The 71,221-nt window shown below is 47.7% G+C and overlaps 1 protein-coding gene and 1 pseudogene across 1 annotated transcript; one reads left to right on the top strand and one right to left on the bottom strand.

The window, feature by feature from the left end:
• The first annotated feature begins 3,598 nt into the window (after positions 1-3,598).
• Positions 3,599-25,633, top strand: LOC132080771 (synaptonemal complex protein 1-like). The gene is given in 31 exon segments (XM_059484054.1): positions 3,599-3,695; positions 5,359-5,445; positions 5,607-5,653; positions 8,543-8,707; positions 9,098-9,165; positions 9,331-9,404; positions 10,749-10,807; positions 11,190-11,259; positions 11,827-11,900; positions 12,367-12,475; positions 12,996-13,090; positions 13,227-13,411; positions 13,851-13,918; positions 14,838-14,918; positions 15,504-15,572; positions 15,575-15,597; positions 15,954-16,057; positions 16,549-16,666; positions 16,922-16,992; positions 17,638-17,719; positions 18,186-18,246; positions 18,563-18,627; positions 19,297-19,359; positions 20,217-20,333; positions 20,912-21,022; positions 21,685-21,777; positions 22,688-22,762; positions 23,199-23,258; positions 24,466-24,612; positions 24,921-25,007; positions 25,093-25,633. Coding segments are annotated over 31 exon segments (2,769 nt in total). The 3' UTR covers positions 25,237-25,633.
• Positions 25,634-28,917: 3,284 nt separating this feature from the next.
• Positions 28,918-51,603, bottom strand: LOC132080770 (zinc finger protein 239-like; annotated as a pseudogene).
• Positions 51,604-71,221: the final 19,618 nt, after the last annotated feature.

Genomic DNA, 71,221 nt, shown 5'->3' with positions numbered 1-71,221 from the left:
CTCTGTATCTTTTTTGTCTTTCTCTCTTTTTAATTCACGCTTCTTGTAAAATTTGAGTAACTTAAAATTGATCAAGCTAAGAGTTTGTGAAGGTGAATGGGCCAAGTCAGTGCTTTGAGAATTGGTTTTTGTTGTTTGAATGTCATACTAAACCTTTTGCCAAAATTTCTCTGATTTTTCTAAAGTTCCCAGTAAAGGCTGTTTTGTTCCTTTGAACTCCCAGCCACATTCCACACTCCATTTCCCAGCTGGAGCCGCTGCTGCCTCTGAGTTGTGCTGCCCCAGCCCCAGGGACGCTCTCCTTGTCTGCCCATTCCCCCACGGTCTCTGGGCAGGGATGGCCTCGGTGGGGGCTGCTGACATCCTCAGCACCTTGGAGGCTGCTGCTGAATTTTCCTGCTCCAGAGGCTTGTTCAGCCTTCAGCTCTTCAGTTCAGGAATTCAGTGTCCCAGGGCTCAGTAACATTCAGAACACCTTAACAAGCCAAGCCTCTAGGGATAATTTGATTTCAGTTTTCAAATCTTGTGTGGTTAATTAGGCAGATTTCAGAAGTGCATTCAAACTGAATATATTCTATTTTAAAAAACAGTGAGAAAAGATTTCTTAGGTCCCGTTTAGGTTTTTTTCCCTGTTAATAAATTGATATGTGCAATCTTCAATTGACACTGAATCCCAGTACCTCCTCATGCAGTTTGAATAGATATGAAAATCAAGACCCTTCATGGCTGACAATCAATCAGACTCTGTCCCTACCCCCACCCCACCATTTCCCCCATCCAAGCCCTGGCACTCAGAGCAGCCTTGTGCAAATCTGAGCTGCCTCCAGCCCAGGCTGCACCTGCAGCTTTCAGCTCCTTGACTCCAACTCCCACCTGCTTTCCTTGGAGAAGGAGCTGCCTGAGACACAGAGGGATGTTCATTTCTTGTCAGCTAACAAAGCCAAGGGAAGGCACAGCTCCATGAAATGCAAAAGTCATTTCTCTGTGGGATATTAAATCCACTTTCCACAGCAGACAGCTTCAGAGCAATGGAAAACACCTTCTGTGCCCAGCACAGATCCCAAGGTCTCCCCAAACCCTTCCTGCCCTGATTCTGCCCAGATTTGCTCTTTGCACACACAAGTCGCACACTGAAGTCAGGAGCTCCCTCCATGCCCAGAGGGACGAAAAGAGAGAAAGGGGATGAAGAGCTCTCCTGTGCAGAGCCAAGGTCCAAGTGCTCTGGGATGTCCCAGCACCATCTGACATGTCCACCATCCCCCAGAGATTTCCGTACAGCAACAGTTGTAGACAAAGACAAAAGAAAAGGTAATTCTGTGAGATATAAACACAATTAAGATGTTGACTAATATGATATTTATTTGAGCTTCAGAAATATTAGGCAATTCCCCAAAGCTCAAAGCATGAAACCAGTCAGCTGAAGGGCACTTGAATGACCAGAAAGCATTGGGAGGAGTGTTGAGGGTTTTTTGCAGGACAATGGACATATGCAACATATGCACAATCCAGCCTTCTTAGAAACTGAGTAAGGTCTCTATGCCCTTGAAGGACACAAAAGGAGAAGAACATGCTCAGCAGCAGATGGTTCAGGATGCAAAGGCACACAAGAAAACCTGCAGCAAGATGCATGAAGAAGAAAGATTAACTAAAATTAACTGAAATGTCAAAATGCGTGCGTAAAAAGGACTTAACCAATCATGTATTAGCTTGAGGTGTGAACAATAGAGAACAGTATAAATATGGCTTGCTTTTTGTAATAAATTGGCTTCACTTGATCATATTGATCATGGTGTGATGTCCCGTTAATGATCCTCTGCACCTGGGGACCAGAAATGCATGCAAGCCTCCATCCCAAGAGACATTATGAATTCAGAAAACATGGCCATTAACTGCTTGATACCAACACAGAGTAATGGCAACCAAAATGCAGTCAGACCAGGGTTTTTTCCACTCTCTCTCAAGCCCCATGCATTGGGCACCAACTTTTGTCCTGATTTAGGGCAAATTTCGGAGAAAACTTCCAAAGGGGCCCCTCCAGAAAGGAAACCCACACAGCCCCTCTCCCCAACCGGGTCAGGAAGGATTCCTTGGAGAGAAGTGGAAAGAACCTGTCTATTTAACAGACAAAGCACCCCCAGCACACAAAATGAACAATACCAGGTGACAACACTCTTTCACCACTCTGAAAAAGATGACAAATTCAGAAAGTGTCTCTTGGGAATGGTCGCTCTGTTATCAGTCCCTCCGGTGCGGGAGTAGCTGCTGCAGCCACAAGGTGCAAACTCTCGGCGTTTCCCAGGGCCCAGTCTGGAGCAGGTTTGAGTGGTTCCAAAAAAGGGAAAGGAAAACAGTCCAGGCAAAAATTCAGAATGCTTAGCTAAACTAACTAATGAGCAGAAACAAAAGCAAGAGCAAAGCAAAAAGCCAAGCAAAAAGCAAAAGCAGCACCATGTACTGCCCTGTCTCTGTGCCCTGCCAGCCATGGGGGAGTGGCTGATAACAAAACCAAAACAAAACTTCGCTCTTCAGAGCCAGTCTTGAAGGCACAGAACATAATATCCAGCATGAACAGAACAGACAGCTGGGGATACAAGCGTCCTAATGTCACCCTAGGACAGCACAGTTATTCCAAACTGCCCCCCAGCAGCCCCCTCCTCACTGATGCCATCTGCTGGGGCTGTGCCAGCTTCAGGAGATGCCTCCAGGGCCTGCATTACCTGTGTGAAAAATGCATATTGTATGACTGGCTTTTCACAAATATTAAAATGAATATTATATGTGTTGTGTTAGAAAGTTATGTTGTACTAATTTTCTTAAGTAGTGTGTTAAATCTAGTTTTAGGTTATAACATAATGTTAAAATAGAAACTATGCTACGTAAGATACTTTTATAATTAGAGTATTAATGATTTGGACAATTTGAATTAGGACAATATGAGATAATAGAAACAAAGAGTTACAGACGTCTGGGTAACTTCTTCTGGGCAGCATAAGCCTGAAAAAGGACACACATTAACAGAGGGTTAACCCTTAAAAACAATAGCCTGTTGCATATTCATACCCCTCATACATGATGCATAAATTCCATTCAAACCCAGGATTCTGTCTGATTAATGTCAGCTTCTTCCTCTGAATCCTGACGGCGTCTTCATGGCTGAGCAGGCAGGAAGAAGTTCGTTTCTTCTGATAAGAGAGCAATAAATTCTCTTTCTCTGAAATATTTAGGTGTCCTGTGGCCGCTATCTCGTTGCGAGTCCTTTCTTTAAAAAAAGTATCTCACATAGCATAGTTTTTATTTTAATATTATGTTATACCCTAAAACTAGATTTAACACACTACTTATGAAAATTAATACAGCATAACTTTCTGACACAACACATATAATATTAATTTTAATATTTGCGAAAAGACAATCATAAAACACGCATTTTTCCGACGGGAGGACTGGGCTCCCCCAGTTATTCCCTGTGCAGCCGGTACTCCCCCTTCCCCTCAGAGCTCTCCCGCGCTGAGGGGCCGCTGCCGCTTCCCGCCCTTCGCGCCAGCCCTCAGCGGCCGCTGGGAGCTGGGGCCGCCCCGCCCGCCCTTTTATCGGAGCCATGGAGAAGGAAAACCGCTTTAAATTGTTCATGCCGCCGCGCCTGAGCGCTGGGCAGGTGTCTGCGGGCAGATCCCAGGTGAGCGCTCGGCCGCGGGGCCGCTGAAGGCGGCCCATACCACACACCCCCCCGGCCGACCCCTCGGGCTGTGCTGCTCTGGAGGCCGCGGCTGAGGAGGGGACGGGGGGAAAGCGCAGGGCCCTTCCCCGGGGACACGGGGACAGTGCTGGGCCCGGGAAGTGCCCCGGCAGGGCCCCGAGCTGGAGCACACGCACACCTGCCCCTTGCCCCGGGCTGGAGCACACACACACCTGCCCCTTGTCCCAGCAGAGCCGGAGCACACACACACACCTGCCCCTGCATAGGCCGGGACGGCTCCTGCACTGGACTCATTTCTGTGCGTATGCCTAGAGTGGCACATGCACAGACATCTTCGGTTTGAATTTCAAAGACTTTTGTTGTTGTGTTCTCTCAAAACTGAAGGGAATCATCTTCTGGAGCATCTGCTCTGTGCTGTAAGTCCACGTTTGCTGTGGGTAATTCAGCCCAGAGAGTGAGCAGGACTCTATCACTGGCCGGGGTCTGTGTACAAATCACCAATGGGACGGAACTGCTGAGGAACTGCCTTGAGTTGTTTTATTTTCCAGCATCAGTCTCATTACGTGGTTATGACAATGGGAAGATGCCAGCAGCTCACATCCCAGGCGGCAGACAAAGAACATAATGTGACAACTTACTTTAAAAGTTTTTTGACCAATCACACAAAGCAAAAGCATATTGACAGCAGTTCTATCCAACCACTTTAAGCACAGGTACCTTTGGTTAAAACAATGCTTGCCTTTTTTGAATACAATACCTGCTTGTGAGCCTTGAAACACAATGCACAGAGCTCCATTATTAAGCTTAGAACTTCCTAATACCTTGCTAGATAAACTTTTCTGTAGCTTAGGTAGTTATTCTAGCCAAGCATTAATACACAGACCATTGTTCTATTTGTCCTTACTTTTCTACTTTTTGCATAATTTTTCTGCTGACCTATCTCATGGCTGCTGCTTGGCTCTGATCACAGTTCTGCTGTCTCTGAGGCCTGCCTTTTGCAGCTTTCCCAAACCCCTCTGATTTTATGGATTCCCACAGGCCCCACTTAGATGCTCGCACTGGCATTGGTGTCTTGGTCTCACCAGATCAGGTGTGCAGTGAAAATGTTCTGTCCCCACACTGAGTTATGAGAATTCAACAAGTTATTTTTTCATGTCGAAGCTCCTTATGAAATATGTTGAGATTCAAACAGGATATTCTGACATCAGATGAGTTAGCTGTTTACAGGATGAACTTCTGTGACTTCAAAAACTTGTAAAAGGGTATTTTCATATTGAAACATAATCAGATGTGGTTTAGAAGTGCCCTTGGAAGTAAAGCAAAAAAGAAATATCAACTACTGAAGTCTTCAGAAAAGTAATTTTTCTCCTTGAGTCCTTTGCCATGCACCAGTGCCCAGACAGGCAGGAGCTGCTGAGTTCCCTGCATTGAAAGCTCCCCTTTGGCCACAGTCTGTAAATCAAACTGCAGGACACCAACAGTTTGATCAACCACTGGGAAGTAAGAAGTGAGTTCCAAAGCCATTACCAATCCCTTGGGCTTTGAAAATTGTAGGCAGCTGTTTAATTAATGACACATTCTATTTTCACATCATCTGTAGGGATTTTTTCTGGCTTTTATAATTCTTCTTTGCAAATCTACTATTAAGGAACTAATTTTTAAATTTGTGCAGAGTATTAACAGACGCTCAGTTGATGAATTTAAGCTGCCCTTCGATGTGTCGAGCCGTGGCGAAATCACTGATTCAGGTACGATTGGAATATTTGCCATGCACCTTTTTAGATTTTTATATATTGTCAAGTTTTAATTTTCATGAGTAGTCTCACAGTTTCATATCTGTAACTGTTAAATACAGTTTCACTGTTACTTTTTTTAGAAATACATTGATCAAAATCTCTTCATGTTTCAGATACAATTTCACAGCAAGTGAAACTTTGCTCTGAAGTAGATGAAGAGGTCAGCTAAGTATCAACTCTGCACATCTAATTCCTTGGGGTCTTTTGAATTTGTTCCCAAACAGCGCCTAAAGCATTATTCAGTAGATATTTCAGGGCTAAAGGAAGTAATCAGAAGGAAATAATGTTTTCTGTCTCCTGTTTTAAGCTGAATCACTTTAGAGGAGATATTTGTGATTTAGTGAACATGCCTGGAAATTAATCTTTAAAAATTAAGGTGATTGCAATATTGTTGTTGTTTTTTTCTTTGTTTGAAGTGTCTGCAAAGTCTATGAGCTTTAATTAGAGTAAGATTTAAACACTTAACTATCCTTGTGGAACTGCCTCTGAATACTCTGTTGAGGGGCAGAAGGGTTGAAGTCAGAGTATTATTTGGAAAACCGAAATGGATTGTCCCAATTGCCTGGTCTGGCTTTATTTTATCTGTAAAACAATTAATTCAGTGGTTTCCTCAAGCACTGGATTCCTTTCACAGTGTATTTACCAGCACATCTCTGCTTTAGCACAACTCAGTACAGCTCATTTTTTTTGCAATAGCTTCTGTACTTTGCAGCTACAAAACACTGTTTGCTACCACAAAATAAAACACATTTCTTGTGCTCTCCCTGCTGATTTTCATATCCCTGACAACTTTTTAGACTTATTTAATCCTAAGCTATTAAAGTACCATCAGGACTGTAACAAAACTGTGGTGCAGCCAGTACAAGGATGTTGTTTGGGGCTGTTGTAAGTGAACCAAAGGGCCCTTGGGGCTCCTGTGTTGCTCTCCCTGCTTCAACCACTGGCCCAGCACTGCTTGTAGGACACTTTCAAGGTGTTCTAAGGGCACAAGGGTGGTGCTTTTCCTTCTTGCTCCATGTGTGAGCAGAGAACTGCTGGGACACTTGGATATTTATAAATCCCTGGGTCCAGATGGGGTCCATGCCAGGGTGATGAGGGAGCTGGCAGATGAGCTTGCCAAGCCTCTCTCCATCATTTATCAGGAGTTGTGGCTCACTGGTGAGGTTCCAGATGATTGGACACTGGCCAGTGTGACACCCATGTACAGAAAAGGTAGGAAGGAGGATCCTGGTAATTCCAGGCCAGTCAGCCTGGCCTCAGTGCCAGGTGAGATAATGGAGCAGTTCACACTGAGTGCTATCACACAGCACTCCCAGCATGGCCAGGCTATCAGACCCAGCCAGCAGGGCTTTACCAAGGGTGGGTCATGTCTGACCAACCTGGGCTCCTTCTGTGAGCAGGTGACCACCTGGTGTGTGCAGGAAAGGCTGTGGTTGTTGTGTATCTGGGCTCCAGCAAGGCCTTTGGCACTGTCTCTCACAGCACGCTCCTGGAGAAGCTGCAGCCACGGCTGGGACAGGAGCACTCTGTGCTGGGCTCAGAACTGGCTGCATGGCCGGGTCAGAGAGTGATGGTGAATGGTGCTGCATCCAGCTGGCAGCCAGGCACCAGTGCTGTCCCTCAGGGCTGTACTGGGACCAGTTCTGTTTAATATTTTTATAGATGACATGGATGAGGGCATTGAGTCCTTCATCAGTAAATTTGCAGAGGACACTAAGCTGGGAGCTTGTGTTGATCTATTGGAAGGAAGGAGGGCTCTGCAGAGAGACTTAGATCAGTTGGATGGATGGGCAGAGTCCAGCAGCATGAAGTTTAATCAGTCCAAGTGCTGAGTTCCACATTTTGACCACAGAAGTCCCCTACAACGTTCCAGGCTGGGGACAGTGTGGCTGCATAGTGCTCATGCAGAAAGGGCCCTGGGGGTGCTGGTGACAGCCGGCTGAACATGAGCCAGCAGTGTGCCCTGGTGGCCAGGAAGGCCAATGGCATCCTGGCCTGGATCAGGAATGGTGTGGCCAGCAGGAGCAGGGAGCTCATTCTGCCCCTGTATGGGCACTGCAGAGGCTGCACCTTGAGTGCTGTGTCCGGTTCTGGGCCCTCAGCTTAGGGAGGACGTTGAGATGCTGGAGCACATCCAGAGGAGGGCAACAAGGCTGGTGAGGGGTTTGGAACACAAGCCCTGTGAGGAACATTTGTAGGAGCTGGGGCTGTTTAGCCTGGAGAAGAGGAGGCTCAGGGGTGACCTTATGGCTCTCTACAGCTTCCTGCAGGGAGGTTGGAGCCAGGTGGGGTCGGTCTCTTCCACTGGGCAGCACTGATAGAACCAGAGGACACAGTCTCAAGCTACAGCAGGGAAGGGATAGGTTGGATACTAGGGAAAAAATTTTCACTAAAAGAATAATGAAGCACTGGAATGCTCTTCCCAGGGAGGTGGTAGAATCTCCATCTCTGTATGTGTTTAAAAAAGCCTGGACATTTCACTTGGTGCTGCAGTTGAGGTGTCAGGGCATAGGTTGGACTCGATGATCTGAGAGGTCTCTTCCAGCCTCATTATTCTGTGATTCTGTGATTCTCTGTGTGTCCATGGCAATATCACAGGTACTCTTGGATAAAGTCTCTGAAGCTGCTTTTACTTAACTCAGCAGTATCTGTCAGAAGGAGAGGACAGAAATGTGTGAAGAACCTGCTAGAAGGAATTTTGGCTTCACTGATAATTCTGGCAAAACTTTTATTGATTTTGGTGGACTGCAGTTATCCGTGTCTTTAAGCCCATCTATTTGGAGATGTCTGAAGGGGGTTTGGGATATTTCATTGTATTTGTATCTTCTATGTGCCCTGTAATGCCTTTTCATACATACACAGAGGATGCACAAAGATTTAAACTTGGGCTCCTGATCATGTAAAAGCTTATATCACCATCTGTGGAAAAAATATTACTCTTGTGATGTTTCTAAGAGATAAATACATTATCTACAACAGTATTAATTAGATATTATATACTATTAATTAGATAGTATTTGAGATTAACTTGTGGAACCTGTTTTAATAGAATCCAGAAACAACGAATGAATTGTTCTCAAAACTCTACAAAGAGGCTGAGAAGATCAAGCAGTGGAAACTGACTGTGGAAACTGAACTAAACCAGAAAGAAAGAAAACTCCAAGAGAATAGAAAGATTATTGAAGCACAGAAGAAAGCCATTCAAGAGCTGCAGGCCAGTATTGTATAGTGTACATTGAATAGATGAAGTTCAGTGCTTCCTGATTCAGTATGACACTATTATTGATACAGTTAAATATTAAAGACTGTTGCAGTTTGGTTTGTGCCTTGAGAAAATGATTATTTTGAGAAGTTGCAGGCACCTGTCCTGTGTGAGGGTGTGTATGAAGAATATACCTGTGTCTCATTTGCTGGTAAATTATTGTTCATTAATTATTGCATCTTTCATGCAAAAGATGACTCAGCATGTAATACCAGATAAAACAGACTTCTGTCTACTGATGCCCCAAATGACTTTTTCATGAGGGATTTGAGAAGTTCAAGTGCATTTCTAATATATTTTTCAATAACAGTGTCTTTTTGCATTTGTTCCCTATGAAATCAGTTTGAAAATGAGAAACTCCATTTGAAACTGGAAGATGAGATATGTGAAAATAAAGATCTCTTGAAAGAGTAAGTAATAGAACCAAGGATATATTTTTGTGGTGGAAATAATCAGTTTCCATGTGGGCAGTTTTATGTAGCTGTTAAATTTTGAAGGTCATTTCCATTGCTACTCTTTAGGTGCACAAAGCACTGTGCACTCCTGTGCAAACATGATATTTTTCCCTCCTTTAGAGCTGCTGCTTCAAGGCATCTGTGTAATCTGCTCAAGGAAACCTGCACTCGCTTTGCAGAGAAGACCAGCAAATGTAAATGCTTTTTTAGCTTTTATTTATCAGAGTAAATGTACTTCTAGCTTGCTCTAAATTCACAAACAGAAGCAAGAAGAAGAAATTTCTCATGCTGTTCAGAAAAGTTCTCCAGTTGAGATCAACTGGATGTGGCTCTCAGAATGAGAAGTGAATTTTAAGTGGCTCACAAAATTGGAAGTGAAGCCCCAGGTCTAACAGACTTGTGGTTTGTAGTGCTAAATGCAGAGGGCTTTAGAAGGCAGTGAGATTGCTTGCTGCAAGGTTGCCAGCCTGGGAGCTCTTTGGGTGCCCAAACAGTGCTCCAGGTTTGAGGCAGTGCCCACAGCCCCGACTGGCACTGGAGCCACTGCAGGGCAGGGCAGGGCTCCCCAAGGCTGCTCAGCCCATTGAAGCTTTGCAGCCCCAGCCACACTCTGGGAATATATTCAGACATAGGAAGTGACACTTCATGCCTGGTTTTAGGCAGTAGAATCTACTCTGAATTCCCAGCACTCTGGAACAAATTTCCAGAGCTGACATTTCCTGTTTTCAGCCATCACACATTTATGGGGAAAAAAGGTCTGAACCCCAAAGTATAATGAGTAACTGGAATTCTTCTCATGAAACGGAACAAGCCAAGACAGTTGGACAACTGAATGAAGTTTAAATTCCTGAGGTTTTAAAATATGTTCTTGATTGGAAATCCTACTTTATATGCAATTTAGAATCGTTATTATAATAATTAGAATTTTACTAACTTGATCCTGGATACTTAAATGTCTGTTTCTTTTTAGCCTTAATTCTAGAAACACTTGTATATAGATGTATTGTTCTTTTTTGATAGCTGTTTCTGTTACTGTTCTCTTTTTAATTGTTTTCTTAGGAAAAAATAGTATCAATTACAAAAGTGAAAGGAAAGAAGGAAAATATGGACCTGGAGTGTTGTTGCAATTTTATAATGACAGCTCTGTGGTTATAGGTATCTGCTGATAGGAAGAAATTCAGTGCTAAACCCTGGATTACAGTTTATAAATACTAACAGGACTGATACATTATTATTCAACAGCATTAATACTATAATAATTAATATGGTCACATAAACTGATCTAGAATTACACTTTTCACAGAAAAAAAATATCTTAGGAAGGAAATTTAAAAGCTGAGCTTGCTCAATGTTTCAATGAAATACACATTTTCCCTAGATTCTGTAACTTTCGGCAGCATGTTTCATAATGACTTATTTAATAAGAATGGAGCTGAGAATTCCGTTTTGAATTCATTTTGCTGATTAAGTATAATGACTTGGGCAGCTGGCATTCTTGTTCAAAAGAAAAACTTTCTCATATGTTCTTGCTTTGATAGATGAACAGGAAAAGGAAGCAACAATACAATTGTATGAGGAACTTCACAGCAACATAGAAGTAAGTGAGCAAGCTTGATGAAAGGAATGTGAGTTATGTGAGCTGAGTTCCATGTTTATGTTGGGATACTGTTTGTATCCATACTGTGTGGGTATCATGTCATGTGTGATGCAGGAAGTTGGGTTTTCAATGCCTTTTCAAGAATTATTTTTGTGTTCTATCAAACACATTCAATGGAGAAGGTGCAGCAGTGTGTGGGATGTAGATCCTGTGATCTGGGTGATGTGTGCTTAGTGCTGGGTCACTGCCACAGCTTCTGGCTTCTCTTTGGGCTCTGTTTCACCTCCCTGCTGGTTCCTCAGAATGGCTGAGGGGGGCAGCAGCCCTGGAGAAGTTCCAGGGTTTCCAGTATTGAACTTCAAATATTAAATTTTGTTTTTAGAGAATGACGGTGGCATTTGAAGAGCTTCGTGTGCAAGCAGAGAACGACAGATTGGAAATGAGTTTCAAATGTGAGAATTCTGTTTATTGAGTTTATACAGCTGGCTCAGTTTTGTACTTCATAGCTTGTGTTACACATGCAGTGTCAGGGCAGAGAAATATGAAGGGCTGGAATGGTGAGCAGCTCACACTGAGACACTGGGACCCTTCTTTTATTCCTGCTGCCTTTGGTCACTGCCTGGCCCTTTCTGTTGCTGTTCCACTGGGCCAAAGCTGGAACTTTATTTCTCAAACAGTCACTCAAAATTGAAGTTTTGTCTGTGAAGTACAGTCTAGAGATCAATACTTACTTCCCATAGTTTGTTTATTTAAATGACAATGCACTAGTGTATAGCTACAGAAACTTTAGCTAAATGCTCTCTCTCTGTATGTATAGTCTGGTATGTTCCTGTTTCATTTTCACATGCTCTTTTCTGTTTGTATTTTGATTATAAAATCAAACATTGCCTCAACAATTACTCTTGGGAAACAAATGGTACAGCTGTACAATTCCAAGCAGTCTTAAAGTGGAAGTTGTATTGAACTTGGAGTATATTTCAGCTAGAATGTTAACTATGGATGTTACTGTATCTCCAAAGTAAAAGAAGAAGCAAAAAAAGTGGACAAGTTTGAGAAAGAATGCAAACTGGAAGTCAGTCAAAAGGAAAAGCAGGTTTGCTCATTTTACCATCTAAGATGTAGAGCTTTATTTGTGCCTAAAGGGGCAATGCAAGAGCCAAGAAGTGTTTCTGGGTATTAGTAAAAAAGACAAAATAACATCTGAAGCTGCATTTAAGTCAAATTCTGCTAAGTTTAGTGGTGTTTCAGTACCTTTAGTCTCCTGGAATTTATGGTTTGATTTTGAATTGGAGAATTTTTTTGTTTATAGTTATGTGACTTGATCAATATTTGGCTAAGATTATATCTAGACAAATATTATCTATCTGTCTGTCTTTCTGTCTATCTATCTATCTATCTATCTATCTATCTATCTATCTATCTCTGTCTGTCTGTCTATCTATCTGTCTAATCTAACTTGAATGACAGCAAAATGGCTGCTTATTATACCTGGGTACAAATGAAAATTAATATCTGTCCCTTTTCCAGACTTAATGATGATATTTCTTGCATTTTTCTAGATTTCAGCTCTTACCATACAGAGAGATGAAAAAGATGATGTCATAAAAGACATCGAGGCTCAGCTGCAGACGTCACAAAATAAGATTGCTGACTTAATGGAAGCAAAATGTAAGAGTTCTGCCTGCTGTGTTTAAATGTAATTGTTTATAGAATTTCAATGTAGTTGTTTATGAATCTTTATTTATTATCTGTAATTGTTTATAGAAGCATAGGAAACAGGGCCATGATAGTCTTATTCTGTTGCTGGTTGGCAGCAGAGTTTTGGGACTTTGAAGGCCTTATTTTTGTTTGGAGCAGGAGCTGCTCATGTGGGAGCAGGACTGGCAGGGCAGTTTTTAGGGTGAGTCAAGCATTGAGAGCTTTTGAAAATTGCAAGGGGAAAATATGTTGCTTCAGTTTTGCAAATGTACAGTCAGGCAGATGTCACTGAGGAAACTTACTTTTCAGAACTTGATTTTCAATATTTTTAAGCCATTTATATTAAAATTTTATATATTATTTCATAGTAGATGATATTAGTACCATTGGTCTTTGTTACATTCTTTAAATGTATGTAATTTTCCATTTTTAGCAGTATTTTTTAGTAAATATCCTATTTTTTAAAATATAAACATCTTTTTTTGTTTAGTACATAATGAAGAAATGTTAAAGGAATCCCAGGTCAGTAAAGAACATTTGAGAGCAGAGCTGGAAGAGGCTAAAATTTCATTGCAAAAGGCAGAGGTACCCCTTGTTTATAGTTTTACAGTAGAAATAGACTGGATGAGTATTTGCATAAGTAATTATGGATACTTTAGACATGAAACAGCTGTAGCTGTTTGTTGCAAAACATGTTTAGAAACGATATCATGTCTTGAAGGTTGCTCAGAAGAACTTGGAAACTGAATTCCAGACTACAGTGAAAACTTTAATTCAGGTCACTGGAGAAAAGGAAGAGCAGGAGGAAGAATGTAAAAAAATGAAGGCTTTGCTTGAAGCCCTGACAGAGGAGTTTGAGACTTCTGTTGCCAATTTGAAAAGCTTGCTGCAAGAAAAGCAAAATAGGTAAATGAATGAGTTTAAATTCCAAGAGCGATCTTACAGGTTGCAGTCTATGACAAAACCAAGAACAGTTGGAAATGAAGCTGAAATTTGGAGGTTTTTTCCCCACAGTGGTCTAAATGCAGAGAGTTTAATGTAATTTTTTTTGTTTGTGATAGTTGATACTGTATAAAAAGTAAATTTTTGCCCCCTCCAATTTTCACAATTCTCTCTTTAAGAAATACAGATTTCTGTAGGTATATATTTGTTTACTTTTATGTCTACTGTTCTGAGGTTGTACAAGTGAAATTTGATGTGTGTTGCAGGCAGATCTATCAGCTGCCTGTTGAAAGGTAAATGTTCTTAAAGTGCTTGTGCTAAGACTTTGTCTTATTGTCCTGTAAGTTTCAAATGCAGTGCTTTGTACTCTACATTTGGGGTTTTTAATTTACCATTTTCTTAGATTAAAGAAAGCTGAAGATGATTCAAAGCTACTTACCTTGGAGCTCCAGAATAAATCTGCTGAACTGGGTAAGGCTTGTGGAAAGGCAGAAAATGAGCTGGGCAGTAATAAAAATGTTTTCTGCTGTTGTCTGGAAATGGACTGTCTCTGGTAGTTGGAGAAATGATTTTACAGTACTGTACCTGTCAGGAATGCCTGGATTTATTTTTACTCAGCTGATCCCTTTTCTTTGGGGCTCATTGGTGCTGGCAGCAGCCACAGGGCAGTGCTGTGCACAGCTCCAATATTCAGACCATTCATGCATGAATTCCTCTGGAGGTAATTTTGGTTTGCAGCTCAGAGCAGCAGCACTGCAGGTGCCAGGAGTGACTTCTGCAGCAGAGATAAAACCTCCCATGGAGGTTTCTGTGACCCTGCCCATGCTGGAAGTGGAATGATGCTGGCAGGGGTTGTCTTTAAATATCATCAATTTGATATCCTGTGGTTTCTAGGGATGTGCTCCTTAGTCCCCAGGGTAAGAGCTCTGTCTTGCTGTTGAGAACTTGCAAAAAATACCAGAATTGTGGATGTGCACATAGAAACCATCTGGAAGTTAGTAACAACTAGTTTCCTTTCTCAGCATATCCATCTGATACCTTCAGCAGTTCAGATTTTTTTTCTGGAACAATGCAGGTGCATCAATACTTGGAGAATACTCTAGTCTTACAGTCCATGGTTTATTTGAAGCTATATTTGTGGAAAACATAATAGGCTCTAAATTTTATTTAGGATAAATATTTAGTTTCTCTTCAGATATAGATTTGCTAATGTCTGAATCATTTTTTCAAGTCTACATTTAGATTAAGTCATAAATTAGCTTTTCAGTTTCTTAACTTAATCCCACAAGTTTTGAGAACTGGGTATTGCAAAAGGGTAAATGTTTTATACTGCCTGCTAAATATGAAAAATCATTTATGTTCCGTTCATTTTACATTCCATGTGCTGTAGAAGAGATGACTAAAGTGAAATGTGATAAAGAAGTGCAACTTGAAGAGCTGTCAGAAACTCTGGTAAATGTTCATTTTATTAATCTCACGGCATTTGCTCTTCATATGAAATTCCTCTTGCTTTGTAAGTATCTTAAATGCCATAAATAAACTCCATCTAGTCAACCTTAACATTTCTACTAAACTTTCTCACACACAATTTCAGTGTTTTCTTTGAAGAACTTCTTTATTGCCTCCGTTTTTCTTGTCTCCTGTGCTTTTGGTTTTTCTTGTCTCCCATGTTTTTGGTTTTCCTTCTCAAGGTTTTTGGTTATTTCCTTCTTTGTTCATGCCCATTCAAATGCCACTCTCTCTGGATATAAAGTTTTCCCATTTTTTCTTCCTTCCAGGAAGGTAATTAGCTCTTGCCTCTGTGAACCCTGCTGTGCTGTGACACAGGCCCATTTTCTGTCACAGCAGTCTAAGCTATATGAAATACACTCTTAACAGAGGTTTATTTTCATTATGATTTTATATTTACAAGCCTAACAAGAATCCGTATCAACGAAAGTTAAGATAGTGTGAAATCACGTGTGCGTTATACTGTGTCTGCTTGTTGTTATAATCTGTGCATTGAGTGTTCTGAACTGAGTTTCACTCATTTTCTAAAATGGGTAAATTGGAGGACTTTTATTGAAGAAGAATCTTGAGGCTACTGTAGAAAATATGCAGAGAGAAAAAAATGTGGAGAGAGAAATGAAAATGCTCTCCAGATGAGAGAGGTCTGAAGCAGGGCCACAGTAACATGTTTTTAGAAATAGTTCAGTTACACATCATGACTTGGATACAAGTTTATACATAAGAAACAGCACCCAGAGCAGGGTCCCACCCTAATTGCGCAGCCCAGGTAATGAAACTCACAGCAGGGGACAGACATGAACAGCACTGGTGTCGCAGTTCACTGTCTCACACCACTTCCAGATCCCAGCAGAGACTGGAAAGATCCAATCTGGATAATCCATGGCATGGATGTTGTTGGGTTCTTCTGAAAGCCTTGTGCTCTTAGTTCATGTCTGATAACCTCCAGCAGTTGGAGTTTGCACATGGATACTGAAAACTCTTCCTTTCCATTTTGCAGAAAGAATTGCAGGATTTGAAAGCACAGCTGACATGTACAGCTGAGAAGGAACAAGATTATTTAAAGCAGCTTGTGACTCTGAAAACAGATCTTGAACAAGAGGTGTATGACCATTTTGAAAATATAATATTGAATTAGTTTTGGTGTCATATAGAAGTTGCTTTAATCTACAGTGAAATGAACTATGATTGTTTTCTAATGGAAGTTTTGAACCACATATATGCCATTAATTATATACTTATATTTCTAAATTCCACTTTCTCTATTTGTATGTATTCTATGGCATATGTAGTTGTTCCACATCTCTCTGACTTATTTAACAAGAAGAGAAAGTTTCTGAATTCATTGCTAATCTTGCTTTGAACTACATCACCTTCACTAACCATTATATTTATATAAAAGTTGACTCTGAGTTTCTTTCCTTCTTCTGTCACCTTTTTACATCTCTTTGACTCTTCTGCAAAGCTTATATTTGTAGATAAAGGCCTGGACATTTTTTCAGCATGGAATAACACTTGATAATGGGTAAGTTTAATTTAAAAGGAGATTTCAAAATGCATCTTCTTATTCTTCTTGGGCATTTGATTTAAATTAGGTTAAAGAATGAACAGCTAACAGTGTATCTCAGTAAGCTTTCACTAGAGAAAGAACAAACAGCACAAGAGAAAAATGCTGTGGCTGCAGAACTCCAGAAGCTGCAAGAACAACAAGAGGCAAGTTGTAAACTTCCAGCTTTCTTGAAAGGACAACATTCAATTTGACAAATTACTCAGTTTCACAAATTAGATGATGAGCTGCAACATGACTTGGTTCTGTAGAGTACCTGAGCTATTTTTTGTATTTGAATTGGAAAGGAAGTGTATTTACACTTCTGAACAAGGCAGGTCAGTGTGCTCTGGATGTGTTTGAATTTTTTAAGAAGTCACTTTGAATTTTATTTCTTTGCTGACACAGAGGTCTTTATTTAGGATAGTAAGAAAGAAGAAGAAAATACAAAGCAGTTAGTTGAAAACCTAGAAGAGGCAAATAGCCAGCTAAGGCAAGTAAAAACAAATAATAATAACTGATATTGTTAAAGGAAGTAGACTCAGTTTGTTCTGTTCAAATGCTACTTTCTGGGATTTTTTGATTAATGTTTTTCTAGATTACATAGCTAAACAGAAACTATTCAGAATTGCTGTTGGCCAAGTACAAATTGTCTCAGATTAGAAATACCAATTGCTGCAGGAACAATGTTTGCCATCATTTTGTATTACACGGTAGGAGCTGTCTTGTTTTGCATTAGACATCTCAGGTGTGAAGGAAATTCAAATGGAACCTGAAGGTTATGGATTAAATGTGACAAGGCAAAACTGGATCAGAGTTACTCTCTGTATCCTCCCCAGTTCAACAGACAGGCAGCTCCCATGTTTCACAGCTGCATTGCAATAGTCCAGGTCAGGATGTATTTTCCTTGGGTTCCTGGAACATCTTTTCCTACTTAAAAGAAGTATGGACAGTTCACATATTGACTTACTGGGCATGTTGCTGCATTTTAAGAACATTTTCATTGAGCAGGTTATGAAGTTCCCATCAACATTAGCAGCTCTTTTTAGAAAATAAAATATGGGTTTATTAGAAGTACTGAAAATAAGTTAAAGGCAATAAGGAAGTATTTACTAATGCTTGTTAATTTGACACTTAGAAATGAACTGGAGTCTTTGAAGGAGAAAATGGCAAAGACAGGTGAAGAGATGAAAAGTACACTGGATGAAAGAGAAGAAAATGTATGTCATGTGTCAGGAAGCTATCTTACAGAACCTGTAGGACAGCATTCAATGTAAAATCTTTGTTGGGGTTTTTCTGCAAAGCTCTGCCTGGGGGATGTGATCTCTGCCAGAGGTTTCTTCTTTCCCAGCTGCTGCCAGCTGTGCCCTTGTGTGTCCACATGTGAGCCCTGGTATTTCAAAAGACAAGCACAGTCACTGGGATGTTCACTCTGTGCTGGAAGTTTAATATTAAAGATTCATTTGTTTGTTTTCAGGCAAACAGAGAACCTGCTTTTCTGTTTTTTCATATACCCACTCAGTGATGGATGGGCTCTGGATTAGCTTTTTATATGTAGTGTGAGTTTGAGCTTAAATAGATTCAAACATTTTTACTTTTCTTTCTATTGGTTCAAAGCAACCTGGGGTTTTTAGCAAATTTCAAAATTTCATTGTAAAAGTCAAAGATTTACAATTGTCATTTCAGGTTAAGAGTATTGAAAATGAAAGTTGAAGAGAGGAAAAGCCATTGAAGATTCTAGAGAATAATTGGGAAAATTCATTTTTTTCATGGATGTAGGGAACTTCATACAAGTGCATTTATTAAATTGTGAAGATACTGGGTTTTTTTTCTTCTTCTTTCTTAACTCTATTACCACTAAGGAACTGGTTCACTGCCATTAATTAACATCTTGTGGTACTTTATGGCTAAAACTCTGATTATTCTAACATGGCAGCTGGTGTTTCAGTCCCATTGGAACAAACCAGATTGGTGCAAGGGCAGGTTCAAGAACATCTACAGGAATTGCTCACATAGGGAGTCATTTGTAGAACTTACTAATTCATGTCTGAAACATCTCTTTCAGATGAATAATTTAAAGAAACAGATGGAAAATAAAACCAAATGCATTGAAGAGTTGCAGCAGGAGGTGTGTAGAGATTTTAAATGTCACAAATACATAAATACATTATAGTTTGGGTTGCTTTTCAGCAGGTTTGTGTCTGCTGTGATGTCTTTAGATACACCTATGTAATTTAAAAATTCTCCTTTCTTATCCTAACCCTGAGCAAACTAGGGAGTCATCTTAGGGATCACTTAATTTGTTAAATGAGCCTTAATTTGAAAAAAGCAATTACAAAAATAATATCTTTAATAAACTTCTACTCTTTTTCATTTAGTGCATAGTGTTATTTATGTACTTGCAATGAGTATCTCAGTTACCACTAGTAGAAAAGAATTCTGCACTGGCACAAACTGTAGTAACTTCACTGTAAAAATAAATAACTTGTGGTTTTGGTCATGAACATCTTCACACCTTCTGTCAGCAGCATCTTAGTTTTAATTCCCATTCTGCACCTCATTTGTTATTCCCTGCTGCTGCTCAGGAGGAGCCTTTCTTAAGGCCATGAAGAAATAGTAATTATCACAGAAATTAGCTGAACATTCATTTGTTTGAAGAATTGTTCTGGAACCTGAGCTGCACAACAGCTGAGAGGTATTTGCCCGATGAAAGCTGGAACTTCTTGATGCAGTTAAACCATAACATAATTCTATTAATTTATTATGGTACAGTGCTTGTTTTGTTTAATTTCAACAGAATAAGGTGCTGAAAAAGAAAATTACTGCAGAAAGCAAGAAAAGCAATACTTATGAAGGGAAGGTAGGTTTAAATAATATCATGTAGAAGACGAGGTGAGTGTTTTTAAGTCCCTCTGTAAATAATGATAATACTTATTAAATACATTCTGAACTGGTTTTTGGATCTGGGATACAGACTTTGCAGGAATGAGCTCATAGTTTTTAGAAGATGCTTCCATTTTTAATCATTGGGCACTGACTATTGGACATTTAAGAGATGGATTCACATTGCAATTAATGGTGTTTCCAATCTGTTCCTTTTTTTTTTTTTTCTTTTGTTGATAGTGGACTGAACAGGGTTCAGCAACCTCATTGTAACAGAAAAGCATTTAAAAGACATATATATATATGTGTATATATATATATCTATCTTTTTAGGCTGTTCTTTAAATGTGTTCTGCAGTGGCAATCCCTCTGATGGGAATATTGTGTCCAGCTTTGGGTACTGCACTTGAAGAAAAGTGGACTTTTTTGAGGATATTCATATGATAAACTTAAAAGGAAAAACTGTAATCAAAATGCACAGCTGGGAAGAAAATGTACCATAAAACCTGTGAAAATCTTATATAGATTTACAAGAGAGAGAATAAAATCTCCATCTGCATTTGTTTTTTTCTGAGGCGTTCAGAGCATTTAGGGTGACTGCTTAGGGCAGTCTTCCCCATTGCGCTGTTGCCATTCTTTCTTTGAGTATTTTCTAACTCACCTCAAGCCAAAGTTCAACTCTTTATTAAAAAAACCTGAACTTTTAAATAGGAAACACTTTAATCATATACCTGAAAAGTAACAGTGTTTGTGCTCAAAAATAAGAGGTAAGAAAAAATCATTAACATAGTAATTCCTAAACAAATAACAGCAGCAATTCTGCATTCTCCAAAGGTGAATAAATTGCAGTTAGAGATGGAAAATATGAACAAGCAACATAAGGAAGAAGTTGACATGTATCAAAAAGACATAGAAACAAGAAAAGTAAATGAAAATAAACTTCATGAAGAGGTGAGAGGTGTTAATTTTTACTGCAATTTATTTTTTTTTTAATTTAAAATGTTTTTATGAAGCTTTTATGGCAAGAGTTCTTGCTCTTACATTGCAGACATAAATGGAACTTGTTGTGAATCCCTGTGAGCAAAGCTTTAGTACATTAGGTGCTTAGATTGAAGTATTTGAATATGTCTTTGAAAATGAGAACTCCATTAAGACTTCTTTCTTTCAAGATATAGGTCAAAGAAATTCCACCCTTGGTATAAAGTCAGCATAGTTAAATTAGATTATAACTTCTCCCATATTAGTATTTTTCTGCCCACACTTTTTTTTATGGCAATGCTAAGAAATGTTAGGGCAGAGGGCTTGAAATGGCCTTTTCGTTTGCAGAGAGCTTGCCTGCCATGGCTGTACCTTTGATCTTGCCCATTTTAACAATCTCCGGAAAAGATCTGGGATTTGAAAGGGGTCTTAAAAGCAAATAAACCCCAAGTGAGACTGCAAACTTTGTACCTACAGGAGGAAGAAGAAATTAAGATTTAAAAGAAATATATTGTTATATTGATGAATGAAATGCAATTTATTACTAACAGGTAGAAAAGATGAGGTTGCTTTGTGATGAAACTGCAATGATACAGAGAGAAACTGATGCCAGATGTCAGCACAAGATAACTGAGATGGTGGCACTGATGGAAAAGCACAAGGTCAGAGATTTTCCTGCTTGCTGTGGTTTGCAATGGGTGATACCATGTCAATACCATGTTTATAACTTGTGACACCACGTTAATGACCTTTCAAAAGCACAAACAGGCCTGAGTCTGGGAAAAGGAAGCTGAACACATGCTGCACTTTGCATCATCTAAAATCAAATTCATTTGAAGATTATGAACACATTCCTATGGGCAGATAAATTCCATTCATCTAAACTTCTGGGATTTTTAGATTTTTTTTTTTCAATTCAGGCTTCCTTTGATACCATGTGAATGCAATATTTTTCAGTATCAGTTTGGCCTCTTTCTCAGAGGTTACATAGTGACTGTCAGCAGTTTAGCCTGACACATTTTAGTTTACCTTTCTATTCCTCATTTTGCAATATCTTTAGCAGATACATTAATAGAGATGGCACAGCTGGCTCTTAATGCTGAGCAGATATTGCTGCACAGAAATAAAGCACTCTCTGCCAGTCCACAAAATAATACTTGAATTGAGCATTTCCTGTTTTACAGTTTCTGCAGAAGCATCAATGAATCTTTTCTTTCTAAATCTTAAGGGCCTGGTTTGAAAAAAATGATGTTTTAAGACTCTGTAATTGTAACATTTAGTCACATGTTTTGAGTTTGTTGTTGGTTTGGTTTTTTTAACACAGAATGAATATGATAAAATGATTGAAGAAAAAGATGCAGAGTTAAAAGTATATAAAATGAAACAGCAAAAGCAGTTCTCATCAGAAAGAGCACTGGTAAGGAGCACTTTGCAATGGTCAATAATTCAGTGAAGGGGCTTGTGTCCCTGTGTAGGGGTTTTATACTGGCTAAGTGCAGGCATACACACAAAAAAACATTCAGTCATTTTTCTCTGCTAGAGTTGAGCAGAGGAGGGGAAAGAAAAATTCAAGGACTGAGTTCAGATAAGGATTAGGGGAAAAACACTTTGAGGGTAAAGCAGATTGAAACTTAAATAGTATAAAATAATTATTATTAATAGAATTAAAAGTGAGTAATGAGAATTAAAATAAACTTTAAAACACCTTTTTTCCCAATCCCTCTCTCTTGCCCACCAACCACACACAGATCAGACTGAAGAGTGATCTTCAGTCACTCTTTGACTTCTAAAATCTTTTTTCAGTTTGCTTAGAGAGTTTCTTTTCCTGCTGTGCTCTGGGGTCTTTCCCACCAGAGACATTCTCTGGGAACTCTTCCAGTGTGCTTTTAATTTTTACCAGTAGCAGTCCCATCCAACCCGCTGCAACAGATCTTATTCTGGGCACTAAAAACTCCAAATGTTTCTGAAAATAAATTGGAGTGGCAGTGTGTTTGTGTCTGCTCCTCCAGATAGTGTGTCATGTTCTGACTCCCCACTTTGAATAGGAAACTTTTGTTTTAAATATTTAGATTGTGCCCTCTCACCCCTGCTCTCTCAAGGGTTTTAAGGTATTACCTTGAACACTTCTGATCAAGTACCTGTTTCTTACAGTGCTTCAGTCTTTGTTAAACAAGCTAAAGCAAAGCTTCAAGTACAGGGCTGAAAAGCACATAGAATTATCTTGTGTATCTAATGAGTGTCCCTGTTAATTACTGTCTCACCTGGGACTGTTTTCCTTTTCCTGGGCTGTGCAGAGTTAACCCTGTCCTTTATTTAATGGTTTGTAGGAAAATGAGCTGTCATGTTTGAAACGGGAACTGTCCTCCCTTAAGGAACAACTGAAAGCAGAAATGGAAGAAAAGGTGGAGTTTTTTATTCCCTGAGCACTGGGGGTGAGAGGTGTGGCCTGGGCTTGTGCTGTGGGAGAAGTTGGATAAGAAATGAAACTGAACAGAAAAACAGTGACTTTGGAATGCTGGGGTTGTGCCAAATCTGGTCATAGATTTGTGTGAACTTTTAACAGTCTGTGATTATAGATTATATATAAATAAACAAACAACAAAACAAAACTCTCCTTTATTTTAGTTAATTTTAACTAGCTAAAGCAAAAAAGTTCCCTAAACTGTAGGGTTTTTTAGTGACTTTTGAATGCTGAGGTTGTACCAAACCTGGTCATATTTTTGTGTGAACTTTGTAACAGTCTGTGATTATAGACTGTGCTCTGTAATGGCAGCAAGAAGGTTTTTAACAACTGAATTCAAATAAATATTTTCTTGCTGTCGCATAACTCTTTTGTAGGAGAATCTTGTAAAAGAGCACTCTGGCACTATGATTGCTGAAAGTGAAAAGAAGCACAAGGTAACTTTAACTTTTTTATTGCTTTTAGAATTTTGTAGTATTTATATGTGTACAATCAATTGCAGTGCCATGATAATTTATTTGCATTCAGCAAAAGACACTGGAATGCTTTTGACTTCAAACTTTTTAAATTATAGAAAATACAAACTTATGTTCCTGACTTCTAAACCTTGTTTAGATCTATACAGTGAATCTATTCATGTAAAAAATAGAAACTCTCCAAATTATATTCCTGAAATAAAAAAGATAAAAATAAAAAATATGTTCTTCCAAACAGGAAGCCCCTTGGGCAGTCCAACATTGATATTTTATAACTCCTAACAGTGAATTTTTCTTGTTGCATTTTTCTGCCTGTATTTCTTACTTCTCTGTAGATGATTTTTTTCCCCCCTGGGATAAGAAGGGATTTTAAAGGGTCACACCATCCCATGGAGATATTAGACAGCAGAGTCTGGAAGGGCTCCCAGTGTGTAATTTTTGTTGCTCAGTTGTTGATTTTTTAATGTCTCTAGAATTGTTTTACTTAGTCTTACAAATGTCCATTTGTAAAGGCACTTTTCCTCTATGGAAGAGAAAAAAGCTGATACAGCTGTAAAAATGGTCAAAGTATCAAAGTAGTCCTGATGGCAGAACTCACCCTTCTTCCTGTCAGGAGTTCACTTGAGGTTCTCACATTGGAACAATGGAATCCAGCACCATTTTGATGTTATCTGTCTAAAAAAGGACTGCACTGGACCATTCAATGCTTCTCTGTTTAACTTCTAATGAAAAAACTATTTTAAGTAACACCAATCTTGATGTAGCTATCAATCTTTCTCTGGAAGCCTTTTCCTGCAGTTTTGTTTGTTCCTATTTTCTTTGATGTTTGATAGAGTCCAACGTAGTGGCTACAGTTCAGAATAACCTGAATTTCTGCAGATAAGCATGGAGAACTTAAATACAATGTGCCATGAAACTCAGCTCTTCCATAGCTTCCCCTTCATTCTCCTCATTTGGCAACAAAAATAGTATAAAAAATGATATTTCCACCCCACCCCACTTTGTTTGGGTATTTGCTCCACGTTTGGATGGAAAGATCAGAGTTCCACCATTTCTGTCAGGTGAATTCTTGGACATTTACACTGTAAACTGAGTCCTGAGTTTGGCTTTAGATTCCATACTTACCCCATAAAATATAATCTAAAAAGAGAAACATTTTCTTTCCCAGACATGTGTTATAAAGACTCCTCCAGTGGATAAAATGCAGAGTGGAAGAAGCACAAACCTGCCTGCAGGGCAGAGCAGCAGGAAAAAGCAGAAAGTGCTTGTGCAGCTGGACACTGAGTCAGACAGCTCTGAGCACACTGAGCTCCTGGTAAGAGCCAGAGAACAAATCGTGTGCTGAGCAGCTCTTTGTGCTCACTGCTGGGGCTGAGAATGGAAATAAAGAGTTTGGGCTTCCACATTCCAGCCAATATTTATGTGTATATTTTTAATTTATTGGTTCTTCCTGGAATTGTAGTTGTATGTACATAATTAACATTCTTTTTATTCAACTGTTTTGCGTCATAATGACATCTTTTCTTTTTCATAATTTAATATCCTTAGGCGGAAAGAAAAAGTACTTTTAATATAGTGTGACTAAGTAACTTTTAATTTAACTTTCAACTTTTAATTAATTAGAGCATAGTCTCGGAAGAAGAAATGTTTAAAAATTTGTACAAAGATTATCCACAAGCATCACAATTACATTCCACAGCACCAAAAAAGGTATGTTAGCCTTTCCTAAGATTAAACCAAGCAGTTAATCAGATTGTTTACAGAAACGAAAGGATGGCTTTATTTTCCTTCCCAGAGCCCAGCTCCATGCAGTGTGAAATCTCCAGGCTCTGCTCTGAAACTCAAAACCATGAGGAGAATGCGCCAGGTGGGCTGGACTGTGCTCTCCAAAATGGACAGGAAAAGGAAAATTAAAGATGCTGTAAAGCTCTTTGCTTAAAATGCAGAAATGCCCAGTGCCCTGGCATTGCTTACAGGGTTGTTTTTCTCTCAGAGTTGGTGCTTTGTTGCGTTTTTCTGTCATACTCAGTGTTAATACTATGTTCATTCCTTTACACATATAAACTTTATAGATCCATAACTGCAACCCCTGCAGAGCATCTTCCACCTTTCCTCCCTTGTGCTGCAAAATGTTGGGACACAAATTAGCCAATTTTAAATTTGGAAATAAATAGAACTACATAGAAAGTTGTTTCAAAGCTGTTTCTGGCATTAGAAATTCTGCTTTTAAAGAACTTCTGTTCTTTTAAATTTACTCTGTTTTTCTTAACACATAAATACTTAGTGGCAGAAATGTAGCTGTTAAATGTATGTACTTTTACCTGAAGTCTTTTTGCTTTTTCCTGCACCTGTCTTTTTAGACTGTTTGCTTTTCAGTATGTTAAAATGATTTTGAAACTTCTAAAATTTCAGTAGAATTACTTGTATTTAAAAAGATTTCAGCTTCACAAGGAGTAAAATAAACACGTTATAAGATTGTGAAAACAATGTTAAGATGCCAATAAATTGCTTATCTGAAATATAAAGTGTGGGACTATTTGTTGTTGCTTTAAATATTTGAACACAGACAGAAATCACCCACCAGCCTTCCTAGGGACCAGCAGAAGTGCAAGGATAGATTAGAACATCTATTTCTGTATTAATCCTTGATTAATCTTGGTTTCACAACAATGACAAACACTACTTCAGAGCCTAGACATAACAGGAAAACTACAAGTACATCTTAAAATACACTGAAAGATCAAAAATCCCAAATGCAGCTGAAGTGGGAAGCAAGACATATTTGTTTTATTCTGTTTGTGTAGTCTTAGGGATAGGCCAGTAGTTTGGGTTCCCTATGTTGAGCTGTTGAACAGTGATGTAAATGAGATTTGTTATTGTATGTAGCTAACAAATATTGTGCAAAGACCTGGAAGAATATGCTGTGCTTTCCCCATGAGCACCTGAAAGTGAAAAATTGAAGTTTGTACTGACCACTTCTAGACTCAAACAGTAACTAATCAATTAGAGCCTTGGTAATTTTAGGGACATGAATCCATGGTATATCACATAATTCTCCTGATCCTGTGAGTGTGTCCTGTGAGGTGCTGTGTCAATCACCTGAAAAAGGACAAAAATATTGCCAGCAACACTGCAGAAAGCTTGCAGGAAATGCAAACAGCAGGGGAGGGTGTAAAATCACATCTGCCCGTGTCTGTGCGTGATTTCATTAATGGATGAGGGTGCCCTGCTTGTGGCCATGGCAGCAGTGCACGGCTCCATCTCTCCTGTCTCTCTCTCTGGCCTCAGGCCCAGTTCCCTGGAGCACCCATGGGGGAAAATCCAGGGAGTGAGAGAGACAAAGGGCCCAAACTCCTGGGCTCAGGCACAGACAGGTCTATGGGGGAAGGAAAAGCTGTGCAAGGAAGCAAAGCCAGGAATTCATTCCCTGCTTCCCACGGGCAGGTGAGTGTTCGTCCGTGCCCAGGTGAGCAGGGCTCCAGCCCAGGCAATGGTGACCTGGGGACACAAATGCCATCACTGCCAGCATCCCCCCCTTTCTGCTCCTTCCCCCTCTTTCCAGACTGATCCTTCTTCCACACGCTCTGGGAATGCCCTGGGCTCGAGTCAGGGTCCCTGTCCCAGCTGTGTCTCTGCCCCTTTCTGCTGCTCCCCCAGCCCTTCACTGCCAGGGCAGGATGAGGAACAGGAAAGGCCTCGGCTCTGGGCAGGAACAAAAACCTCCTGGAACCTTCCCTCTGTTTCCAGGCCAAACCCAAGCCCTGCCCCAGAGAAGCCCCTGGGAAGGAAGTTCAGCCTCCCCAGCCCAAAGCAGCGCCCAGAGCCCATCCCAGCCCCAGGCACTTCCTTACCCAGAGCGTCTCCTCTAGGGCAGGGATGCCCCAGCGAGCACCAGGCCGGTGGCGATTGCAGCTCAGGGGAAAACAGGCGGGAGGGGATCCGTGCTGGGAGTTCCAGTGGTGCTTTATGGGCCAGCACACCCAAGGGCTCCAGGCACAGAGAACCAAGAACAAAGCAGAATCCAGGGTTTTATATGGGACAAGGGAGGTGGAGCTTTGGTGCTGCCATGGTATTTTCTGAAAAATCCCTTTGCCAGGAGTTTTCTCCTGAGAGGCTGAGAAGCCTCAGAGGAAAAGAAAAACAATAATTATCTGCTGCTGTGGAATGCAACAGGTGCATCTTTGACTGGTCCATGTTGGTTGTTTCTAATTAATGGCCAATCACAGTTGGCTGGCTCTGACTCTTTGAGAGTCACGAGCTGTTGTTATCATTCTTTTCTATTCCTTGCTGGCCTTCTGATGAAATCCTCTCTTCTATTCTTTGAGTATAGTTTTAATACATCATTTTCTTTTAATATATTATAAAATAATAAATCAGCCTTCTGAAACATGGAGTCAAGATTCTCATGTTTTCCCTTGTCCTGGGGCCCCTGCAAACACCACCACACTTTGGGTCTGAGGGCCAATGGGCAGAGGGAACAAGGGCGGTGCAAAGGCGGCACAAAAGGGCAACAACCAACTGGGATTCAGGGGAGGAGCTGCAGGGAACGGGAGCCAATGGGAAAGCGGGAGTGGGGAACATTCTGGAACTGGGGAGGAGAACCAGGATGATGTAACTTGGGTCACCAACATATAATGGACATGATGCCAGCAGGACACACACCAGGGGACAAAGTCACCACACCTGTGGGGATGCTGCCACCAGGACGCCTCCAGTGACACCAGCATGGCCCTGCATGGCCCCTGTGGGTGAGACTGACCCTTGCCCTGTCCCCAGGGGCAGTTGGGGTCCCCTGAGCGCGGTGGCCCTGGGACACCCTGGTGGCTGTCACTCACTCCTGGGCCACTTGTCACCAGCTGAACAAGCTCCCATCCTGCCCTGCTGGGGGGTGACATTCGGCTGGGACACCACAATGGTAGCAGGGGGGACGTGGTGGCAGGAACTGCATCAGGCAGCGCCATGGCTGAGATGAAGGTGCTGGTGGCAATGTGGTGGCACATGTGGTGGCACTGATGCCGTCCCAGTTCATGTCCCCATCCATGTTCATGTCCTCCCATGTCACCATCCATGGCTGTGTCCCCCCATGTCCATGGCCATTTCCAACCCAGGTCCCCACCAAAGGCTGTGTCCCCACACGTGCCCATCCAAGCACGTTCAATGTCTTGATTTTTACCCCAATTTCAGGGCTTTCAAAGGGATGAACAGAAACCTTTGTATTTAAAGGCCAAAACAAAAGGATTTCTGTGTCCCTGCCAGAAGAGCATCCACGTCCTTGGGTGGGTGGAAAGAACCTTTTTTGGAGGGGTTTCTACCCAACTGTCTTCAAAGTCATGGGTTTTGCCCCAATCCCACCTGATTTGGTTGTGGAAGATGCCTGTGGGGCAGAGAGAATTAAAATGATGGATTTATGTTGGAGAAGACCTCCAAGGCCATCCAGTGTTACTTGATGCCACCAAAAGACGCAAAAAGTGAGATTTTTCTGGGGTCAGAAGTTAACAAATCTGCTCAATGTCGCTATAAGATACAAAACAACAGGAGCGCACATACCACTGTTGTCAAGGTGAAAAAAGGAAAGTTTATTTTCTGACTCCAACATTTATAGTTTTCCAAAAGTGACAGTGGATCAGAGGGGGAAAGTCCCACCTCTCCAATGACTCTGGAAAAACCAACAGTCCATCAAATTTCTCCTCCTCCATCAAAGAATGCAAAACAATAAGTTATTTACAGGAAGTGTGTGAGAAAGTTTGCTACAAGAATGTAAACATCAGAAGGCTTAGAAAATCTTAAAAAATCAGGGCGACAGCTCTCCACAATGGATTTCTGATGCTGGTCTGTGGATGTGTCCAGGTGCTCATGGGGAGCCAGGAGCCAGTCAGGTCTCTTCCTAACACAGATCACTGGCACCAGAGGTCACCAGGGCTCTGCCCACCGGGGTCACTGGGGATCATCCAGTGCTGATCCTCCAATGAGGGATGGAGCTGTGGAGCTGGAGCAGCACATAAAGCTCTTCCTGCCCTGGGGGCACTCCCACAGCTTCCCTCAGTGCTGGCTGCGTTGGTGCTGGGTCAAGGCTGACCTCTGGGAGAAGCTCTTCCCACACTGGGGACACTCGTAGGGCCTCTCCCCGCCGTGGATGTGCTGGTGGGCAGTCAGGTGCGAGCTCGTCCTGAAGCTCTTCCCACACTCCCCACACCTGTAGGGCTGTTCCCCCATTGTTGAAAGCGAAGGGAGCCAACCCATCTTGTTGTTGATCAGCATCGACTCCGATTTATTGATCAAATCAGCCACTTTATATAACAGTGTTAATTAACTTCATGCATATTGCAAAATTCAAGCTCACGATAGGCTACAGAGAAAACTCTAACCCCTCCTTTTGTCTTACAACACCTGTGGTTTGTTCACTGAAAACAGGACCAGCGTTCTCACTGTGATATGAAAAGTTCTCAAAACCTTCATATCTGTTCCCAGAGCAGCTATCTGTTCCCAGAGAGCCCAAGGACAGAATGTTTTGCCTGTTATGGGAAGACTGTCTGAGAATCTTATTGTTTATAAAGTGGTGCTTGAGAGCCTAATTATTTACAAAATCAAGCCTGGGAACTGCTGCTTTACAGCTGCCCCCTACTTTCCCATCAGCTGTAGGGAAAGTAGGGGGCAGCTGTAAAGCAGCAGACCGTCATGGCCTCTTTCTTTAAGCCATGCTTGAACCAGGCTCTCCACACCCCATGTGGCTCTGCTGGTGGGCAGTCACTTCATAGCTGGTCTTGAAGCTCTTCCCACACTGGGAACACTCATAGGGCCTCTCTCCAGTGTGGATGAGCCGGTGTCTGATGAGGGTGGAGTTCGCCCTGAAGCCCTTCCTACAGTTGGGGCAGCGGAAGGGCCTCTCCTCTGTGTTGAATGCGCTGGTGCTGGAGGAGATTGGAGGTGGTCTTAAACCTCTCCCTGCATTTATCACACTCGTACAGCCTCTCCCCTCTGTGAATCTTCTGGTGGCGGATCAGGCTGGAGTTGTAGGCAAAGCTCTTCCCACATTCCCCACACTCATAGGGTCGTTCCTTCGTGTGGCTGCTCTGGTGGATAATCAGGCTGGACCTCAAACTGAAGCTCTTCCCACACCTGGGACACTCATAGGGCCTCTCCCCGGAGTGGATGAGCTGGTGCCTGAGGAGGCTGTGCTTGTGCCTGAATCCCTTCCCGCAGTGGGGGCAGTGGAAGGGCCTCTCCTCGGTGTGAGTGCGCTGGTGCAGGAGGAGGCTGGAGCTGCTCTGAAAGCTCTTGCTGCATTTGTCACACTCATAGGGCTTTTCCCCTGTGTGGCTCCTCTGGTGGAAAATCAGGCTGGATCTGGCTCTGAAGCTCTTCCCACACTCAGGACATCCATAAGGCCGCTTCCCCGGGTGGACGTGCTGGTGGCGGATCAGGCTGGAGCTGTGGCTGAAGCTCTTCCCACACTGTCCACACTCGTAGGGCCGTTCCCCAGTGTGGATTCTATAATGGTAGGTCAGGTGGCATCTCTTGCTGAAGCTCTTCCCACATTCTGAGCACTTGTGGGGCTTCTCCCTATCCTGAAGCTGCTCAGGGACCCCCAGCTCCAAGCTCCAGCCGCCTCCCTGGCACAGGGTGGGTCTTTCCTCCTCGGATCCCTGTGATCCATGTTTGCAGCCCCTCCTTGTGTGAAATCTCTGGGACTTTTCCTTCCCATTGGATTCCTGTCCTGTGGAGCTGCTCAAAACGGCCTCTGCCAAGAGGTTCTGCCGTGGGGATTTGTCCGCCCTGGTCTCCATCCTCAGCTCCTTCCCTGGGGGAGGAAGGACAAGGAGAGGATGGGATTTGCCTCTGTGCCAGAGGGAGGGGAAGGAGATCCCCCCAGTGCATCCCTGGCTGCACAGCATCAGCAGTGGGGCTGTGCTGCAGCCGGGGGCCACGCTGGGCTGGGAGATGGAGCAGGAGAGAGGGGAAAAGGGGCACTGACTTCCTCCTCACCTGCCTGGGGGTCCTGGGGCATCTTCCTCCTCCTCGCAGCCTCCTCCTCCACCTGGCGAAGGTTTGGGAATGGGAAGTCCTGGTTTGGGGAGCAAAACAAGTGCTGAGCGTGTTGGGTTTGATAGTCCCGGTGCCCAAGGGCAGCTGGAGAAGCCAGCGCCCCTTTCAGGCTCGGGGGGCCCGGACCCCGCTCATCCCCAGCCTCCCGCACCCCTCCCGGCTGCCGGGGGTCCCTCTGCACCGGGATCGCCCCTCTCCGGGGCTCTTCCCGCTCCGGGGCTCCCGCGTTCCCCCCGGCTCTCCCGGGGATCCCCAGAGCCGGGATCGCCCCCTCCCTGCCGGTACCGGGCCAGCGCCCCGGGGACCCCCCGAGATCCCTGCAGGGCCATTTCCCGCTCGGCTTTGGGCTCCTGCACGATCCAAACATCCCCGCCCCGCCAAAAATCCCTCCCGGAGACCCCCCCGCCATGGGCTGGGGGCGACTCCCCCCCCCCGCTCACCTGCGGGCTCCGGAGGGGCGGAACCGGGGCAGCCGCGGCCCGAACGGGGGAACCGCGTGGGGTTGGTGCTGCGGCTGCTCCTCCGCTGCTCCTCTTCCTCCTGCTCTGGCCCTCCTCTTCCTCTGCTTCCCGCTCCTCTCTTTCCCTTTTCCTTTCCTTTTCCTCTTCCTCTGTCCCTCCTCTCCCTCCCGCTCCTGCTGCTGCTCCGCTCCCAGCCCGGCCCGGGCAGTGCCGGCACCCAAAAGCAGCCGCTCTCTGCCCTGGGGGATTCCAAAGCGGCCCCGACCCGCGGGGCTGGGAGCGATACTGGGAGCACTGGGAGCGATGGTGAGAGCAGCGGGCAGGAACTGGAGCGCTCTCCCTGCCGGTGCCGCTCTTACTGGGAGCGCTGGGAGGGAACTGGAGCGCTCTCCCTGCCGGTGCCGCTGTTACTGGGAGCGCTGGGAGGGAACTGGAGCGCTCTCCCTGCCAGTCTCGCTCTTACTGGGAGCGCTGGGAGGGAACTGGGAGCAAACAGCGCCCGGAGGCGGCCGCAGCCGGCGGGGGGAGAGGGCGGAGTAAAGGGCGTGGTTATGCTAATCAGGGAGCGATCGCGAGCTGCGATTGGTGGGCGGGAGCAGCGCGGGGTTTGCACGGTAGCGTGAGGGCCGGTGGGGGGCCTGAGCGATGGCGCCGGCGTCCGGCGAGAAGGGACAGGGACCGGGAGCGGGAATGGGAATGGGGAATGGGGAATGGGGAATGGGGAATGGGGACAGGGATTGGGGAATGGGAATGGAGAATGGGGACTGGGAATGGGGACCGGGAATGGGGAATGGGGACAGGGAATGGGAATAGGAATGGGGACAGGGAATGGGAATGGGGACAGGGAATGGGAATAGGAATGGGGACCGGGAATGGGAATGGGGACAGGGAATGGGAATGGGGACTGGGAACGGGAATGGGGACAGGGAATGGGAATAGGAATGGGGACCGGGAATGGGAATGGGGACAGGGAATGGGGAATGGGGAATGGGAACGGGAATGGGGACAGGGAATGGGAATAGGAATGGGGACCGGGAATGGGGAATGGGGACAGGGAATGGGAATAGGAATGGGGACCGGGAATGGGAATGGGGACAGGGAATGGGAATGGGGACAGGGAATGGGGAATGGGAATGGAGACTGGGAATGGGGACCGGGAATGGGAATGGGGAATGGGAATGGGGACAGGGAATGGGAATGGGGAATGGGGAATGGGAATGGGAATGGGAATGGGAATGGGGAGCGGGAATGGGAATGGGGACAGGGAATGGGAATAGGGAGAGGGAATGGGAATGGGGACCAGGAACGGGACTGGGAATGGGGACATGGCCGGGGACCTGGAATGGACTGGAAATACAGTACAGGGAGAGGAATGGGGTCCAGACTGGGATGAGACCAGGATGTGAACGAGATAGGGGGGACATGGGAATGGGCTGGGTGAATGGGAGTGACAGTGGGAATGGGACAGCCGCTCCAGGGGACACCAGGAAGCGGGACAGGGGCACACGGGGGCAGTTCCAGGGCAGGGGCTCCTTGATCAGCTGCCCCAGAACCTCTGCCAGGGTCTCCCAGCGCAGCCGGAGCTGCTCAGCCTGGAGTGCTCAAAGCCCTGAGCAACCCCCAAGTCCTTCCCAGGAACCCTCAGCTCCCTTGGACCCAGCATCCCCCACATCCCCTGGAACAGCCCCCCATGTCCCCATCCTTCTCTTAGTTCAATGCCTTTGTTTTTACCCAGGTTTTGTGTGTTTGGAAAGGATGAAGGGATCTGAAAAGAAAATCCAGGCCACGGAGAGCCAGGAGGATGTGGAGCCCCAGCCAGGTGTCTTCCCAACAGGGATCACGGGCTCTGCCCACCGGGGTCACTGGGGGTCATCCAGGGCGGATCCTCCCGTGGGGATGGAGCTGGAGCAGCGCACGGAGCTGTGCCCACACTGGGGACACTCCCAGGGCTTCCCTCAGTGCTGGCTGCGTTGGTGCTGGGTCAGGGCTGACCTCTGGGAGAAGCTGTTCCCACACTGGGGACACTTGTAGGGGCTGTGACATCCCCCGGAGCAGCAGGGCTGGGGAGGGGAGGGGAGGGGAGGGGAAGGGAGGGGAGGGGAGGGGAGGGGAGGGGAGGGGAGGGGAGGGGAGGGGAGGGGAGGGGAGGGGAGGGGAGGGGAGGGGAGGGGAGGGGAGGGGAGGGGAGGGGAGGGGAGAGGAAAGGGGAGGAAGGGAAAGGGAAGGAAAATAGAATGAAGGCTTCATGGCTTGACATAAGGACTGGGACAAATCACCCAGCAAATGCCATCATGGGCAAAACAGGTTCAAAATTAGAGACATTAGTTGAATTTGTTTCTATCCAGATCAGGGCAGGATAGTGAGAAGTAAAATAAAGCTTCACAAACACCTTCTGCCCATCCCTCCCTCCTTCCCAGCTCTGCCTCCTCCCCCAGTGGTGCAGGCAGACAGGCACTGGGGGCTCTGCTCGGTTCATCACCTGTTGTTTCTCCTGCTGCTCGGGGAGAGGAGTTGTTCCCCTCCTGTGGCCCTCCTGGGGACACTTCTCCATGAACTTCTCCAGGGTGAGTTCATCTCAGGGACAGCAGCTCTTCACAAAGTGCTGCAGCTGCCTCACCCTCCATGGGCTCACAGGTCCTGCCAGGACCCTGCTCCAGCGTGGGCTCCTCTCTGCAGGGTTTGCAGGCCCCTGCCTGGTCCCTGCTCCAGCACAGGTTTCTCATGGGGTCACAGCCCCTGCTCAGGCCCCCCCTGCTCCAGCACGGGCTCCTCCAGGTGCTGCAGGTGCATCTCTGCTCTCCGGGCCCTCCATGGGCTGCAGGGGCCCAGCTGCCTCCCCAGGGGCTGCCCAGGGAATCTCAGGGCAATCAGCTCCAGCCCCTGGAGCAGCTCCTGCCCCTCCTGCTGCCCATCCTGCCCTGGGCTGTGCAGAGTTGTTCCTCTCAGTGTTCTCACCCTGCTCTTCCCTGCTCACACTCACACCTACACCATCACCCATTTCCTGAAATCTCTCACCCCAAAGATGTCACCACCATTTCCAGCTGGCCCAGCTTTGGCCAGCGGCTGCTCCATCCTGGAGCTGGCTGGAATTGACTGTGGGACACAGAGGAGCAGCTGCTTCCAGCAGCCTCTCACAGAAGGCGCTCCTAGAGCTCCCCTTACCAAAACCTGGCCATGCAAACCAAGTATAGCATGGCAGGGTTTTTATTACCGTAATTAATTATTCTTATTGCTATTGTTACTGTTATTGCTATTAACATTAAGCTATTGTTTTTATTACTACTAATATTTTTTAGTATTTTTGACTCTATAAATAGTGGCTATAGTAGAGCTCAAAACAAAAGTTCTTCATTGCAAGTAGAAGTTATAATTCTGTCAGCCTCTTGCCCTGCCCTGTTCTGTGTCATTGCTGTGTATGAAGCTGCTGCTGCCTGGGCTCCCTATTTCCCTGGTTTGGGAAATTCCATGGCATTGCTCACATATCAGAAAGAGAGGGCTCATTCCAATCAAATGGATTGCCTGAGCTCTTCTAGTCCCAGTGCTGGAAGCTTGTTTTCTAATGTTGTTGGCATTCTCAGCTTCTGTCAACATTTGTGATTTTATAACAAAATGTTCTGGGATGTGATTTTGCAAGATTCTCTAATCAGATTTCAGCTTTGCTCTTGGATTCCTGGATGGTGTGTCAGAGCTGAAGGCAGCAGTTTGGGTGGGAAGCCTTCAGTGGGAGCTGGGGTTGCCTCAGCAGTAGCTGGTTGTGCCCATGTGTGAAAAACACCAATCACTTGTTTTTAAAATTTTTAAAAGTTTAATAGTAATTAAATGGTTAAAAAGAATAGTGACAGAATTAGAGTAATAACAATTTGGACAAATTTAATTAGGACAATATGAGATAATAAAAGCAAAGAGTTATGGACATCCAGGTACCTTTTTCTGGGCAGCACGAGCCCGAAAAAGGACCCCCGTTAACAAAGGATTAACCCTTAAAAACAATAGCCCGTTGCATATTCATACACCTCATATATGATGCATAAATTCCATTCAAACACAGGATTCTGTCTGGTCAGTGTCAGCTTCTTCCTTCTAATCCTAACAGCGCCTTCCAGGCAGGAAGAAGTTTGTTTCTTCTGATAAGAGAGCAATAAATTCTTTTTCTCTGAAAGATCTAGGTGTCCTGGAGCTGCTATCTCACTGCAAGTCCTTTCTTTTAAACAAAGCATCTTACATAGCATAGTTTGTATTTTAACAATTTTTATAACCTAAAACTATATTTAACTCAGTACTTAAGAAAATTAATTCAGCATTGCTTTCTAACACAACACATATAACATTCATTTTAATATTTGCAAAAAGCCAATCATAAAATACATGCATTTTTCACAATTCCCACTCTTATTCTTTGTAAATCATTTGGCTTGAGCAATATTTCTTATCTATTTGTATCTTCTGGACTATGCTGGCAAAATAAAACAGGGGATTACACAAGGAAGAAATACAAAAACAGTTGTAACACAAAATGAAAGATCTTATTTCTTCTAATACATTACCCCACCAGCTAGATTTTAACATTGTTTTCTAATTTTTGGACTGGTACCGGGGTTATTATATGCATATATATTTTTCTTCTTTGATTTCTTTTGCTTTTTCTAGAATGACTTTTCTGTGGTCATCAATTTTCAACAATCTTATATATTGAACTTACCACAAACACCCCCTTCTTTGGCCAATAAATAGTCCAAAGTCAACCTATTTTGATACCCTACTTTTTTTGTTTGGCTTAGCTGACTTAATATTAACTCTAATGCCTGGGCAGCCTTATTTGCTACCATTTCTGTAACTGCTTGGAGTCTTGTAATACGATTCAACAGATAATTTGGAGTCAATACAGAGTTAGATTGCTGTGCTGGTTTTACCTTTTTGTTTATTATTTGTGTTTTTTCCAAATCTTGAACCGTATCTTCAAGATTAAATTTAAAACAAATCCATCTCTCTCCTTTTGGACATTCAGTTCTAAATCTATTACCACTTTCTCTTAAATTTATTGTAATCCAATAATTTACTCTGTTTTGCCTACAAGTTCTTAATTTGGATGGGTTATAGCAGTGGCTGTTGACATAGGTGTGTGTAATAAAAGACGAACTTTGGTTTCTTTCCATGTGATGCGTTCTGTAGCATTTTTGACAAAATCTTGCTCGTATCCCGAAAGGGAAAAGACAACAAATGAGTGCCAGAAACAGGAATAACAGAGGGCCAGTACGGCTTATACTCCCACCTCCCATGCCTGTGAGGCTGCAACCCACAGCAGGTGTATTTGATCTTCTCGGTGGCGAAATACAGAGGCCAATCTGGTCTTGCCCTCTCTTTCCTTGTCACTTTCTCTTAACTAATTTCTAGGCAAATTGTTTTTGACACTCTTTAACTGTGGTCTGAAATAAACAGGGCCAGGAGACTTCTTCTCCTTTTTAATGCCTTTATTAAAAGTAATCAGCTCAGGATTGGGCAGCTCCGCGGGGCTGCAGTCTCCCGTCATCTCTCCCAGGGCAACTCGGAGGAGGAGGATAAGCACAGCTCTGTCCCTGTGGGGCAGAGCCGGGGAATCCAGTCCTCGTGGGAGCCTTTAGGACGTGGTGATCCCATCCCATGTTAGTTTTCTCTGTTCCTTCCTGCCTGCTCCCGGTTTCGGGACGACTCCCGTGGTCAGGGCGAGAGGGGCTCCGAAGGTGTTCAGCATCTCTGCAGGCTCAGCACTCGGCTCCTCACGGCCAGACATCACTCCAGTCTCTCAACTCTTAGTTGGCTCGTTGTTTTTGGGGTTTTCTCTATGTGTTTGGAGCCGTAGTCCCCCACAGCGTGCTGGTCCCGGAGTCACTTTGCACAAACCACCCCCCCACCCCCCCAGGTCTCTTCTCACTGTTGGGGAAGGTCCCCACCCGTTACTGTCTAGGAGAAGGGCCATTACCTCGCCCTAGCCAGGGCTTTTACTAATACAAAAACAACCATTAACAACAACGACCCGTAATTACCATAACACAGGCAGCAGCCCAGCAGTGTGGTAACTTTTTTTCTCACAGAAAAAATCAACTGAATTTTTGTTCATAACATGGTCTCTTACTGTTCTTCAGGTATCTCTCATTCAACAGGCACTAATAATTCCCATCCACAAAACCAAGTCAGTACTTTAACACTTTTTGCAATAAGAGCATAAATTTTGTTAACTACAACACTAATTACTCTCACAATTTTTACTTATAACCCAGCTAGCATGTCTAGTATTGGAATGAATCAAATAAAGTTTACTAATGGAAATGGTAATTCCCCTTCTCCCCTGTACAATTCTCAGGCTAAGGTCAGAATACAAAAACATTTTTGATCTTTCTATCTGAGGTATTCCTCCCCCAAGGAGATGTTTTATTCAGGCAGTGCTCAAAACCAGTGATATAAGCATTATCTTATTTCTTAATTCAGTGTTATTCTTTGTACATTTCTTGGATCATTTGGGTTTTCTCAAACTATTGCCACTCAGTCCCCACTGGAAAGTCAGTTCGGTATCACACGGTTTAAATGTGATAGTCCCTTCCTCAGGTTTCTTCACAAGTCCTTTGATTCTGCTGGCATGAATTCACTCTCTTTCCGTGATTTTGATCGTTGCTTCAGTAGTACCTGGAAAGGTCTTCTTAATAGCATAGTAATAAAAGAAAGATAATACTGCATTAACTTTTACTATTTGATTTCCTCCTAAACTTTCTGGGTTTAGCTAAAAGCTTTCTCTACAGCAGCGTCTTCTTCTTCAGGAAAAAAACCTTCTCATTAACAGCAAACAAAATACACAAAAGAAAAAAAAACCCAAAAAACTTCTTACTTAAGAAAAACAAACCGCTATGTGAGGTTTGGAGAGTCATCAATCTCCACTTTGATTTTATCTTTGAGTGCTAGCCCCTCTCCCCCTCTCTTCACGGCCTTGCTGTCAGTGCTGTTCTTGGCCCTTCCCCCGGTGCGGCCCCTTGGCTGCAGGGCCGGAGCCGGGGAGAGCAGCCTCGGGCATGGGGACCCTGGGGGCTGCCCTGGGTCTCTTTTGCCCTCTCTCTCTCTCTCTCTTCTTCTCTCTCTCGGCCCACTTCCCGGGCCGACGCTGCCATCCTGGGCTCGGGACCCCGACAGTCTGGGAGTCCCCCTGGCAGTTCCGGCACGGAGCCAGCCCGCTCCTGGCCGGCAAACCATCCTCTGCTATCAAATTGTGAAAAACACCAGTCACTTGTTTTTAAAATTTTTAAAAGTTTAATAGTAATAAAATGGTTAAAAAGAATAGTGACAGAATTAGAGTAATAACAATTTGGACAAATTTAATTAGGACAATATGAGATAATAAAAGCAAAGAGTTATGGACATCCAGGTACCTTTTTCTGGGCAGCACGAGCCCGAAAAAGGACACGCGTTAACAAAGGATTAACCCTTAAAAACAATAGCCCATTGCATATTCATACACCTCATATATGATGCATAAATTCCATTCAAACACAGGATTCTGTCTGGTCACTGTCAGCTTCTTCCCTCTAATCTTAACCGTGCCTTCCAGGCAGGAAGAAGTTTGTTTCTTCTGATAAGAGAGCAATAAATTCTTTTTCTCTGAAAGATCTAGGTGTCTTGCGGCTGCTATCTAGCTACAAGTGGTGCAGTGGGGGAAATGTGGGTGGCACTTGCTGCCATTGCTAACAAGTCTGCTCTCTGGTTGCCCTCAGTGATGTATTTTGGCAGCTCTGTGTGCGACCGGACATGCAGGATGTGATAAGGTTGCTCTCTGTGGGAGATGAACCAAATTAAATTAGAGAGCAAGCTGTATAATTTTTTATTTTGGACTTTCTTGAGCAGGGCACGCTCTGCCTGCTCTGCTATCCTGGTGACAAATGCAGAATCTGTGACTAATTTGAAGGGTTGTTGGAATGTTCAAAACGCCCTCACAGCTGCAGCAAGTTCTGCAGTCTGGTAGGAACCTTCAACAACCTGGATATCAGACTCCTCCTTCTGAGTGTCAGGGTCCCTCAAGGTGAACACTGACTTGTGAGATTTGTCTGAATCGTCAGTGAACTTGGTGATAGCGTTTTTGAGTGGAGTTTTACTTTTATACGATTTTGGGGCCAAATGCAGTGAATCTTTAAAAAGCCTGTGTTTAGGATAATGAATTGAAACTTTTCTGGGATAGCTGTCTAATGAAATTTGCGGATGTTCATTTGTTTGCAATAGAGAATCCAATTGTTCCATAGTATAAAAGAGGGAAATGCATGCCAGATTGCAAGCTGCGAGGGTCCGGAGGCAATGTCGGCCTATAATAATAAGTTTGGCTACAAGTTCTGGTGGGGTGGTGACTGTTTGATGTGGTTGGTGTGGCAGAAAAAGCCACTTGATGGTGATGAGAGTGAGAGAAAGATTCAGCTAAAGTCAAGGAAACAGGGCAGGGGAGATGGAAACCTTCCCTTGAGATGCTTTTGGGAAGGCCTGAAGGGACCCTGCCTTCCCTTGGAACAGAGGTGCTCACCATGCATGGTGTTGCCTGACCTGCCCTACGTGCTCCTCTATTCCAGAAGGACTTTTGCCCACTTCATCACTTGTCTGTCCCTCCAATTCCAGGGCCTCAAACCTGCTCTGTGAGATACTAAACCTGTAAGTCAGCTGTAAGTTTTCAGAATATGGCACTGACCATGGCTCTAAGTAAGTTTTTTTAATCAGGCTTACAATATATTTTGAGAAGAAGAAGGAACAGAAGGGGTAGATACCACACAAGAATCCAGCACAGTCTTCCCAGCTTTTTTGTCTGGGTTCTATGAAGCACACTGCCCAGTGCTTGTATTTTGCTGTCTTTTCATGTGTTCTGGTGACCAGAACCATCCCATGGCCAGGCCCAGGATAATTTGGGTGCCAAAGTCCCATTGCCTGCAAACATCACACTCTTTTTTACCCAGCTGGTGCTCAGCTCAGCATATTTGCTGAGACGACTTTAGGACTGTTTTCCTTAACTTGGCAGTTCTAGCAGATGTCCTTATGGCCCCTAAATTCTGCATCCTTTGTGTCCACTATCAGTGGGCATCCTTCTTCCCAAGCTTTGTCAACCTCCCTCTGGGTCTGAGATCAGTGAAACGGGCCCAGCCCTGAGTCTTAAAGACAATTCTAGCAACAACTACTTTGCTTTTCTAACACCTGGCCATCACTTCGAGCTTGTAGGCTGCTATGTGTGTCACAGGTTAAATGTCTCTTCCTGTTGATCAGGCTTGGAAGCATGGACAGCCCAGGCATGACAGGACATGTTTTCTTCAGGAAATGGGACGTAGGGCCCAGTTTGCAACAGGTCCAGGCCCGCGCCTTCCAGAGCGCCAGAAGGTCCGCGGCGCCATTGCAGGGCTTAGGGCGCCGCCTTGTGGGCGAGAGCCGCCATGACAGTGCGGGCGCCGCGCGGCGGGGCCAGAGGGCGGGAAAGGGCGGGCGGGTGTGAGGGGCGGGGCGGTTCGTGCCCAGAGCCGAGCCCGCGCTGTCCCTCGACGCCTTCCCGGCTCGGTGTTGGGAGCGAGCCGCCGCTGCTCGGGCTCTGGGAGAAGCGTGCGGCCGCTGCGGAGTCCCAGCCCGCAGATCTGGCTGCTGGCCGAGGCTGCAGTGCAGAGCTGCCATGCCAGAGCTGCCGTGCGCCGTGGCGCTGCCAGAGCCCCTGGCAGAGCCGGGCTGGAAGTGCCGACAGCTGAGGGAAGCCCTGCCATGGCAGCGCCCCAAGCTCTTGTTTATCCCACAGAAAGAGAGGATCAGCACCTGGAGGTGACTGCGTCATTCCTGGAAAGGGACTATCTGCTTACAGTTGCGATGTCTGGCAGCAAGCAGGACGGCGCTGGTGCCAGGGAGCCAAGTGAGGGCAAAGCAGCCCTGTGACAGCCTGGCCCAGGGGCTCTTGTGGCAGCAGGCAGCGTGGGGATCACAACAGAGGCAGTGAGAGGCAGGAGCTGCTCGGCCATGCTGGGGCTGGGAGCCTCATTCCTGCCCAAGTGGGGCCCAGCTGGGCCAGGGGGCAGCTCCTGGGACAGCCGTGCCCACAATGGCCCCTGCTCTGCAAGGCCTCCAGCCCTGCCCATCAGCCAGGCAGGGACAGAGCAGCCTTGGGGCCGATGCTGCTGCAGGCTCAGAGCCCCGCAGAGCTGCTCATGCCCGGTGCCATTGGCTCTGTCCCCTGCAGCCTGCATGCTGTGTCGCCGTGCCGAGGCTGACCCGGACATATGCGGTGACAAACTGCATGTTTTGCTTCTTTGCACTGCACCTGATATAATCCCGGGCCATTTCCTTTGAGTCACTCAATTTCCCAAAATTTTCTTTTTTTCTCCTCCAATTGCAATTCTTTGATGGTATCTCCATTCCAGCGTGTTTGTAAGTCCTTTTTGCTGTTTTGGCCTTCAGTGGGGATCAATTTTGGCAAGCTTTGCTGCATGCGCCTGCACTTGATGGCGTATGGCCTGCCTGCATTTTGATGGCTTTGACTTTGGGAAAGATTTTTTCCTTTTTTTTTTTTTGTTTTAAGTATCCATGCCATGTCCCTCATATCTTCCCCACCAAGTTTTGTCTTCCTCCTTGACTTTTCCCCTGCTTTTGTAACCTCTGTGAGCTTAGTTTTGGCATGTTTTTTTTCCTTTGCAATGCAGCTGATTTCCTCATTTGAAGACACTAAATTCCCGATTTTCTGCTTTTTTCAATTGCATTTCATTTGAACCTATCTCCTTTCCATAATGTTTGTAAGCCTTTCTTTTGGGATTTGCAAGACTCCTTTTCCCTTCCCGAAAGGAAATTTCGTTTCCGTTCGGGAAGGGAATACGAATCTTGCGATTTCAATGGGAACCAATAGGGGAATCTTTGGTCCATGCCCCTGACCTTGATAGCATCCCATGCCTTTTGATGGCTTGGACTTTGGGAAAGACATTTTTCTTTTTTTTTGTTGTTTCATGAAGTGTCCATGCCATGTCCCTCATATCTTCCCCCCTAAGCTGTGTCTTCCTCCCTGACTTTTTCCCCTGCTTTTGTAACATCTGTGAGCACAGTTTTGGCATGTTTCTCCTTTGCACTCCACCTTATATAATCCCGGGCCATTTTCTTAGAGTCACTATATTTCCCAAAATTTTCTTTTTCTCCCCTCCAATTGCAATTCCTTTTATGGGATCTCCATTCCAGTGGGTTTGTAAGTCCATCTTTTTGGTTTGGCCTTCAGTGGGGATCAATTTTGGCAAGCTTTCCTGCATGTGCCTGCACTTGATGGCCACTGGCCTGCCTGCATTTTGATGGCTTTGACTTTGGGAAAGATTTTTTTCTTTTTTTTGTTGTTTTATGAAGTGTCCATGCCATGTCCCTCATATCTTCCCCTCCAAGTTTTGTCTTCCTCCTTGACATTTTCCCCTGCTTTTGCAACATCTATGAGCTTAGTTTTGGCATGTTTATCTCCTTTTCACTGCAACTGATATAATCCCGGGCCATTTCCTTGAGTCACTCAATTTCCCCAAAATGTTTTTTTTCTCCTCCAATTGGATTTCCTTTGACGGTGTTTCCATTCCAGTGTGTTTGTAAGTCCTTCTTTTCTGTTTTGGCCTTCAGTGGGCGTTAATTAAATTAATAGCAAAACATGGGGTAAGGAAAACCTCTACTCTTTATTGGATGCAGTGGGGAATATAGTAACTAAAGATAAGGAGAAGGCAGAGCTACTTAACATCTTGTTTCTCTCAATTTTCGATATTAGGGCAGGCTGTCCTCAGGACAAGTGCTCTGCTGAGCTGGTAAATGGGCACAGGGAGCAGAACAGCCCCTGGAATCCAGGAGGAAGCAGTTGGTGACCTGCTGAGCCACTCAGATGCTCACAGGTGTGTGGGATCAGATGGGATCCATCCCAGGGGGATGAGGGAGCTGGTGGATGGGCTCCCCAAGCTGCTCTCCATCATTTACCATCAGTGCTGGCTCAGCAGGGAGGTCCCAGAGCACTGGAGGTGCCAGTGTGAGCCCATCCCCAAGAAGGGCTGGAAGGAGGAGCTGGGGAACTCCAGGACTGTCAGCCTGACCTGGGTGCCCGGCAAGGTTATGGAACAGATCACCCTGAGTGCCATCACAGGGCACCCACAGGATGGCCGAGGGGTCAGAGCCAGCCAGCGTGGATTCCAGTGTCTGCATGGAATGGTCTGGATGAGGGGATTGTGTCCAATATCAGCAAATCTGCAGATGACACCAAACTGGGTGTGAGTTTGGATCTGATAGAGGATGGAAGTAGGAGGGCTCTGCACAGGGCCCTGGACAGGCTGGATCCAGGGCCCAAATCCAACAAGGTGAGGTTTAACAAGTCCAAGTGCCGGGTCCTGCAATTTGGCCACAACAACCCCTGCAGCACTACAGGCTGGGGACAGAGTGGCTGGAGAGCAACCAGGCAGAAAGGGACCTGCAGGGACTGATGGACAGCAGGCTGGACATGAGCCAGCAGTGTGCCCAGGTGGGCAAGAAGGCCAATGGCTCCTGGCCTGGATCAGGAATGGTGTGGCCAGCAGGAGCAGGGCAGGGATTCTTTCCCTGTGCTGGGCACTGGTTGGGCAGCACCTCGAGTGCTGTGTCTAGTTCTGGGTCCCCTGGGGTGGGGAATTAGAAGAAATTTGTATCAGGAAGAGTAAAGAAAGCCAAGGTGAAGCAAGGGAAATGCTCAGGGCATTTTGGGAGTGGCTGCCAGGCAGCCCTGGCTCTGACCAACAGCGTCTGCAGTGGGACAGGGAACTCCCAGCTGATGCAAACAAACTTTCTGGCTGAGTGCAGAGGCCAGGACAAAGCTGAGTGGTTTCCCTGGTGTCCCCCAGCCCTTGCTGGCCCCAGGGGCTGATGGCATTTGAGCTCCCTCAGGTTCATGTCCCCACACCAACAGCATGGGTGTGCTGCCCCTGCTGTGTGCAATGCAAACAGGGGCTGCTGAGCCAGTGCTGCCGTGTCTGTGCCTGCAAGGATGGGGCGCCTGTGTGAGCTGGGGGAGAGGCCAGGGCTGCAGAGGGGGGATGTTGTTGGCAGCTCCATCAGGACGCTCTGGGATGCTGCCCTGGGCTGTGCAGCGCACTGGGGATGGATCAGCCCCTGCTCTGCTGCTCCTTCCCTTCTGCCCCAGGGCCCTTGCAGAGCCCCAGCTGTTGCTGTCCTCAGCTGCCATGGCAGCCCTCAGGACAAAGCGGTGCCAGGGCTGTTCCAGGTACAATTGCAGTGACACTCGTTGGTGCCACCAGGTGCCATGGCAACGTCCACGGGGACCGGTCCTTGGTTTGGTGCCATGGCAACCAATACCCGGCCCCATTGTGATGGTTGATGGCCATGGAAAGCTGCCCTGGGCCCTTGCTCAGGGCTGGTGTCAGTGCCCAGAGCCAGAGGGGATCCCTTGCTGGGGGCTGTGCCATGGCCACCTGCCCTGTGCCGCGCTGGCCGCTCTGGCACCAGGAACCAGCAGCCACCGGCACTGCCAGGGCCAAAGGCCAGGTCAGCCAGACAGAAAGGGGCAGGGCTGGGCACTGTTTCCATGGCAACCGGCACTGGGGGGACACCTGGGTCACCTGGCCTGGCAGTTGCCATGGAAACCCCCGGCAGGGACTGAGGGCACAGCCCCTGGCACTGAGACACTGCTGGGCCGGGTGCTGAGCACAGCGCTGAGCACGCAGAGATGGTTTTGTTCTTGCTGAGCTGCAGCACAGCCAAGGCCTGTCCTGCCCCTCGTCCAGCCACGCTGGGGAGGGGCTGGGGCTGCGGGGGAGCTGGGCAGGGGACACAGCCAGGACAGGGGACCCCAACTGACCCCGGGCATAGCCCAGACCAGAGCACATCATGCTCAGGGTGTGAAGGGGGGAACAGGGAGGAAGGGGGGAATTTTGGAGGGAGGGCTTTTGCCTTCCCAGGGAACACTTAGGCAAGAGGGGGCCCTGTTTCACCAGTGGGCAGGGTCACTACCAAAGACACAGACACCAACTGAAGGAATTGTGTCATTTATATCATGCACAGCTGCAGAGATTTACAAAAGGATATGCTCAGCAAGGCTCATCATCATTAGCAAAGAATTACAAAAGAAGCTCAGCAATCCATCATAACCCATCATTACATTTTGATGACCAATCCCTTGGTGAAACACCAGAGGTGTTTGTGGCAGACAAAGATTCTGGCTGATTATAAACGTACACCTTACAGACATCAGTAGTACTTCAGTGACACTGTTCTTCATTCTTATTTTTTCAATCTCATTCGAGTTAGGAACAAGAATTCTGTTGTCCCTGGAGCTGGCACCTTTTTAATTCCAGAATAATGCTCCCAGGCCCTTTGCTGTTCAGCTTTCCCATGCTGTCTGTGGCTAACAAGGCCTGGGGGGCCCTTTCCCCTCTGGCTGGAAGGGGCCGGGTCCCAGTCCCTGAGGGGCACCCAGGCTCCTGGATGGAATTCCTGTGCAAGTCCCTCAGTGTCACAGCAGCTTTCCCATGGAGCCGGGTGGATCAGAGCATTTCCCAAAGGGGCCCTTGGGAGAAACAGGGAGATCTGCTCTGGCAGGATGTGTAAAACCATATCCTGGCAGATCTACTTGTTCTCACACAGAATCCTTGGCTGCAGGGACACATTCCCATTGTTCCTGCCCAGGGTTCAGGACTCAGAGTTGTCTTTCCTAGGAGCTGCTCCTTCAGCTGCCTCGGGAGGGCCTTTTGGCCTCTGGACCCACACTTTGGCTCCATTATTAGGGCTGCTGCCCCCAAACCCTTTATCTCCACAAATGGTGGTGACTGGAGGTGGATCTCCTGTTTTCACAATCGTTCTTAAAATTGCAAAATCAGTAATTGTGCTACCCTGTCATGGGGTTGAACAATCCAATCTTGTTTGTTATTGTTTACAGAATTACTGTAATTTCTCCTTGATATTCTGCATCATTTCCTCCTGCCATGACAGGAACACTTTGCAAGGCCAAGCTCCAAGGGAGCAGTTACCAAATCAAAGTGTCCTGAAGGAATCTGAATTCCTGTTTCAGTATTGATAGCTCTCATTTGCTTTGAATTTTTCCTAATGAATTCCAATGCATGAAGGCCCAGCCCTGCAGCCTCTGGGCTGGCCCTGCCAGGGGCCATCACAGCCAGAACAATTTCTCAGGCAGCCCAAGTCTCACTGCCCATGGCTGGATTTGCAAACTGGGGGCAGCCGTGCACAGCCAGGGGGTTCCATTTCCCCAGTGGGCCATTGTGAAGGGCATGGAGCACATCTGGGAGATGGGTTCTCCATGGGCAAACGTTCCCATCTCCTCATTTTTCCAACTGCTCTTTTAACAACCCCTTCACCCGTGCAACCAATCCTGCAGCTTGTGCATAATCTGGTACATGAAAAACCCCGCAGGCAAAATCACTGTATTTTTCACAGGAACAGACAAAGCACTCTGCATCACAGTATCAGCAAACCCTGCAAAATTAGCCAATTTCCTCCCTTTCTCTCTTTTTCATTGTATACAATCTCAAAAAGTTGACCACTGACATTAGGGTCCTGGCCAATCCTGTTCTGTAGAGTATTTAGTGTTACATCCCTGAGCAGCCAAAGCTACCAAATTAGTATTGTCAGCACTATTTCACATTATTATATAATTTTATACATAGATAGTGATATAGAAATATAGATAGATACAGACATAAATAAATATATATAAATAGATATATTGAAGTCTTATTATACTATAAATACATATATAATTATTATGTATATAGATATTTCACTTGCACAAATGCATCTGAGCTCAAGACTAAAACCTTCTTCTCTTGCTCCATGTGGGAGCATTCCAACCATAATTGTTTCTTCTGATGGTGCTGTTTCCTATGTACTCTTTCCTTTTCCATATGCAATTTTTGAATGCATTTGAAGCCATCCAGGGGTGCAGCTTCTTTTACCCGACTGCCCCACTACTCCCACAGGGCTCCAACCTCAGCCCACTCCAGAGCCAGGGAACTCCAGGGAAGGGCTTCCCAGCTGGGAATTTCTGATGGGACTGATTCCTCACATTGACACTGAACAAGTGACATTTTATTGGCATCTGGCCAGACTGTGCCCGTTTTGTTTTACCAGTGGGCAGGGTCAGCACCACAGACACAGACTCCAGCTGAAGGAATCAGTGTCATTTCCTGCAGTTCAGAGCAGCAAAGAATCACAAAAGGAGCAGCTCAGCAATGCAACCAACCATCCCCACCAAAGACTGCCTGCAGTGATTAACAAAGATCCAGCAGCATTTACCCTCAGCCTTTACCATCCCCCAGACCCACACAGCAGCTGGGGAAGCTGTCACAGCCAAGGGCTGCAGAGCCACTCCTGGGCACTGGGAATTCCTGCAGGTGCCTCCAGCCCCAGGTGAGGCTCCAACCCCTCTGGGAGAGGGCCCAGCTATGACAGTGCTGAATGAACAAACTGACAGCACTGCTAGTGTGGCCACATCTGCTTTCATCCTCCTCTTGGGTCCCTCCCAAAGCCTGGCCAGGGCTCAAGGAGGAACCAAGGGAGGTGACTTTGACCATACAGCCCCAAACAAGGCCAGATGTCAGATTTCATGGTCTTGTCTGGCTTCTACATACACAAAGGTCAATCCATGTTTCACTAATGAGTGGCTACATCTATCACAGTGCTAATGACCATGCCTATTTCATGAGGGAGCAGATATATAGAGAACCTTTGCTAGGAAGGTTCATCCAGAGACCACCTTTGGCTCAGGGCCTGCTGTCCAGGCCTCACTCAGGGCTCGTGTCCAGGCCTTGGCACTTCAGAGACGTGGTTTAGTGCTGGGCTTGGCACTGCTGGGTGAGCGGCTGCACTGGGTGAGCTCAGAGGGCTTTTCCAACAGAAAGGATTCTGTGATTCCATGATTCTATCCACTGCATTCAGCTGGGGCTATTTTAGCAGCATTACTTTGCTCCAAAAGTTCCCTCTTGCCCAGCCCCTGTGGCCTGAGGCTTCAGCTCCTTCAGCTCGTGGTGCTGAGCTGCTCATGCTGAACGAGACGGCTCAGAGAGAAGAACACAGTCCATGCAATCCCTTCTGGGACACGGAGAGGGGAGGCTGTGCAAACAGGAGCATTATTTGCTGTGGCCTCTCTCTGCCCTTCACGCCTTTCAGCGCTTTGAACCAGCCAAGAGCTTTCTCCAAGAGTGCAATGGAGCAGCTGCTCCTGCTCCCGGGCCTGGCTCTCTCCAGTCTCTGCCCTTGCCTGGTTCTATCCCTCTTGCTGTGCCCTCTGTTCCCCCAGGGCTCGCTGGCTGCTGCCCAGGACTGTGGCACTGGCACAGATCCAGTGCTCCAGAGCCTCCTTTCTGTGCCCTTGCAGCTGCCTGGGCACAGCAGCCTTTTCCATCTGGAAGCTCCCCATGGACAGGGAGTGCCCAGCTCCGTTCCTTGCACAGCCTCCAGGAGCCCAGGGCTGCCATCTCCAGTCCCTGCTGGCCCTGGGGGCTCCCAGGTGCCTCAGGCTGCTGTGACACCGCTGCACACGGGAGGGAAGAGGGGCAGGGGCTGTGCTCAAAGTCAGCTCCATCTGCTGCTGCTGCTGCTGCTGCTGCTGTGGGGTCATTTGTGCAGCCCTGTCTGCCCAGAGTCAGGGATCAGATCCTGCCAGTCTCTTCCAGCTCTGGCTCCTCAGAATTTGGGCCTTGGAGCCTCAGGTGACCAAAGGCAGCTGCTGCTGGTCCCTCTGTGTGTGCCCGTGTTCAGCAGTGCTGCTCCATCAGTCTGTGCCCAGCAACGGGGAAAAGCCTCAGCCCTGCAGGGCCAGGAGCTGCCGGGCTCTGCCTGAGCAGCTCAGCCAGCAGGAAGGGAGCTGCTCCACATGGGAACCAGGAGCAAAGGACATTCCTTTGATAGGACATGTTTTCTATTTAAAGGAAAAAAAAGGAAAAAAAATTGATAAATTGTAAAAGATAAGAATAAAATCCAAGTGTTAGTGAAAAAAAAATACAGTTAATGAAAAAAACAAAACATAAATGCCAAGTTACATTCTTTGCATTAAGAGGTAAATGATCTTTTTAAAAAGACAACTCAGTTATTTACATTGTAACTGTGCTGATTGCATGCATCCATCTTTGTGACCTCAAAAGCCTCTTAAAAGATTTTGGGCTTTGTTTCCAACATTGGTATTTGAATTTGTGGTCAAAGCAAGAGGAAATTGATTTGTGCCCTTCCAGCTCCAAGCAGGACTGGGAATGGAAACTCTGTCAAAGCCGAAATCCTTTAGAAGATGACCTTCCTTCTCACCCTGCAAATGAGCTGCACATTCCTTTTGAAAATGTCAGGGATTTCTTAGAGTCACAAAGTCCCACTTACGGCTTTTTGCTCTGGTTTGGAAGTGCAGAAGGGCAATTCTCCATCCACCAGCTCCAGACTGCACTGCCTCAGGAGCACGGTCCACTCGCCAGCTTTGGCCCACTCGTGGCACTTCTAGAGGAGGAAGAAAGTGCAATTGCACAATTCCAGCCAATAAAGAAGGAAGAATGGGACAGACAAAAACACCCTGTGCAGATCCAGGCATTCAGCTCGACTGTGGAGAGTTTGGGTCCTTGCCAGTTGGATGTGTGTCCCCAGCTGCAATCTCTGGGCCTGCAGCAGAGTCTCACTCACCTGCCAAAGCAGAAAGCTCAGGCGCTGTGCTCACAACAAACTCGTCTGATGGAGAGCTGTCAGAGCAATGTGAGGGCAGAGCCAGCCCAGCTGGGCCCAGGGCTGAGTCCAGCAGAGCCCTGGCAGAGCCCAGAGCAGCCTCAGCACCTGCAGAGCCCGGCTGCAAGGAGAGAAAGCAGAAAGTGCCTGTCAGCTGAGGGCTCCTGTGCCCTTGTGCCAAGGCCTGCGGTGCCCAGGCCGTGCTGGCTGTGCCCAGAGCTGTGCCCAGAGCTGCCCATCCCTGCTGCCTTTGGCACAGAGCAGGAGGGCAGCACATGTGCCCAGCCTGCAGCCAGCCAGGGCACATCCAGCCCTCAGCAGCTGCCCAGAGCAGGATGCTCCTGTGCTCGCTGCCATCTCCCAAAAGCTCTGATCCCACCCTGCCAAGCACACAGGGACCCACCTCACGCCAGCCACGGCTGCAAGAAAAGCTGCTCCCAAACCATGGCCTCAGCCTTCTCCAAGGGCATGGCCCATCCACGCCACAGCTGCTCCCAAGCACTTCCCCATCCACACCGGACCACCTCGAATGCTTTCTCTGGAAAAATAAACAACACATTATTGAAAAGAGATTAGATGCAAAAAGGGAAAACAAGTAAAACGGTAAAAACTCTTATCTCTGTCAGGGACTTGAGGAAGGCCCAAGCCCTGCATGCCAGGGAGAAACCCTGCCATGGGTGCGGGAAGCCCACACTTTCTCTCTTCCCCTCTGCACTGCCGCCAAAAATCACGGTGATCCCAAAGCAAACAAGGGCAGTGGAGCAGCCCAAGCCCTTCCTTGCCTGCACAGCAAAGCAGCTGTGCTCACGTTCTGGAGTCCCACCATGGGGTTTGTTTGTGTCGGGCTGGCTGCCTCAGCCCCAGCTCAGGCCACAGTGGGTGCTGGGGGCTGTTGGCAGGGCCAGGAGCCCACTCCCATTTCGTACCCACCCCAGCCCATCCTCCCAGCCCTGCCAAAAGCAGCTGGGCAGCAACTGAAGAATGAATTGCATCTCCCCCCAGCAAGCGGGGAGCCTTTGGTTCCCCGCCATGCTGGGCAATGCCCAAATCTGGCAGCATTTGCCCGGGTGGGACTCACCCGCAAATTCCGTGTGGAGTTTGGCTTTGATGAAGGTGCCAGAATCAAAGTCCATCACCTTCAGCCTCCCGTGGCCAGGCTGAGGAAGAGCTTGTCATCCTTGATGTCTCCCTCGCTGTCTCCAGCAGCAGCAGAAGCAGCAGCAGCATCCCCACCCGGTACAGCTTCTCCAGGGGCTCCTTCTCCTTCCCTGGGGGCAGACCAGGCTCTCAGGGCTCTGCCCAGGGCCCCAGCTGTCAGGGAACCAGGACAAGCAAAACCAGCTGGGAAGGCAGCCACCAGTGCTGGGCAGAGCAGCTCAGCTCCAGCACAAGGGCTGTGTGTTCCCATCCCATGAGCCCAGTGCAGTGACACTGGCAGCACAAAAAGGGCTGGGTTCCTTTGCTTCTCATTGCCAAGGCATGTGTGCAGCTGGAACTTACCAGGGCCCTGGATATTCCAGGCACCTGGAGAACCATTCCCAGCAATTGGGAAAATCCTAGGTGCTCCATCCACCCATAGATGAGGTCTCCAAATTTGCCCCGAAATTGGGTACAGCTTTTAGAGGCCATAAAGAGCAAGTCCAAGTGACTTGATGATATCTTTAGCCCAGAAAGCCCTGCAGCTGATGGCACACTTCACAATCAGCAGGGGACACAGCTAGGCCAAAGCCCAGACCCTAGCTGGGAAATGAAGAAAAGAAAAATCTTAATGAAAAGGAAAATTACCCCTCGCACAGGTTGCCCCAGCAAAGACAAACTCCAGGATCAGCTCTCCTCCTAAGTCATCCGGCAGAGCAGGCAGCCGAGCCCCGACAGGCGAGGCCGAATCCTCCATACCCAGCGCAGCTGATCTTGCAGCCTCTGGATGGTGGAATATCGCCCACGCTGTATTGCCAGGAGGACATGAAGTGTTTCAAATGCCAGCTGTGACACGGCACTGCTCCTGTCCTCCATCAGGCATTCCAGGGCTGCAAGAGAGAGGAACAGAGCTACGGTCAGAGCTGGATCTGCGAGGAGCCAAGAAGAGCCCCTGCAAGGGCCATCCCAGCCGGCTCTTGCCATGGCCAGGAGGGAGCAGGGAGCAAGGGGATCAGCCCGAAGCTGCGGGCCACCAATGGCCCACGGGGCCCTGAAAGCTCCGTGTGCTCTGCCCACGGGAGCAGAGCCCTCCGCAGCCGGGGCAGGGCTTGCATCTCTCCCCCGGCAGCCTCCGCTGCCAGCCTGCTGCCCTCACTCACCAGTGCAGATCAGCTGCAGCTCTTGCTGCTGCCCCCTCAGGTGCCGCCCGGCCATGCCTGTGAACACAGAGCCTGTCACGGCCCCAGCGGCACAGCTCCCTGCCAGCGGCGCTGCCGGCGCTGTGGCCACACGGGCTGCTGGCCCGGCAGGGCTCAGCCCGGCCCTTGCCGCACGCTGCCGGCCCAGGGCACGGCTGCCAGAGGGCGGCAGCAGCAATGCCCAGGCCAGGTGGGGCTCCACGGCGCCAGGCCCGTCTGGCACTGCCGGGGCAGCAGGCGGGGCTGGGGCCGAGCTGCGGCAAACCGGGGAGGGAGCCCGGGCTCGGGACTCACCCATGAACCTGATGGCCGCCTCTCGCAGGGGCTCCTGTGGGCTCTCCACGTAGCGCAGGGCCCGGCGCAGGTGCTCGGCCGCTCGGCTCCTGTCCTCTGCCAGCTGCAGAGAGCAGCAGGAGGGAAGGGTTGGCGCGGGCTCAGCCCCTCGGCCGGACGCTGCCTGTGCTCCGCCCCGGCCTCCCCTGCCCGCACAGCCCTGAGGCGCGGCCAGCAGTCGCTGGCCAAGGGCTCCTGAGGGGAGGGGCAGAGGGCCGGCTGCTGCCCGGGGAGCCGCAGTGCCGCCCCGCAGCCCACCTGGGCCGGGGCTCCACGGGCACCCGGCTCGGGCCCACGGGAGCCGGGAGCAGAGCCCGCATGGCCCAGGGAAGGCAGCGGCGTGTGGGGCGCAGGCTGGCGGCCCTGGCTGCAGCAATGGGCAGGGGCGCAGCTGCCGGCCGCCCTCGCTGAGCAGCGCGGACAGGGGGCTTCTCCAGCCTGAGGCTGGTGCTTGCAGGCCGTCCTTACCAGGGCCTCGCCGAACCTCCAGGTCTGATCCACCTGCAGCATGTGTTGGAGATCCTTCCTGTGCAGGAAAGTGGCTGAACAATGCAGCGTTTCCCGGGAGTCCTGGAGAGCAGCAGAGACCTGGAGATGGCACCAGAGCCCAGGGCCCAGGACTCACACAGGTCCCTGTACCAAGGTCAGGAGGAGGCTGCAGCTCATGAGGTCCCAGAGCAGGAGGCAGCCAAGCCCCCCAGCCAGGGGGCCAGCAGCAGCTGCTGAGTCCTCACCTCTGCCACATGCTGGTTCTCGTCATGGCAGTGGAAGAACAGTGGGAGCAGGCTCTGGCACACGTGTGACTTCAGGGCCTTTTTTTCCCCTTCTGGCCAAAAATACAGCATCTCTCGGAAGATGAACATAGAGCACACCTGCACCTGGCTATCATCCTGTACGAAAGAAAGAAAAAGAGACCTCAGCATCAGCTGCTTCACACCCATCTGGGTACAAGCCTGAAAATGCACAGGGCACAAAGTTTGCAGGCAGCAGCCGGTGGCCATGGCTGGAGGCGCAGAGCCTTACATTGTCAAAGAGTGGCAGGAGCGCCCCAGCCAGCTGCAGGGCGAGGGGGCTGGCTAGCGGGGCACCATTGCACAGGAACAAATGGCTGAGGAGAACCACGGTCATCCTAAGCATGTTGCTGTCATTTTCCTGCAACAGCTCCACAAGCCTTTCATGCAGGCTCCACATTCTTATTGCTGCCTGTGTGGAACATGAGTGTGTGAAATGCCATCCTGCTGCCACAGGGCTCAGAGGCCAAAGGCCTGTGCCAAAGCACTGGAGCAGCTGAAGCGGGGGGCAGGAGAGCTGGGAGCAGCTGCCTCAGCACCCCAAGGCCAGGCAAGGCCAAGCGACTGCCTTGCCCAGCCCCATGCTGGCAGCATGGCTTCAGCTGCTGCCCTCTTCTCACCGAGACACTGGTGCCAAGCACCAGGAGGCCTCTGAGTGCCAAGCGACGCATCTCCCTGCACTCGCTCTGCAGCTTCTTGGACATGACCTCCAGGACGCTGTCACGGCATTCACTCAAGTTCAGGCAGTCCAGGGTCTGAAAGGCACAAGGCCGGTGACAGGGGAGCCACACGGGGCTGGGCCCAGGCAGCAGCACAGGGCGCAGGCACCGTCCCGGGCAGCTGCGGCCACGAGAGGGCACAGAGCCGGGAGGCAGCTCAGCCAGGCAGCCTTCAGCCTCACCTCCACAAGGAACGCCATGGCGGCCAAATCCCGGCATGGTGTGTCTTTGCTGAGCAGCCTGAGCAGGTGGAATGCAATCACGGAACACAAGGCTTCGGATGCATGGTGCATTTCTCTGATAGGAGGAAACAGGAAGCAAAAACCTGAGGCAGCAGGGCTAAAGCTCTCCCAGGACTGACTCACAGAGGTCTGGCCTTTCCCCAGCACCCAGCAAGGGGGAGCCGGGCCCTCTGGAGGTGGCTGCTCTTGGGCACGCTCCTCTCCCAGCCTTTTGCAGTCTCCTTGGCCGTCCCTTGGTGACAAGGCCTTGTGGCTCACGACCACGGGGCCCCACTGTGTGGGGCACCCCGGGAACAGGGCACAAATGCCAAAGGCAGTTGGGGAGCAGGGGGTCTCACCTGGCCAGCATGCCCACAGCACAGTGGTGGGTGTCAGCACAGAGCAGCGTGTCCCAGCCATGCTTGTCTTCCATTGCCACCACCACATCCTCATAGTGCAGTCGGCAGAGCAGGGCCTTCAGGGTCTGCTCTGCAAAGCTGTGTGCAGAGAAAAGCCCAGGTCACGCTGGGAGCATTGGGTCCTGCCCTGGGCACGTGGCAGGGACAGGAGGACTGGGATGGAGCACCTGTTGGGGCTGGTGGCAAGGCCGTGTTGCTGCTGGCATCCCTTCCAGAAGGTATCGGCTGCCTCTGGCATATCCAAGGTGCTGAAAAGCACTTGGAAGAGCAGATACACAAAGAGGCGGGGGAAATGCACGGTCACCACATGTGGGACGCAGGGCATCTGGAGGATCTTCCACATCACCACAGTTGCCTGCAAAGGACAGAGCAGCCCGAGCTCAGTGCCGAGGTGTCCGAGCGTGACAGGGAGAGGCCAGCGGAGACGCAGGGGGAGCACGGGGCCTGGTGGCTCTGAAGCTGCCCCTGGGCCAGGTTTCAGCCCAGCAGGGAGAGGCAGCGAGACACCGTGGTGGAAGGAGGATGGGGAGCTGATGGAGAGGTGAGCTTGGGCTGAGCAAAGGCCAGTTGCAGAAACTCACAGCCAGGGCAAGGACAGCCGTGTGGTCCCCATCGGAGGTGCATGTGCTGTGCTCTGGCCAGTTGGCCAGCACATCAAGGAGTACGAGCATGGCCGTCTCTGCAGTCCTGCATGAGCACATGATGCTCTTCCACATGGTCAAAGCAGCTCTGTGGGGTCAAAGCTCTGTCTCAGGGGGTTTGGGACACAGCACTGTGGCCTGGGCCGCAGCGGGGAGCTGAGCTGGCTGCCAGCTCTGCCTCTGCCCACTGGCCCTCAGCACACAGGCAGCCCAGCCCCGTGGGGACTGGCCCCTGAGGAGCAGGGAGGGACTATGGCAGCACGCTGGGGACTGGCAAAGGGAGGAGCCAGAGGGCCCTGGAATTCTCTGTGTGTCAGACCACTGGGACAGGCTGTACAGGGTGATGAGCTGCTGAGCCCTGAGCCTTGTGGGCACATGGGCCCTGTACCTGTCACATGATGGGGCCACACGCAGGAGAGCCATCACCACATCAGCGGGCTGTGCCTCTGTCAGATCCAGAAGGGGCCTGTACAGGTTGTACTCAGGAAACTCATTGGCCACGAGCCACTGGTGGATGTACCTGACCATGGCGGGCACCTGGAGAAGGCAGGCAAGACTTGGAAAGCTGCCAGAGGGAGTCATGTGCCCAGCTGCCCCAGAGAAGTGCTTCCCTTGCCAGCACACTGCCATGGCCTCAAGGCTTACAGTGAGCAGCAGGCGTGGCTTGGGAGGCCAAGCAATTACTGGGAGGATGGACGCCAGGCCACGGGCTGCTTACTTGCTTTGGACTGGAAGGACCCTCCTCCACAAGCATATCCAGTAGGGCAGCACTGGTGTTGGTTTTGAAGATGGGAGGGTACACTCTGACCATGGTGCCCATGACGCTGGTCTCTTCTTCTCGAATCCTCTTCATGAATTTGCACACCATCTGTAGCAGAAGGGCAAGAATCCGGGGATGTTGCATGGAGTGCTGCACACACGGTGCTGGGCTGAGCAGGGACAGCAGGCCCAGCCCAGGTGGGGGTGGTTGCAGGTACCTGCGCTGTTCTTCGGAAGCGGCCACGGGTGCGCTTCTGCTTTTGTGTGTGCTCCAGGGCTGCATCTGGCAAAGAGCAAGCGCAGCCAGAGCTGAGGGGCTGTGGGAGAGGCCGAAGAACACAGCCCAGCCCTGCGCTCCCTAGGCAGGGACAGCCCTGGGATGCTCCAGGGGATGGAGCACGGCCACTGCGGGGTGTCTGCCTGGCCCCTCTTCCGTCCTGTCCATGGGCATTTCCCCAGGGGATGGGATGGGATGGCATGGCATGGGATGGGATGGCATGGCATGGGATGGCATGGCATGGCATGGGATGGCATGGCATGGGATGGCATGGCATGGCATGGCATGGCATAGGGCCAAGTTAGCTGCAGGCTCCAGCCCTGCAGCCCAGCTCTGCTACTCACCCTCCTGCGGTGGTTGGAACAGCACCACCTCTTCGGTCTCCTGTGCTGGGGCAGCACCAGGGCCTTCTTCCTCGTCCTCCACGCCGACCAGCTTGGGCACTCTCGGGGCTCTCTGGTCCTTGGCTGTTGCTGGAGCGCGCCCCAGCAGCAAACCCAGCCGGTGCCGCTCCTGCCGGGCCTCCTGTGCCTTCCCTGCGGGCGGGACGCGGCTGTCAGGGCTCGGCCCGGGGCCAGCAACGGCCCCCGAGCGCCCCTCACCCGCCCCGGGCCGGCCATGCCCAGGCGTTCCATCTTCGGAACGCGGCACGGGAGGCTCGGGGCCGGCGGCCGCGCTGCCAAGCGGCGGAGCTCGGGCCGGGGAAGCCGCAGCGAAGGCGGCGGGAGCGGCCGCGCCGCGTGTGCGCTCCGCGGGCCCCGGGAGGAGCTGGGGCCGGGACCAGGGCCGGGACTGGAGCCTGTCTCGGGGCCGGGGCCGGGCTCGGGCCAGGCGGAGCCGAAGGGCGGCGGTGCCGCCCCCGCCCCAGGCACCGATGCCCGCCCGGCAGCGCCACCGCCAGCACGGCCAGAGCCGGGCGGAGGCGAGACCGCGGCGGGACGGCCGGGGCCGGGCACGGGGCAGCCCCGCCCGGGGCCGGGGGCGGGCCGGGGGCATGGCCCGGCCCTGCAGGGGAGAGGGAGGCGGGGAGAGGAGAGGGACGCCGGGCAAGGGACCGCGGGAGAAGGGTGCCCGAAAGAGGGAAAGGGAGAGAGAGAGAGAAAGAGAATAAGAGGAAGAAAGAGAGAAAACGAATCTGGTTTTGCTGCTTCTTCCGCTGCTGCTGCGCCGCTGCTGCTGCCGCTGCTGCCGCCGCCGCTGCCGCCGCTGCAACTGAAGCACCGGGGCCGTTCGTCCCCGTGTCCGTTCCCCGCTCGCCCCACGAGCCCCACGTTCGAGCCCCGCGCGCCCCGGGGACAGCCCCTCCGTCTGCCCAAACACGGGAACTTTGCAGCCTTGAGCCCGGATGCAGAGCCCTGACTCCTGCACGCTGGCACAGCGATCCCCTCGCTTGCTGCTGGGCATTGTCCTTGCTGAGGGTCAAACACTGTCGGGCCACTTTCCCTTGGGGTAGGATTCCTACCTGCACTTACACCTCCAGTGTTGCTTTCCAGTAAAAACAGGGGAAGGAAAACTGTGTGTGGCTCATGGTATTTTAGACCATCTAAAATCACTAAGTCACAGATCTTAGAGGTGCTATGCATCTGGAATTATTGGGATGGAGAAGTAGTGCAACATGGAAAAGGGGAGCATAGAAATTAATAGAGGAAAACATCTTGGATTGTTTCTTTCATTTTCATTTCCCTTCTGGAAAGCTGTTTCAGTTTTCCAGGAATCTTCTCCTGTCTGCTCTTCCCAAGAATCTCTCATGGAGAGCAAGGTCGAGCTTCGGTCACAAGACTTTCCATCAGGAAATTATGCCACTGGTGAAATTTTCATTGTGACTGTTTGTGCTGGTTTAGGGCAAATTTTGGGAGGAAACCTCCAAAAGGGGTCCGTCTAGAAAGCAAGTTCAAGTGGCCTCTCCCCCTACTAGTTCAGGAAAAGACTTCCCTTGAGAAAAGTTAAAAAACCCAAGTTTATTTCACAAGTGAAGTATTCACAAGCATGAAAAATGAATAATATTAAATAAAACCTCTGACAGTGCTGAAGAGATGGCAAATTCAGAAAGTCCTTTTTGTGGGTTGTAGTTGGCTCACTAGGTCTCTTCTAAGTCCCTCTGGTGCTGGAATGCAGCGTCCCAGAGCTTGGTGGGCCACAGGTGTGAGCTGCTGCCGGTGTTTGTCTGGGTTTTCAGTCCAGAGCAGGTTTAAACAATTCCAAGAGAAAGACAAGTCACAGTCCAAAGGAACTTCTCTGCCTAAGCTAGCTAAAACCACATTGCTAGACCTGGGCTGTGAAGGTATCAGAGTATTTCCAAATCTGGGCACTGGCAGTCCCAGCAACCACCAGAGCTGGATGGTGCTGGAGCCAGAATCTGCCAATTTCAAAACTATGGCTTTCTGTGCCAGCAAATCACTGGACTTGGGCTGTGCTGGCACCAGGTATTTTCCAAATCTGGGTACTGGGGCAGCAAACACAAGATGTGGTCGGTGCCAGACAGCAGAAAGTTGCCGGGTTTTGGCTTTCTGTGCCAGCAAATTGCTGCACTTGGGCAATTTCCCAGCACTGGGAAATTTCCAGATCTGGGCACTTGCACAGCAAACACCCCATCTGGGTGGTGCTGGTGGCAGCACTGGGAAGCTGCTGGGTTCTGGCTTTGTTTGCCAGAAAATTACTGCATTTGGGTTGTGCTGGCACTGAGAAATTGCCAAATATTAACTTTCTGTGCCAGGAAATTGCTGGAATTATGCTGTGCAGGCATCTGAAAAATTCCGGATCTGGGCACTGGCAGTGTCAGCAAACACAAGATCGGAGTAGTGTAGGCACCAGGTATTTGCCTGGTTTTGCTTTCTTTGCCAGCAAATTGCTGCACTTGGGCTGTGCTGGCACAGGGAAATGTCCAGATCTGGGCATGGGCGGTGCCATCAAACACCAGGTCTGGGTGGTGACAGTCTTGGCACCAGGAAATTGCTGCCTTCTGTCTTCTTTTTCCAAAAAATTGCTGCACTTGGCTGTGTTGGAATAAGAAATGTCCAGACTGGGGTACGGGCAGTGGCAGCAAACACCAGATCTTGGCATTGCTGGTGCCGGCCGCAGGAAATTGCCAGATTTTGGCTTTCTTTACCAGAAAATTGCTGGACTTGGCTCTGCCAGAACAAGGGAATTTCCAGATCTGGGCACTGGTGGTGGCAGCAAACACCAGATCTGGGCGGTGCCAGGCCCAGTAATGTTGGAAATTAATTTGTAGAGAATTTTTAAGGTTTGATAGAAGGTTTCTATAGTATGTATATAGGTGTCACGATCTGTCCTTACAAACGGGTTTTGTGGTAGTTTGTGGGTTGATCTCAGAGTGCAAAAAACACCGACACGGTACAGGGAGTTGCTGCTATAACCAAAACAAATGTACCTTTATTGAATAACCACAGCAAAATGCGTTGAGGAGGAACTGGGGGGAAAGGGAAAAATAAGGAAAAAGAGGGAGGAAGAGAAAGGAAGGTATAGAGCTACCAACTCTATACCTTTTTTTTACTAGGCCAGGACTAGACCCAGAGCTAAGCAAACTCATTCAGCCAGGTGACATTGTGTAACATCAGAAGCTGGCAACCTTGAGGACTTGGCTGCCAAAAGGTTACAGTTTGCACTGGGCCAGAAGTCTTTTTCCCTAAGGCAAAGCAAATTGAAATGTGAAGTTTCAAAGCTTCAAATGACTATGAAAGGAAACTGCAGAATAATTTCTGGAAGGGCAGCATTGTCAATGATCATGCAGCCCACCAACAGCTGGAGCTGAATCCAGAATTGCTTCTTCCAGCTGTGCAGGAATTCATTCCACTGGCAAGCACTGGTCCATGGCAACAAATGATCCCCTAGCTCTGGGCTGAATGGCGCCCAGGCTGCAGTGCAGATTTGAGGAGCCCTTGTCACTTGTTATTGGCCTCCCAGGGCACTCATCCTTCTGCAAACAAGGTGCAAACAACACAGCTGCACTGCTGTTCCGGGTAAATATACATACAGGTGACTTTGCCAAAGCAGTGCATCATTTCCCAGTGAAATACATGACCTCTTCTTACCTATGGAATTGTGATTGAAGACACCTGTGAGCCAGATCTGTGGGAGATTGCAAAGGAGCAAAGCTTTGGGATTTGGGCACACTTCTCTTGATTTCTTTGCTCAGGCCTTTGGTGAGCACAGAACACACCTAGGTAGAAAACCTTTGACTATACAGGATCTTTTGGATCCATTGTCCCCCAAACATGTCAAGGTGTGGCCCTGTTGTAATGACAAATTGAAAACAGCAGCACAAATGACACAAAGAAAACATGGCCAAAGAGGAATAGGAGAGGCCCAATGAGGAAAGGATGTGGTGAGACACTGGCACACTGAATGAGCTGCACTCCCATAATCTCTAGGCTAGCAGGTCATGGTCTCACATTCTCCTCCTGGTTTGTTTAAATGTTATTTATTTTTTTTGTTTTTCATCATCAAAATAAAATATATACGATTAAAAATATGTCATCAAAACTTAAAGACAAAATCAAAAGACATTAATTCAAAACTACATCTAAAGATCAGAACATATGTACAGCTGTAACTATCAAGCCTAACGCATCAATCCTATTCTTCAAACACTCTTCACACAGGCGGCAGCTTCTTCCTGAGCTGGGAGGAAAGAGAGCTTTTCTGGATGGGAGGCGAGGACTTTGTGGGTGAGGGAACATCGGAAGTGTCCGGAGAAAACTTCTCAGTAAGACTGCAACCAGCCAGATCTGCAAAATGGAGACACAAAGTTTAACAGAGAGGCAAACTTTAACAGAGGCCACCATGTAAACCTAAAGCATCTGAAGCTCCATAATTCCTGGGACACATTTCCTGGAGATGTGTAAACAGCTGCACAGGGAAACATGCTCCTGCTGGCAGACACTGAGGCAGGCCAGGGCAAACCCTGAGCCACTTGCCCAGAGCTGGCACAGGCACAGCCTGGCCTCTGGGCTGCCCTGGGACAGCAGGGAGCCCAGAGCCCTGTGCTCCCCAGGAATGGCTCAGCTGCACATGCACCCTCCTGCTCCTCTGCCTGCCCCACAGCTCAGCAGCCCCACAGCTCCAGGGGCACTGGCAGCAGCACAGCTCATTGCAGGGGCACATGCAGGGCACAGCTGTTCCCTGGCAATGTGCACAGCCTCTCTGGGCTGCCACAAGACCCTTCCTGCCAGCAGAGATTGGCCCAGCTCCCCCCTCACCTCTGCATGAGGCTGAGCCATGATTGCCTTCACCTTGTCATTAATCTGGAGTTGCTCCAGGCCCCCGTGCCATGACTAGGAAATGTGATGAAGAGAGTGGGGGCAGATGCACACCCTTCCTTAGGATTCTGTCATTTTTGGCACAGCTCAAAAGGCAAATCCAGAGGTGTCCAACTCAGCGCTTCCTCAGCTTTCTGGAGAACATCTCGCCTTCACCAGCCCAGCATTTTGGAGAGGTTTTCCCGCACATGTGGAGGCTTGCTGGCAGCACATTCCTTCAGCTGGGTGCCCATCACCTTGCAGAGGGCAGAGGCCAGCTTGGTGGCCACGGTGCGGACGCTGGCGCTCCGCACAGGCAGCGCCTTGTTCTCCAGGCAGGACCAGAGCACGGGCAGGGCGTCGCGCTGGGCGACTTCAGGGCTCCTGGCATGAACCCCCTGCACAAGCACTGCGGGGACAGAGACACAGCTCCTTACCCACCAGCCTCCCTGCAACAAGGATCTGCCTCTGCTTCTGCTTCTTGCCAGCCTCTCTGGCCAAGAGCAGCAAAACAGCACCCAGAGCCCCTTGGCCCAGAAAGGGGCAAAGCAGCTGAGCATCCTGGAAACAGAACCACCAACCCCTCAGCACTAATTGCTCTCACCAGAGCCTTGTCCCTGCGGCAGACTTCCTACCTTTACTAAATTATTTCACAATCTCTGCATGAGCAATGAATGAAATGTCCAATTGCCTTTGATTTCCATTAAGAAGTTGTCTAAACCCACACTGAAGATTTGGAAATGCACCATAGAGAGGAAATGGAGAGATTTCTAATAAAAGGGATGATTCCATTTTTGTAACTTTGATGCCAAGTGCCAAAGGTCTAATCTGGCTCTTCCCTGTGCTCAGTGGCACACAGCAAAGGGCAGGATTAGAACACACCTCAAAACTCCAGCCCACCAGAGATGGCTGCTGCCTGACAGCTGGATGAGAAACATCAGTGGCCAGCTGGGGTCTTTGGCAGAATGCTTTTGGGGCTTCCAGCAAAGACCTGGTTCAAACCTCAGGGTGTCTTAGATAATTACCCAGACCCCATTGCCTTGGCATTTGGGCATCTCCACATTTTAATGCCACTTCCCCTCTCAATCTTAATGGCATTTTTTCTTATGATGTCCACTTGAATAAGGGCATAGAGAAAGAAAAATGCTACACAGGGGACTCAAATAAAACCAAAACACGAGTGTTTTCTCATATTGTCTCTGAAATATCTCTGCTCATTTTCTGAACTGAACTATATCAAACACAGACAAAAAGTTACTACCAACAGGCTTCTTGCATGGCAGATTTGGCTGAGAGATCAAAACCTGAAATGCTTTGGAGACCATTCTTGTTTTCTGATCAGACAAAATGTTATCTAGCAGCCATTTAATATTCTGTGGTGGAAGAGACTTAATTTTCTCTATGCTGTTAATCCACCAGCAGTCAGCAACAATGAAAGAGCTCCTGCAAGTACCCAAAACCAATTCTGCTTAGCAGGAAAGGGTTATGGAACCCATTTTAAAATGGGAATTCATTTGAGTTTAAATGCAATTAAAGACATTGGTGACTACTGAACAGGAGGAGCACCTGTCTGTTCCTACTATATTGCAGAGAGAGCATCTGCTCTTTCTAAAGTACTCCAAATTTATGGTTAAATCGTTTTTTTGAAAAAGATGACCTCTTTTTCAAAGAACAGCTAAACTAAATTCCCTGTTGCTGGAGATGTACTTTATTCAAATGCTCTTTAAAGGGCCTTTGACATTCCCAATCACTGAACATGCCCTTTTGAGATTCCTAATGAAGACACAAAGTGTATTAAACCTTGCATTCAAAGATGTTGGCATAATTAGCAGTGGATTTAGCCCCAGATAAAGCAAGGCTATCAATCATCTTCTCTGCTATATATTGAGATTATCCTTTTTCCATTCCTTGGCTCTGGCTGACACAGCAAGCTCCTCTGAGGAATCAATTATCAGCTGCATTTGTAGCATTTTGGGCAGCGCTGACCCAGGCAGACACTGTTTGCACACCCTAAAAGGCTCAGTCCAAGGCCCCTCTGACAGCACAGGCAGGAGCCTCAGCACTCTGCTTCTGTCCCTGTGCCCCAGAGGCTGCCTTGCACTAAACCTGTGCCTCTGGTACCTCTGTTGAGTTCTGGCCTAAGCTGTGACCCCCAGGCCCTGCACGGTTCAGCCTCAAAACTTTCCAAGAGAAAAACAAGAATTCTGTGAGGACAAAACAAACGGATGCCCTGAAACAGCATTGGCCACCATTTCCCCTCAAAGATCACAGATGTCCCTGAGCTCCCCAGAGAGGAGCCAGCTGGGGCATTTTTAGCCCTCCCTTTGCTGGAGGTGGTTCTGAGATGCCCCAGTGAGAGCTCAGCCCCAGGCCGAGCACTGCCCCCATCTCAGGTGCTGCCCAGCCCTGCAGCAGCCAGGGAAAACCTGCCAAACCCACCTGCCTTGGCCATGGGGCAGCAGGGACACGCTCAGCACCTCCTGGTTTGGAGGAGCTGCTCTGCTGTCTGCTCACAGGCATTCCCTGTAAATGCTCCCTGGGAAGAGCTCTGGGCTCAGAAGGGGAGGCCAAACCTGTGATCCGCTCGGTGACATCCAGCAGGGCTTGGCCACTCAGGTGATTCCATTGGTAGCTGAACTCTTTCAGCAGGGACACTTCATCTACAAGGGAAACACACGTTTCTGCTCACTTTTCTCAGGTCATAGGAGAAAGGGCAGGGCCAACCCCATTTTATAAAATAAAGTACATTTCTGTGGATTTTTGAATCCTTTTCTTCTTTCCTTCCAGCCTACTTGGCAGGGTTTTAAATTCCAAAATAAAAGCTCTCCTTTTGTCGGTTTCTCGGCTGTTTTATGGCCTGGAAAGGCTCGGGGATGGTCTTGGGCAGCCCGCGCTCCAAAGGATGAAAAGAGGCTTCAGGTTTTTTCTCGGTCTTCAGTGTTTATTAGTTGTTTATCTAAAAGATTTTCTCTCGGCCCGACAGAGGTCTGCACAGCAAGTCAGCCATGAGCACACTGAGAGCCCCCGGGGCGGTCACCTATCTTTATACTCAAAATTATGTATACAATATTTATCAATTTTCCCCAATACCTTCTACCCTTATTAACCGGTGCACTTTTAGTAATAACCAATCCCAAAGTGCCACCATCACCACAGAAGATGGAGGCTAAGAAGAAGAAGAAGAAGAACAGGACACGCCCCAATTCCTCCATCTTACTTCTTTAGACCCCCTGTACAGAAATCCTAAACCCTGTGTTTTACACTCTAATTAACTTATCCCTTCACCATTCACCCAGTGAAATCCTCCCATCCTCATACAGGTGTCGTCTCCCGTGTAGGATCAAAGTCCAGCCACCAGACACTTCTGGCAACATTCCAGGACTCCCGAGCCCCCCAAGGGTGGTCTCACTCTGCACATGAGTCCTGAGGTGCTGAGATCCCACATCCTTTCACATTTGTAAATCCAAAGTTGTCTGCTGTAGCTGGAGCTGTGTTAAACATTTCACATCAGGAACCTCAGGAGTTCAGTCACATGGAAGCAGTGAAAAGGTTTTGCATCCCAGAGCACAAAGGAAGAGCCCCATACTTGGGTCACAGAAAGGCACTGAGTCAGGCAGTTCCTGAGTTCATAGAGCAGCTGGGGAGGAGAAAGTGGAAGCTCCCCTTGAAGACCTGCCTCCTCAACACTCCTTTTTTCAGACATATTTCCCCAGTGCAGCATTCTCAGAGCTGACATAAATCTGTGTGGCAAAGGAATTTGGAGCAGCCCTTGCCTATGTAGTTAATTGCTGTGGCCATCTTGCCCCACGCAAAACAACACGTGGAACAAGGCACCATTGACAGCTGGGTTTATACCTGTTTGTTCTAAAGAAATGAACTTGGTGAATCACAAGTTCCCCTTTGAACATAGAAGACAAAGAAGAAAAGTGGAAAATAGGCAGCTAATGCCTCTAATGTAGAGCCTCCCAGGTGGCTGCCCTGCAGAAGCTCTGATGGGTCAGTGTCCCTTCATGCCAACACCAAAGCTGTTCATTTGGGAAGTCAGACGGGGCCCAAGCAAACTCCAAACTCCCTTTGCCCCTGAACTGTAGCAGAGCTGTAGCCCAGGACTTGCTCTTCAGACAAGCAGCACAGAGCCAAGGGCTCCTGGGACTGTTGGGAATTGCTGATCCCATTCCAGCCTGTTGGGGATGGTGCATAAGGACTGCACCTGCACAGCCTCTGGTGGGTGTCAGCTGCAGTGTTCCACAGACAAGAGCAGCTGCCAAGGCACTCAGTGCTCTCTTGTGCAGGAGAGACAGAGACGAAGCTGAGGAGAGTCCCTGCCAGGGCTCAGCCTTACCCAAATGAGCAATGGATTCTCCCAGTGCTTTCACAGCTGCCCCACGAACCCTGCGATCCTTTGAGTTCAGGTTCTTTGTTATTCTTTCCACCAAACCAATGATCACCGGGTTCAAGGCATCTTTCAGGGCTCCTGTGATTTCAGCCAGCACGTCCAGCACCCTCTGCTGCACTTTCTCGTGGCTGTCAGATATTCTCAGGACAAAATAATCAAAAATCTGTGAAGAGAACAAGCAACGTGAAAGCTGGATTCAAATGCCCCTGTTTGAAGAGTGGCTGTAGCAGTCAGCAATGTCAAAGATGAAAGTGATCCTTTCTGTCAGGTCAGCACTCGCTTGCACAATTTCACTGTTTTCCTGTGGGCCACTCACTGGAATGGTGGCACAGCCTCATGCTGGTTCAAAGATTTTCTTCTGTTTTTAGGAGGTTTGGCTGGGGACTGAATGGTTGCTATGGTATTTCTCTCCATCTATAAATCATTAAATCAATTCCATTTATTATTGCTAAAGAGTACCTTTGCTTTGAATGGAAGCACATGTTTACAATGCCTGGTTTTCTATACAGTTGCCTCAAGTACTGAGGGCAATTATGATTTTGCCAAAGCTATGGCTGAAGGAGATCTAAGTTTTCTTTGTTTGTCTCAGAGCCAGTGTCTGGAGAAGAGCAGGGCCCTGATCAGCTCTTCCAGGATCCAGACAATTTCTCTAAGTAACAGGTGGACTTCTGAAATGTCATGTGCTGTACGGCTCTCATTAGAGCAGGTTCAGTCCCTTGACAGCCACATTATCAGGCACCTTTCTCTGGAGAAAGTGAAAAAGCAGCTACTGGGAGGAGAAGGCAGAGATGAGTCCTTAGCTGTTTTCCTCCTTTTCCAAAGAGAAAAAAAGACCCCCAAGAAGGGTGAGCACTGTCTTTACCAAGAGGAATAGGAACAAGGATGGAAATGAGTAGCCAGAGCTGTGCCTGTGTAAGACAAGATGGAGTATATAGAAGTATTCTTAAATAAAACAACTGGGTTTAAACCAACCCAGCCTGATACTTCTCTTCCTTGTGCAAACCCATTTTTGGTCTAGAGAACAATTGCCATGCTTTCAGGGGCTGGATTCCCTTCACTTCACCCAGCTGGGAGTAGGAGAGAGCAGCAGTTACACCAGCAGAAAATTCTGCCATCATCTGATGAACAGCATCAATAGGCACCTGCCAGACAAATACAGCTGGACTGAAATAACTTGTCCTGAAGCCTGGACCTGAATTACATTTGTCTGGGTGAGAGGGACCAGTGTGTCCCAAACAGCCAGGACAGAGTGCCAAGACACACTGAATTAACTTTGCTGCTACAGGCTTTGGAAAGGAACTAAAGGAAAGTAGCAGCGAAGATACCCTACATACTTGGGCAATGTTAGTGGAGATGAGCTGGGGGCTGGTTGTGCACAGGTCTAGGAGGAGTTCCACTCCTTCCATCCGTGCCTGAAACCCCTTGGCTTCCAGGAGATGGTGAAGCTTCTGGAGCAGCTCCGTTTCTTCCACAGCTGGAGGTGACGTGACCTGGGCTTTTGCACGGGGTAGGAGGTGTCCATCAGAGGGAGATTTCACCCTGGAAAATAAAACCAAATGAGGACCTGGTGGTGATAATTATCGTAGCATGGCATCCCCATAGTGGAAATAATTAACACTGACTCCATGATTCCAGAAGGCTGATCAATCACTCTATTATACTATACTATACTATACTATACTATACTATACTATACTATACTATACTATACTATACTATACTATACTATACTATACTATACTATACCATACTATACTGAAACTCATCGCCCTTACAGACAGTCTGATACAGACAGACCAGACTGGGCAACTGAATCCAAAACACCATCACCAGTGGCCAATTAAGAAATTACCCTTTGGTAAACAAATCTCCAGAACACATTCCACATGTTCACAACAACAGGTGCAGCAAGTGAGGATAAGAATTGTTTCTCATTCTTTTCTCTGATCTTCTCACAGCCTTCCCCAGAAAAATGCCTGGGAAAGTTGTGCCTGCTGCTCTCTATGGAGACAGTTGCAGCCACAGACAATACCTTCAGTTAATTGTGAGCAAAACATCTTGAGCAGCTTTCCTAATTATGTGATTTCAAGCTGCAAAGTCATGGGGCTCTGAAGAACAACATGGACCTCATGACAATCATTACAGGAGACAATCTGCAAGTGACATTCTCACCAGTGCTCACTCAGGAAGGCCAAGGATGAGATGCATCTGATCTATCTTCAGATGGCTGCCAGGGCACACAGGTCACTTTGCTTTGTGGAGAAAGAGAGACACTACTGCCAAGTTTAAATGCCTCCTCATATGGGACGTGTGTGTCTTAGAATAAGGGAACTCATCACTCTGGAGAAGTGTCTCTGCAACCAGACATGACAATCTGGAAAAGTAGCTCAGATGCATTCTGAACAGATAAACAGGGCCATATTTGAAAGATTCAGAAAATCAGTAACAGAGATAAAAACAGAAGCCAGACATCCCAGAACTACACTCACATTTCATTTGCTTCCCTGGAGACCAGATGCACAGCTTCACAACCCCACTGGGAACAATTCTCCTGATCAACCTGTCTCTTCCATGAGCACAGGAAGATGCCAGCTGTGCTATTGAGGCATGTGGTCACTTTCCTGCCACTGCTGAGCAGGACAGAGCTAAATAAATCCCCTCTGCTATCAGAGCAGAACAGGTACAAGCAGCTCTGCAGCTGCCATGAAGAGACAGCAAGGAGCAAATTCCTGTCTTAAATGCTGATTGCAGCACAGGGGGAAATAAACCAAACATGCTGTCCATCAAGCAAATTCCATGAAGGACAGGAATATCAAGGCAAAAAGTCCACATTCAGATACCTGTTGACTCAAGTTGTTCAGGAATTGCCTTGCTCCTTACTACTCAAACTTGGCACTGTTTGAGGGTAAGGAAACCATGATTCCGCCAGGCCAAACCACACGGATGAGAACTGCATCTTTGTGGAAGGGCATCTTGCTTCCAGACTGAGATTTCTCATCAAAACACCCATCTGAAAACGACTCCACTCAGGTGAAAAAAAGCCTTGTTTGAATTTACTTGTCCCAAGTCAGGCAGCAGAAACTTGGCTCTCTCCCAGCCTCCACAACACTGCCCTTGCCACTGCACTGGATCGTCTGAGCTGCCACCAATGGGTGTCTGTTTGTCTCTCCATTTTTGTGGAAACCCCTCCAGAGAAGTTGTGTTCAGCACAATGCACAAGCTGACATTTTTTATCCTAGAGCATTGTAGGGAAAGGAAACAATCTGTGGCATTGGTCATCTCTGCCAGACAGTTTTTCCTGAGGAAGAGGCATGTAAAGCTTGCCATGTGCTTTGTCACATCTGACAAAAGTGCTCAGTACCGTTTGCCAGCAGACAATGTGGCCTGGGGCTCCTCTGAGCCATCGTTCCTCTCCTTCACCGGCTCCTTGACAGATGGGCCTTCAGCCTTCTGGTTTTCCATCCCCGACAAGGACACAGAGAAACCCCATCAATCTTTAGAGTATAAAACAGGAAATTCCCTGTTGAAAACACAAGTTAAAACCAGGATCACTGCTACCAAGGCTTAGGGAAATATTTCCAAACTTACAGATGGAAACAGACCAGAGATTCAGTGATGCCAACTCTTTGTTTTCAATAGCCCAAGGCAGGTTATGGGTGCTACCAGACTCAGCAGCAGTCTAAAATCCCAAATTCCTTAGTCTTGAGCAGAAATGGGAATAATGCAAACTGGCAGGCAATTAGTGTTTGTGAAGGAATCAACAGAACAAACTGGACTCTTTGAGGGTTGGCCCAGTGTGTTGGAAGTCGATTTGGTTCAACACTCACTCTCCCTGTGCCTGCACAAAGGCAGGCTCCCTTCTATAATGTCGATGGAAAAAATAAAATCGCCTCCCTCAAACAAACAAAGGATTTTTCACTGGATGCTGCTGAATTCACCAAGCTTCTTCCAGCCCCACATGGCTGGACAGCAGGGCAGTATTCCCAAAAGACAGACAGTCATTGTAGTAACTAGGATTGACCTGGACATCTTTTGTAAATTTGGAAATTTTCTTGGCACTACTACTTCCTGTGTCCTTTGCAAAGACTCTGTTATCTTCAGAAGCACAATTCTCACTTAATTGCTGTACAGGGGGCAGGGTAGGGAGAGCATGGTGGGGGCTTACGCTTACGTGTAAATCCATTTTCTCCTCTTTCCCTTTCCTCTTTGTGACCAGTATTGAAAATATTCAAAACCCCACTTTTCCCTAGTAATATCAGTTCCTTTGTGGTCTGCAGATGAACAGGCTGAGGATTAACAGCTCATTCCCAGGAGCAAAATGATTCAGCAGAAGAGGAATGAGCTAAAGACAGATTGGGTATGTTTGATCTCATATTAGCAGTGGCAATACTTGCACAAAGGAGACATTTCTCCTGCCAAGCACTTATTTTCTTCTTAATTCTTGTCAGAATATCTTCCAGGTCATGGGGGGAAAGAGATTGTTCCAAAACTGTTTTAAATTGTTGATGATTGAGCAACATCTTCACCATCTCCTGTCCATAATGCCTAAGGAAGGAAGGAATGAAGGACGGAAACAAAACAAAAGTGAACAAACACAGGAAGAG

The sequence above is a fragment of the Ammospiza nelsoni genome, chromosome 17 (assembly GCF_027579445.1).
Source record: "Ammospiza nelsoni isolate bAmmNel1 chromosome 17, bAmmNel1.pri, whole genome shotgun sequence".
Lineage (NCBI taxonomy): Eukaryota > Metazoa > Chordata > Aves > Passeriformes > Passerellidae > Ammospiza > Ammospiza nelsoni.
This window is presented reverse-complemented; position numbering and strand designations above follow the sequence as displayed.